The following is a 72,089-nucleotide window of genomic DNA, read 5'->3' as shown; positions in this document are numbered from 1 at the left end:
TTTAATTTTGTGTCATTTCTGCAACATAACCACATAGATTTAAATTAGCATATAAGAAACATGAATGCCTATTTGTTCTAGGTTATGGGATATGAGTAATCAATTTTCCCAGGACCATGCTTTACCCATGAAATTTTGAATTAGTGAATTATTGAATTATAATATACATACATACATTATTGAATTACACATACATGTACTGATCATAAATGCTTAATGATTTTTTACAAAGTGAACATTGCTGTCCTACTGGAAGACAAATTGAACAGATCATTAGCTCCCCAAAGAAATTTCCTATCCCCTATGATTAGAAATTGCTCCAGTCTATACATCCCAACCACCTCACCCCCTTAGAATCCCAAGGGACTAATACCACCACAGCCAGGCCATTAGTAAATTGAATTCTGCAATTTGTTCATTTACATCCCTGGCTTCTCTCACGCAAAAATATGAGAACCATTTGCATTGATACATGGAACAACTGTCTTTTCTTTATGAATGAACTCTGACATTCTATTGTTTAAATATACCATGATTTATTTATTTATGACACAGGCAGGCAAACTATGACTAATCAGGCAAATCTTACAATCTGTTTTTACTAACAAAGTTTTATTGAAACAGCTATTCCATTCACTTACGTATTTCTATGATTGCTTTTACACTTTAATGGCAGAGTTGAGTGGTTGTGACTAGGATCATATGGCCTGCAAAACCTAAATTATTTACTATCTGACGTTCTATAGGAAGGATTTGTTGACCATTGCTCTATGCTGCCTATGATGGACATTCGGCTCACTTCTAGCTTGAGCTTTCCTGAGCAGTGCTGCTATGAAAGTTTTTGTAAACCTATCTTTCTGAACATGTAGATGCATTCCTGTAGGGTTAATATTAAAGAGTAGAATCCTAGATCTTCTGTTCTAGACAGGTTAAATTTCAGATGATATTGGCAAAGAGTTCTTTGAGATAAATTTTATTAATGTTTTCACCACAGACATATTTTTAGCAAGATTTAACTTAATACCTATAGTGCTTTTGGTATCTTGACTAAATATAAATCAGAAAAAAAACTTAGGAGATGCTATTTCTCGCAATATGTACTGCTTCCTCCCCCGACCCCCGCCATAATACAGGAGTCAAGCCAGGCCCCAGCTAGTTCTCAGAACAGTACTAGAGTTTTTCACAAATACTTTATAACATTAAATCTCCACCCTTTTCCTTGTGATATCCCTGCTTACTACGTTTGAGGAACAATGGTATACATTTTTATTATCATCTCACTCATATTTTGATTTCTCTCAAATATGAAATAGTTCTTGAAAACACCACTTTGGTCATACAACTTTCAGTTTCAAAAAAAAAATTATGTACATTATATAGACAGAGCATCATACCCATCACCTTCATTGGTTACAGAGGTGGGAACTGAACCTATGCAAAAGATCCTTACTTTTAATGCAATTGTGATATGATTAAGGAGGCATTAAAATATTTTTAAAAAATAAAATCACATGTATTTACAATTTCAAAATTATCCTGTACTGAAAGAATGCCATTTAATAGAAGAGACTTGGCTACCTCTGAATCGCCTTCTAACTGATGTCAAGTCTCTGTGTGATTGTTAACAATGTACTATTTTATCAGTTTTTTTTTTTTTTTTAAGAAACAAGACACTGGAACATAGAATGATGTTTGCTAAATGGATTTTACTTTGTCATCCACAAATGAGTCTGCAGCTTATTACAAGTCTTGTTAACTAATATTTCAGAGTTCTCTATTAAGAATGAGTCAAGCAGGTACCTGGAGTTCCATGTAGCATAACTTACTTGCTCTAGAAAAAATCCAGTTTCAAGAATCAACTTGAGCCAAGTCATAATTTTGCAAGAACAATTCTGTGGTTACTATAGAAACCAACATGGAAAAGCACCACTTTTTTGTACCTCCTCCTACTTCCAAGTACCCATAGTTTCAGGGCACAGGGCCATAAACTAATTCCCAGTCACTAAGCTTACAAAGCCTGATAAACGATGGGGACACAGAGCTGGCTTGACCATTGATCCACACCTCACACCAGGACAACATAGCAAGTGCAGGCAACTGATAAGGAGAAAATAGGGTTTTTCAAGACAAGCTATAATAAGAAATACCTAAAGAAAATCCAGCATATGTTACACCAAATTTGCTGGCAAGGCAAACTCATTTAGTTACTTCCTTCCAAACCAACCATGTATTACATTTAAAGGATAAAAGTATGAAAATAGTTTTAAAGCACATATTATAGTGAAATGAAATTTATAGGAAAATAATTATACCACTCACATGAATTAGGAATCAATAATTCCTTGCTTCCACTGGTATTTAAGTAGAAAACACAAAGATGTGTATCTATGATCAAAATATGAAATGAGAAACTTTAGAATATTAAGTGGTATCTTATATTATTACAAAGAAAAATATTAAAGGAAATATATTATTTTTTCTGTATACAGTTTTTCATATATATGAATGTATCATTCATATATATATTTGAAGACACAAATTGTATATTTTTCATTAAAAAGCTTTCCTCTGAGATCCATGTACAAATATGTTTGCTTGTGGGTCTGTTACTAGAAGTAAAACACATGAAAAGGGCAAATATTTGGCACAGCTGTTAAAGATGCCGCTCGGAATGGCCAAAACCCATACTGGAGTGCTTAGGTTCAAGCCCTGGCTCAGCTTCTCACTACAGCTCCCTACTACTGTGCACCCTGAGAGACAACACGTGATGGCTCAGTTGTTGAATCCCTGCCACCTGCAGGGTAGAGTTGCTTTGAGTTCTGGCTTTCTGGCTTCAGCCAGGCCCAGGCATGATTCTTGTAGGCTTTTTAGGACTGATTCATTGAATGGAAGATCTTTGCACCTCTCTTAAATAAAATGAAAATAAATTAATTAGCAAAAATATTTAAACACACACATGAAACTTGTGAGGCAATTAGTTATAAGATGAACATTCTTTTTGATTAGAAAAAGATGTTAAAACTCATATGTAAACATAAGAGACCCCAAATAGCTAAAGCAATCTTATATAACAAAAACAAAGCTGGAGGCATCATAGTATCAGATTTCAAGATACATTACAGGGCAGTTATAATCAAAACAGCCAGGTACTGGCAAAATAAATTAGACCAACGGAACAGAATAGAAACTCCAAAAATCAATCCACACATCTACAACCAATTTTCTTTGACAAAGGAGCTAAAATCAATCCCTGGAGCTACAACAGTCTCTTCAACAAATGGTGCTGGGAAAACTGGATCTCTGTGTGGAGTAGTCTGAAACAAGACCTCTACCTTACACGTTACACAAAAATCCACTCAAAATGGATCAAAGACCTAAATCTAGGGCCAGATACCATCAAATTAGAAGACAACAAGGGGGGAAACTCAGCAAGACATTGGCCTAGGCAGAGACTTCTTGGAAAAGATCCAAGAAGCACAGGCAATCAAAGCCAAAATTGACAAATGGGATTACATCAAATTGAGAAGCTCCTGCAATGCAAAAGAAACACTCAGGAAAGTGAAGAGGCAACCAACAGAATGGGAAAAGTATTTGCAAACTATGCAATAAAAGGTTAATATTCAGAATGTATAAAGAGCTCAACAAGTTCAACAACAAAACAAACAATCCAGTTAAGAAATTGCAAAGGAATGAACAGGCATTTTTCAAGAGAGGAAATTTAAACGGCCAACAGATAAATGAAAAAATGCACAGGATGGCGAGCCATCAGGAAGAAGCAAATCAAAACCACAATCATATGAAACAACTGTAGTAACACTTTCAGATAATCTGATCATTTACAGTAAAGATACAATTTGGTTCTACGAATTTGGGAAAACTGTCACGGTTGTAGTTAAATATACTAGAAGAATCAAGTATATTGGTGTTTATCATCCAAATTTTCTGACTGCCTAAGCAGATGTGTGAACCTGATCAATCTAATTCAATTTATGCAGTACTCATTTATTTTTACACTAAATACATATATATGTACTATATACTAAATACATACTATATATATTCATATAAATGTAACATTTTAACAAATACATATAAGCAGGTATATATTGCTACTTTATTAGTACATATACTATGTATTATATATAGTACATGTATCCTGTGATTGATACTATAATGGTGGCAACTTACTGATGTTCTAATAGACATTATCCACTAACAAAAAAAGAGCCAGTGTCTTTCAATATCTTTAAAAATCACGTTATCTTTAACTCTTCTGTAATTGTTGCCTGTAAAGTACCATGACAGTTTTGTCAAGAATAGGAATAGATATATGAAAACATTTTCCATTAAGAAGCTTGCATTCTAATTAATTTTAGCATCTAAGCTGTAATCAATAATAAATATTTTGGATGCATTCAAATCTCCCTTCCATAATTAGGGTTCATGAAGTCATTGTGGGAAAGTAAATCAAGACGATAATCTATGAGGATTATATACTTCATAATGCCAGACACCAAGAAAATGGACAGCACTTAATTGGAAATGTTTATAAATATGTGAGCATATTTTTATCATAAAAAACACTTTCAGAAATCCCTGGAATCTTCTGAGTTTCATATTAATGTCACCAGTATATCCACTATCCCCTGAAAAAGAAAATTTGAGTCTGTAAATGACACTTGATTTCTAATTTGAAGAGGTTGACCTGTCAGGGTTCTTCAGTTTTCTGCCTGAGACTTATAAAGTTTTCAATTTAGAATAAATGCCCTGCAATACATACAATTCAAAAATGATTATAGGGGCCGGCACTGTGGTGTAGTGGGTAAGGCCGCTGCCTGCAGTGCTGGCATCCCATATGGGCACCAGTTCGAGATCCGGCTCCACTTCTAATCTAGCTCTCTGCTATGGCCTGGGAGTGCAGTAGAGGATGGCCCAAGTCCTTGGGCCCCTACAGCCCCATGGGAAGACCTGGAGGAAGCTCCTGGCTTTTGATCAGCACAGCTCCAGCCGTTGCGAGCAATTGGAGAGTGAACCAGCAGATGCACAACCTCTCTTTGTCTCTCTGTAAATCTGACTTTCAAATACATAAATAAATCTTTTAAAATGACTATATGAATGCCATTTGGGTTCATGGCAAACATCAGTATAACAGAGGAATGCATGTTAAGTATTGGATCCTGGATATTAACCAAAACAAATGTGAACACAAAATAAACTAAGACATGAAGGTATTTATGTACTATTTTACTTATTTATTTAGATATGCAATGGTTTTATTTCTTGTTTTATAAACAAACGAATCCATTTTAACAGGGACTGTAAAGTGCTCCATTCCAAACAGAAACCTTATATATTTATTAGAGATTATTTCACTACAAATTCCTCATATAGAAGCATGAAATAAGAACAGAAAAACTCTTGAAATTTTGATTAATTTATGCTTCCTTTATTGGGACTTATGAGATAATAGCTATGAAGTACAAGAACTATCACAGAGCACAAATGTCACAAATATGATTCCTTGCTAAATGATGTTACAAACAATTAGCTTTAAAGGAATTTGAAATTCAACATATTGTGTTTATGAAAGATATGCTCATATGAATATCTGTTAATTCTCTTTTGTGCATTTTATCTGACATCAAAAACATTATCAATCAGATATCATTGTCTGAAAAGGGAACAAATTGAATACATTACCATTTCAGAATATTACTGCCACCCTTCACAATCTGTTCAGGCTAAGTCTCCAATTCACTTTGAAGATAAAGGCTAGTTTAGGTAAATTGAGTAATTACAGCACTTGCATACTAAGTATAAGGAAACAGCCAATCTAAAGAGTTATTTATAAAGAGCTATAAATAATCCATAAAGAACTTTTGTGTATAATATGCACTGAAAAATTCGTTGTCTAAATAAATGTGCTTTTATTGCACAATCTCAACTAAGTGATATGTATATATATTTATCTGCAATCTATGTGTACATTTGCTATATATACATGATTAAAATACATAAAATAACGAAGCATATTAAAAGAGAATTAATCATTTATTTCAAAGCTTCAAATAATTAGTAATGATTATCAGAGTACTTTTAAAATTTTAAACAAATTTTAAATGTCATAAATTATACACTCTCATGGGATACAATGTTATATCTCAATGCATCATAATAATATTTTGTAATATCCAATTAGGCAAACATACCTATCTCCTCAGACATTTCCATTTTTGTTAGGCTGAAAGCATTTTAAAACCTATAGTTTTCTTCTTGTGCAATGTAACACCAAATCTATCTATCCATACTTACTCCTATCTAACTCATTACCTATTCAACCTGTCTCTCCCCTGACACCCTTGCATCCTCCCTCTCTTCCCTCTCCCACTCTTCACTGCCTCGGGTAACCATGATTCTTTTCTAAATTTCTATGAGATCAAATTTTTAGATTCCACATATGAGTGAAGTAATACACTGCTTGTTTTTCTGCCTCTGGCTTTTTTCACTTTACATAATGACTTCTACTCCCATTGGTGCTACTGCAGATGACAAGATTGAATCCTCTTTTGTGACTGAGTAGTATTCCACTGTGTAGGGGTACTACATTTTGTTTATCCATTCACCAGCTGAAGTATACGTAAGTTGTTTCCATTTCTTGGCTACTGTGAATAAATGCTGCAATAAACTTAGGAGTGCAGATGTCTCTTCCACAGACTAATTTTGTTTCTCTTGGATACATATCCAGTAGTGGCAATACTGGATCATATGGTAGTTTTATTTTTAGTTTACCAGAAGATTTAAATACATTTAATTTTCACAGAAGCACTGCAAAATTAGGGATGCTCTGTTTGTACCAGCATAAACTTCATGGTCATCTCATTATCCTCAGAGCAGCTGCAATTAAGCAGATGTTCTATACAACATGACCCTGTTTGTGTCTTCACTGTGAACTGGAAGTAAGTGAGCACTGGCCCAAATTTGAGTCCATCAGACTCGTTTCTAAAGTAACCTTTCCTGATCTAAGAGCTGCAGAAAGAGGAATGCTACTACACATGGCAAGAACAGAGGTGGAACTTAATGAATGGTTATCCACCTCTTTTTTTACATATCCCCTCCTATCCAAATTTTATACATTTTATACATTCCCGTAAATTTATGAAACAGTCTATTTGCATGCTTAGAATTAAACTCAGATTATGTTCCTGTGGAATTGAAGTGATCTATTCATAACCAATGTTGTTAACTGGTACAATTATACCAACAATCTAAGGTATACTACTGAGGTTCAGGGAAGTTAAGTTCTCTTCAAAGTCATACAGCTGCTGGAGATTAGAACCATCTTTTGAACTCAGGTCTGACACCAAAGTCCATGCTCTTTCCCTTACACTGACAATTTACTTTTTATAAATTGTTTGAAGCCTGTACATCAAACGGAATTCTGTTACTAAAAGTTGACCACAAAATAGGTACTTGGATTAGCGGTTAATGTATTGATCTCTGTGGAGAAGGCAGGTGGTGTTGAAATGATCCTGAGACACTAATTTCATCTGTTTGACTTCTGTTTGCTTTTGTATTTTATAGCTAATTGCTGGAAGCAGTCCATGGTTCCTTAAAAGTGCATCAGATGGGCCAGCTCCAAGGCTCACTTGGCTAATCCTCCGCTTATGGCGCCGGCACCCCGGGTTCTAGTCCCAGTTGGGGTACCGGTTCTGTCCTGGTTGTTCCTCTTCTAGTCCAGCTCTCTGCTGTGGCCCGGGAGTGCACTGGAGGATGGCCCAAGTGCATGGGCCCTGCACCTGCATGGCAGACCAGGAGGCAGCACCTGGCTCCTGGCTCCAGATAGGCATAGCAGGCCAGCCTTAGCAGCCATTTGGGGAGTGAACCAACGAAAGGAAGTCCTTTCTCTGTCTCTATAATTCTGCCTGTCCAAAAAATTTTTGAAAAAGTGCAGATGGAATAAATCTATATCACTATAAAATAACCTTTCTCATCATTAATGCTTTTTGCCTTAAAGGCTGACTTGACTATCAAAACAGACACAGGAACTTTCTAAGGATCAATGTTTTAATAGTATTTACTTTGCCACTTTTAAAAACTCTGTGCCCTATATCCTTATATTTTAGACATACTTTTTGTGGAAAGTACTTTTAAATTACAGAATATTTCAATCATTGTCTCTTTGATCCATTCAATTCCACCCTCTAAAATATGTTGTCTAAGTCACACTTTTCTCAACTTTTTTCTGTTTTTGTCTTTTGGATGTCTTTATCAATTCTATCTTTTATTACCTTCCTTTGATAGAATATTTTTTACCCTTCTATATCTTATGTTAGCTTAAAATGTAAACTCTATTGGTAAAATTTTAAAATGATTCAACTTGTTGAAGTATCATATCAATCAGCATTTTTACCTTTCTACAAAAAAAAAATGCAAAGATCATATAAAATTCCGTTCATGCTCTTTTAATTTTTCCTCCTGAACTTCAAGCATTCTGCTTAGGCAATTTTCCTCCTACCTGAAAAATACCCCTCAATAATTCCTTTTGTGTCATCTGCTTATTTTTTTTTTGTTGTTGTTTTTACTTGCTTGAAAATGCCTTCATTGTTCTTCTGTTCCTAGTGATTTTTTTTTGCTGTCCATGGAATTCTAGGTAAATAGTTTGCTGTGACCATTGTTTAAAGCTTTATAAAATAAATTTACTACTTCTGATTCTCAATTTCTCATGAGATGTCATAAAATGCCAGCCTAATGGTCAATGGTTAGTGTATTATTAGGGAGAATGATTTGGTTTTTGTATACATATATTTTCAACCTCGATTTGCCTAATTTATTTTTCTGAAATTCTGGATGTTCCCTTGAATTTATACATTTATTTATGTAAGTTTTCAACCTCTATGAATTCATATATTGCACTGACCTCATTTTTTCCTGCTTCTGAGATTACAATTTCACATACCAGAGCTTTATAAAGTATACTGTAAGTATTGCACTATGGTTCCTATTATTTTTTTGTTCCTTTGTTTCTTCACATTTCAAGTTGGGTATTTTTTATGCATCTTCATTTATACTAGTTCTTTTAATTGGCTTTCAATGTGAGCTAATTATAAATTCATTTGTCATAGTAAGAAATACATAGAGATCCTACATACTCTTATTAAAAATATTTGTATTTAATAGGGATGGAGATAGAGAAGTGCCAGGTCAAAGCCAGGAGCCTGAAAGTCAAACTAGGAGGGGATCCAAATACTTGCTATCCTATTTGCTGCTGCCTAGGTTGCACACTAGCCAGAAGCTGAAATTGGAACACAATCAGTACCGAAACTCCCAAGGCATGCAGATCTGGGATGCAGGAGTCTTCACAATGGTCACTACCTCTAGGACAAACACATGCTCCTCACATGTAGTCTTGACCCAGTTCCCCCCAACAGTAATTTCTGTTAAACTGTAGAACAGCATCACCACCGGGAGATTACATGCAGTACAGTCAGTACACAGAACATTCTCATCACCAAAGGGGTCACCTGCCGCCAAATCCACGTCCTTCCAGCCTTAGTCTTCTCCACCTATCCATCCCCAGAAACTACCAACCTGTTCTCTATTTCTAAAATTTTATCTAGGGGATGGTTGTTTTGTGCACCAGTTAATATGTTAACATGAGTGGAAATATTCCTATTATTTATCACAGAGGAGTGGAATGTTTGAGGGATTCTTAGTAGGGCCAGATATGACTGTTTTTGCTGGTCATTCATGTATGAATGGGTGGAGAGTTAAGTGACACCTGGCTGTTTGAGAATGTTCCTGGCTAGCCTGACCCAGGTCTGTTCCTTGCGTTAACACATGATCCAATAGGGTAGCTCGGACTTATTCAACATAACGGCAGAGTTCCAAGAGAGAAAATGAAAATGTAAGTATCATGTGAATCTAGGCTCAGCACTGTCCAAGCGCCACTTCTGTCAAATCACTTTGACTGGAGCAAGTCCTAAAACCTACACAAATTTAACAGGCTGTAGAAAGACTACTTCCTATTGGTAGGAACCAAAGAGTCACTTTATAAATGATACAGATGTCGAGGAATAAATAAGGTATTTTTAAATAGTTGGCTACACCTGGTTCTGTTTTAAGAAATTACCATCTTCCCCCATTGTTTTCAAGTTGATATTTGGGAGCATCTTTTTTAGACCTTCCAGTTGTCCTGTGAGGCAGAGTTGATCTGATTGAATCTATTATTACAGGAAGATTGCTATTTCTGTCTCTGGGAACATTTATTACACAGATTGGTACAGCAAGTAATAGTGGAGCTATTATATTTTTGCTTCCAAATGATAATAATTATGTAAGTGGGTTTTTTCAACTAAGCAGCAGTGCTCATTTACAGTCACAAAAAGTGCTCCAGCAAGGAGGTAAGGCAGTTGCTTGGTGAAACCCCATTTGTCCCCAAGGAGTTCATGTACCAGCATGTGGGGTTACACTTACTTCAAGTGTATATGTCATGTAAATTTAGTCCTTGACACGCAATTTTGGAAATTGAGTCTCTTTTATACAGTTCATTGATTGTAAAGTCCATGAACAGTTTATTGGGGACAGTTTCCACTCAGGCTGCCTGGTATAATTTTTCCCAAGGGACTGAAACTTCATGTTATTTCCATCCCAAGTAGAACTACTTGCATTGCAATAGTTGAGAACTCGTGATTACCCTTCGCAGTGACTTTCACAGACTTGTTATTAAATTGTTGTTTCTCTTGCCCTGCTATTCTAGCAGCAAATCCAGAAAAAAATAAACTTGTAAATAAAATAAGACTACACAGTGTATGCTTCATTAAACAAAGAACTGTTGGAAATATTTCCTGTTGTTTTTCTGTTATTCTACATCAGAAAAAAACATAAGCAAAATGATAATTTTGCACAAAATGCCTAGTGATTTCACTTTCTTATGATTTGTTAAATCCTGTACTACACCAATGACATCAGTCTTTATCAAATTATTAAGTGATAATGTTTATGATAGGTTGAGACTATATCGCTTATTCCAAGATTTCAATTAACAAAAGAATAATTCTAATTTCAAAGTCCATGTGGTATTTTTCAGTACATTTATGTTTTCTTCAGTGTTTATTGTTCTAAATCTGATTCAACCAATATTTATGGATCTACTACTGTTCATTGATCTACTACTTTATGACCAGCACTAGACTCTGCACTCTCAGAAATCTAAGTAAATAACATGAGAATTATTCCTCTTTACAAACAGAGGTAGAAAATGATTAAATTTTAAAAATCAGTAATAATGATCCAGACTAATTAAATGAATGTGTACATAAGACTTCTGCAATATTGTTCAGACAGTCTATGTGCCAAGACTGCTTTTTTAAGAATTATATAGTGGCCAGCATTGTCCCACAGCTGGTTAAGCCTTGGTTTGTGACACTGGTATCCACTCTCAGAGACGCAGTTCAAGTCCCAGCAGTCTGACTTCTGATCCATCTCCTTGCTACTTTGCCTGGGAAAGCAGCAGAGGGTGTCCTAAGTACTTGCACTCATGCTGCCCACATGGGAGACACAGATGGAGTTCAGAGCTCTTAGCTTCCAACTGGCCCAGCTCTGGCCATTGTGGCCATGTAGAGAGGGAACTTGTGGATAGAATATCTCATTAGGATGCCAGACATATTTACTATCTCAGAATTTTCAAAGAAGTCAGTTCATACAAATTTTATTCATTTATATTCTTCTGAAAGTGTTTGTCTACATGTGATGTTTTTATTCAAGATAGTAGATATTCATTATAGAGTCCATATTCTATTTATTTGCATATGCATAATACAGCCCAACATGGATTAATGAAAGCAGCAAATAATTGTTTTTTGAATAAAAATCTAAGATTCACCGAACAGTGAGTAATTTGAAATTATTTTGAGACAAGTACAAGTTTAGAGATAAATGTTATTTTGAACAAGCTATTTACTGAGAAGAGCACTATATGAAGTACAAAGAATTTAAAAGGACGTAGTAATCCAGAGACAGTGAATGCATTTTCCTATCTGGAATTTTAAAAAGTCATTTTACTGTGCACTTACTCCCCATGTAGAATTTCTGCCCTTAATGTGTTGTACTATGAGAAGTAACAGTAAAAATATTCTTAAAACATTACTTTATACTTTGTGTGTCTGTGCAGGTGCAATCTGTTGAAATCTTTACTTTACTATATACTAAGTTAATCTCCTGTATATAAAGATAATTAAAAATGAATCTTAATGCAGAATGGGATGGGAGAGGGAGTAGGAGATGGGATGGTTTGCGGGTTATGTGAGGGAAAAACCACTGTAACCCAAAAGTTGTACTTTTGAAATTTATATTTATAAAGAAAAAAAAGCCATTGTAAGGACCAGCATTGTGGTGCATGGATTAAGATGTGTCCTGTGATGCTGGCATCCCAAATGAGCACTGGTTCAAGTCTCTGCTGCTCCACCTCTGATCCAGCTCCATAGTTCACCTGTAAGGCCGTGGAATATGGTTCAAGTGCATGCATCTCTGCCACCCACGTAGGCGACTCAGATGGAGTTCCAGGTTCCTTGCCTTGGCCTGGCCCAGCCCTGCCCGTTGCACCCACTGTGGGAGTAAAGCAGTGCAGGCAATATCTCTGTCTCTCCCTCTGTGTATAACTCTGCATTTCAAAGAAATGAATATTTTCAAAACCATTATGGGTTGTACACTATAGAAAATGTAATTTAAGCCTATCTATTGAAGGACCACAATATCTGTTGTTGAGTTTTATATCATAAACAGATAGGAATTAATCCCGGGTTTCCATTCATGGAAATTTTCTAACATTTCCAACAACTGATGGTCTTTTCCACATCATATGTGTAGTTCTTGTGAGCTAATCAATCTCAGCCTGATTAAGGGAATTTTCCCAAATACTGCTTTACTTTTTTTTAGTTAAAGCCTGCTAAATTCTCATTGTAGACCTAAATTTTCTCTGAGAAATCCCTTTGCTTCTATTAGCCTATCAAGACCAACTTAACATGCTTGTAATAAATCACTTGGTGTTATGGATACAAATTTTATTTTTCTCCATGCAAACCTGTAAGTCCCTTTAAAGCATCTATGTTTCTTATCCATTATTTTAGTAACTACACGTGAAATATAGTCTGGCACAGATGAAGTGCCTAAGGTATGATTTTTTAACAAGTGCCACTATAGATAAGGCCCTGTTCTAATGCCATACAGCAAAAATGTGACACCTGCCCACCTGAATTATACAGTGACATACATGTAAATGTAAAATACACAATGATGTATATATTCAAGATAGTGATATATATAAATAAGATATACAGTGATACATATATAACATACAATAGAATCAATCTAAAATGGAATTGAGTTATGATGAAAAGCACACAGCAATATCAAGTTAGTGATGTTTTCCATTCAACGGAGTGTGTAAATGACAGGTTCCTTCACTTTGGAGATGGAAGAAGTTATATGAGCTGTAATCATAGAAAAGGTATCTCAAATGAGGCTGAATTTGAGCTCAAAGTCTCTAAAGATAAAATGATAAGCCAGGAGCAGAGAGAATAATCCAGGTAAGATGCAGCATTAAGAAATAGAGGGAAAGTAAGAGCTAACAAGGAATGTCCCATGTGCATAGAGCAGAGCTGCTTTGTAATGCATAAATTCATACAGGAAGTAGAAGATGGGAACACTGGGTAACACAATTAGGGTTAAATGATGTCATTCTTTATGATGAACCTGGAATACAGGATTCAAGTTAAAGCTTCCTAAGGTGGGACATGTCGGTACTGAATGAATGAAATAGAGCAGAAATCAATAATTGCTATAAATTTCTATAAATATCTAAAGCATCTATTATTAACAGATATGTTAGAAATAGAATGGAACCTCCACATTGGAGGATGATAGTGGATTCGCTTATTATTTGGAAAAAACTATGAAATGGTCTGATAGGCATTTCTCCTAAGGAGTTAAATCACAGAAAAATCTACCAACGTACCTATGCTGAAAAAGGCAGTTCATTGGATAAATATTCTTTCACCAATGGTGCTGGGCTAATTAAATATCCACATGTATAAAGTGTGAATTTCTTTTTTGTCATTTTGTCTGAAGCAATGCAGAGAAGTATAAAGAAGAATTTCATGAGCACACTTAAAGATTTTTAAGCTTCTAACATTCCCTTGAACACAGAACAATTAACTCTAAACAAATAGTGTACCTTAGCATAAACTCCCAAATTACAAAATTTCTACAGATAACTTAGGAGAAAAATTTGTGAAATTGCATTAGGCTAAGATTCCATAAGTACACCACACACACACACACACACACACACACAAAAAAAAAAAAAAAAAAACAGAGAAAACTAAACAGGCACTATTTTATACACCTGGTAAATTTTAAAACATCTTAAAAAGGAAAAAATCTGATAATTTAGAATTAATCAAAATGAAATATTTTCTCTTCAAATGAAACTGTTATAAAATGAGGAGTCATAGCTGGATTAAAGTCAAATGTGAGGGAGGGAGGGAGAGATGGAGGATAATGTAAACATGAAATACATGAAGTCTATTTCTTTGATATACATAAAATTTTTTAAATATATAAGTAATTCTCAAACTGTAGTAATAAGCAACACAGTAAAAATTTACTAAACATTTAAAAAAGAACAAAACATATGCTAGGAGGTAGGCATTTGGCCTGGCAATTAAGATGCCAGTTAAGATGTCATGTTTTATTTCAGAGTACCTAGATGTTAGTATAGGCTCCACTCCCAACTGAAGCTTGCTTCTCACACGCCCTGTCACCACACAGGACTGGATTGAATTTAGGGCTCCTATCTTCAGCCTAGCCCAAACTATTGCAGGTTTCTGGGGAGTTTGTTGGCTGGTGGCATGCACTCTTTATCTCATATATTCTCATTCTGCCTCTCTTGTTCTTTCTCTCCCTCCCCCCTTTGTATCTTTGCACCTAAAATCTTTTTTTTAAATATACATATGAGTGATTTGTAAGCGAATAAAAAGATAGACACCATTTTTGGTGACTGAGGAATGTGAATTCAAATCACTATGAGATACCACTAAATAGAATGACAATGGTTAAAATTCAGAAACTGACCATACCAAAGGTCGCCAATGGTTTGGGGGAACTAGAATTCTCATGGTCCTGTGGTGAGAATATAAAATGACACAATTACTTTGGAAAACAATTTTAGAGTTTCTTGAAAAGTGAAGCATATAGCAACAGCTTGATCTAGGTTTATTTTTGTTTGCTTTTATTTATTTATTTATTTATTTATTTAACAGATAGAGTTACAGACAGTGTGAGAGACACAGAGAGAAAGGTCTTGTTTCTGTTGCTTCTTCCCAAGTGGCCGCTACGGCCTGCGCTGCGCCAATCCAAAGCCAGGAGCCAGGTGCTTCCTCCGGGTCTCCCATGCGGGTGCAGGGGCCCAAGCACTTGGGCTATCCTCCACTGTACTCCCTGGCCACAGCAGAGAGGTGGACTAGAAGAGGAGCAACTGGGACTAGAACCTGGTGCTCATATGGGATGCCGGCGCCGCAGGCGGAGGATTAGCCAAGTGAGCCACAGCGCTGGGTGCTGATCTAGGTTTTTAACTCTTAAGTATTTAGCCAAGAAGAAACAAAACATGTCTATTTAAGGAAAAGTGGTGAGCACTCACTGAAGCCTTGTCACCAACAACCCAAATATGCTTCAACAGGTTAACTGATAAACATAGGGTGACATAAGAAGAGAATGAACTATTGATACAAGCAACAACTTGGATAAATTTCAAAATTAATATGTTTAGTAAAAAGTGATGTAAGAAAGTACATGCAATTCTATGATTCCATTTGATGAAACACTAGGAAAGCTATTCTAACATGTACAGAGAGAACAGAGTTTGCCATGAAAACGGAGCAACAAGAATTGGGAAGGATGAATGACAAAGGGGCCCGCCACACTGCAACTCCCAGATGTCTGTCTTTGACTAATGCTTTCATGACAATATTCATCCACACACCAGACACATCAAGTTGTGAACTTTACATATGTGCAGATCAATGTGTGTCAATTATAACTTAATAACAACTTAAATAACTTGATAAATTTAAAGTAATAATGCAATGTTATCAGTGCTTGACAATTTTTTGCAGTTGATTTTCTAAGAATGAAGTATGAACCTTTATAGTTAACTCAGATCTCAGAAGAAAAAGGTAGATTATCACATTTCCTTTTTATTTTTTCTTTATTATGTTCCCATTCTTCCTGCTTTCCTCTTTCCTTCCTTTTTAAAATGTATTTCCTTACAGTAGAACAGCACTATTGGTTGGCAAAATACTGTTATTTTATTTAGACACCTTTCAATATACCTGCTTTATGTTAGCTTATCAAAAGTTTTCTATACCTATTTCAGGTATTAATAAAGTTTTATCATTTATGCAGAGAGTAACTAAAAGCAGAAAAATCAAATCATATTAAAATTATATAAAATTTGATATTAAGTTTTACATCACTGATTTTGAAATTTTATGGAATAATTAGTTTCTTTCTGAAACGCAGAACTCTAGTTTTTAAGAGTTTCCTTTGATAGTATTCTGTTAAATTTTATTGCTATATTAGGGGGTGGAGCCAAGATGGCGGAATAGTGAGGGCGCGCACCGATAGTCCGGGAAAATTTAGTTTAATAAAAGCAGAGTTACGGTAGCCTCAGAAAAAGGATCAGGAAAAAATTGCAGAGGAAACTCTTCCGGAGCTAGTTGCTGTGACTCAAAGGACCTACTGGGAGAGCAGGGTCGCCCACCACACAGAAGCCGAACCGCGGGAGCCGCAGAGTCTGAGCACCAGTGCGGGAAGGGGAGTCTATATGACAAAGACACCAGCAGGGAGAGGAGGGACGCCCAGGGCTCTGAGTCCACACATCGGCACTGGAAGCGGAGGTGAGCTCAGTAACCAGAGACATTGGCGGGGAAACGGCGGACAGAATTTTAGAGGGATGCGGGTTTTGAAGCTGGAGAGTCCAACAGACTGACTGCAGGAGAGAAGGAAAAGTAAATAAATAAATAAAAAGGTGGGGGCATACTGGTACAGACAAGTTCCACTCTCCACCAACCTTGCAAAGGCTAGCAAGAGACAAAGAGCTGGGATATACATAATAAAAGGGGAGAGTTAAGGCTACAATTCAGTAGCCTAGGCAACCCAGTGGGAGTCCGCAGGACTCTCTTGAAAATGCAATTTTAAGGAAGAATCAAATTGAAACGCAGAAACTAGTAGAACAGGAAAGTGTGATAGTGAAGAGAAATCAAAATGAAATGAAGAGCTCAATAGATCAAATGACAAACACATTAGAGAGCCTTAAAAACAGAATGGGTGAAGCAGAAGAGAGAACATCGGACTTAGAAGACAGAGAACAGGAAAGGATACAGTCAAACCAAAGAAAAGAAGAGGAAATTAGAAATCTAAAAAATATTGTTGGGAATCTACAGGATACTATTAAAAAAACCAACATTCGGGTTCTAGGAGTTTCTGAAGGCATGGAGAGAGAGAAAGGATTAGAAGGCCTTTTTAGTGAGATACTAGCAAAGAACTTTCCAGGTCTGGAGAAGGACAGAGACATCCTAGTACAGGAAGCTCATAGAACCCCCAGTAAACATGACCAAAAGAGATCCTCACCACGACATGTGGTAATTAAACTCACCACAGTGAAACATAAAGAAAAGATCCTAAAATGTGCAAGAGAGAAACGTCAGATTACTCTCAGAGGATCTCCAAATAGACTCACAGCAGACTTCTCATCAGAAACACTACAGGCTAGGAGGGAATGGCGAGACATAGCACAGGTGCTAAGAGAGAAAAATTGCCAGCCCAGAATATTATATCCTGCCAAGCTCTCATTTGTGAATGAAGGTGAAATAAAGACCTTTCATAGCAAACAGAAATTGAAAGACTTTGTGGCCACTAGTCCGCCCCTGCAAAAGATACTTAAAGATGTGCTCAACTCAGAAACACAGAAACACGGCCATCAATATGAAAGAAGGGAAAGGAAGAACACCTACCAGTAAAAGAGCATGGGAAGCTCAAAGCATATACTAGAAAATATCTCTGGGAAAATGGCAAAGTCACTACGTATCAATAGTCACATTAAACGTGAATGGCCTGAACTGTCCAGTTAAAAGACACAGACTGGCTGACTGACTTAAGGAACAACACCCAACTATTAGTTGCCTACAAGAAACACATCTCTCTAACAAAGATGCATGCAGACTGAAAGTGAAAGGTTGGAAAAAGATATTCCATGCCAACAAAAACCAAAAAAAAAGCAGGTGTAGCCATATTAATATCAGACAAAATAAACTTTAATACAAAAACTGTTAAGAGAGACAAAGAGGGGCACTATATAATGATTAAGGGTTCAATTCAACAGGAAGATGTAACTATTATAAATGTATATGCACCTAATTACAGGGCACCGGTCTATTTAAAAGATATGTTAAGGGACTTAAAGGGAGACTTAGATTCCAATACAATAGTACTGGGGGACTTCAATACTCCACTCTCAGAAATAGATAGATCATCCAGACAGAAGATCAACAAGGAAACAGCAGATTTAATCGACACTATTGCCCAAATGGATCTAACAGATATCTACAGAACTTTCAATCCTACATCTAAAGACTTTACATTCTTCTCAGCAGTGCATGGAACCTTCTCTAGGATTGATCACATACTAGGTCATAAAGCAAGTCTCAGCAAATTTAAAACAATTAGAATCTCAGACCACAGTGGAATGAAGCTGGAAATTAGCAACTCAGGAAACCCCAGAAAGTATGCAAACACATGGAGACTGAACAACATGCTCCTGAATGAACACTGGGTCATTCAAGAAATCAAAAGAATAATCAGAAACTTTCTGGAAGTAAATGAGGATAACAACACAACATATCAAAACTTTTGGGATACGGCAAAAGCAGTATTGAGAGGCAAGTTTATAGCAATAGGGGCCTATATCAAGAAATTGGAAAGGCACCAAATAAATGAGCTTTCAGCGCATCTCAAGGACCTAGAAAATTTGCAGCAAACCAGACCCAAATCTAGTAGGAGAAGAGAAATAATTAAAATCAGATAAGAAATTAACAGGATTGAATCAAAAAAAAAATTACAAAAAATCAGCCAAGCCAAGAGCTGGTTTTTTGAAAAAATAAGCAAAATTGACACCCCATTGGCCCAACTAACTAAAAAAAGAAAGACCCAAATCAATAAAATCAAAGAAGATGAAAAAGGATACATAACAACAGACACCACAGAAATAAAAAGAATCATCATAAAATACTACTAGGACTTTTATGCCAGCAAACAAGAAAATCTATCAGAAATGGATAGATTCCTAGACACATGCAACCTACCAAAATTGAACCATGAAGACATAGAGAACCTAAATAGACCCATAACTGAAACAGAAATTGAAACCGTAATAAAGGCCCTCCCAACAAAGAAAAGCCCAGGACCAGATGGATTCACTGCTGAATTCTACCAGACATTTAAAGAAAAACTGATTCCATTTCATCTCAAACTATTCAGAACAATCGAAGAAGATGGAATCCTCCCAAATTCTTTCTATGAAGCCAGCATCACCTTAATCCCTAAGCCAGAGAAAGATGCAGCACTGAAAGAAAATTATAGACCAATATCCCTGATGAACATAGACACAAAAATCCTCAATAAAATTCTGGTCAATAGAATACAACAACACATCAGGAAAATCATCCACCCAGACCAAGTGGGATTCATCCCTGGTATGCAAGGATGGTTCAACATTCGCAAATCAATCAATGTGATTCACCACATTAACAGACTGCAGAAGAAAAACCATATGATTATCTCAATTGATGCAGAGAAAGCATTCGATAAGATTCAACACCCTTTCATGATGAAAACTCTAAGCAAATTGGGTATAGAAGGAACAATCCTCAATATAATCAAAGCAATTTATGAATAGCCCACAGCCAGCATCCTAGTGAATGGGGAAAAGTTGGAAGCATTTCCACTGAGATCTGGCACCAGACAGGGATGTCCACTCTCACCACTGCTATTTAACATAGTTCTGGAAGTTTTAGCCAAAGCCATCAGATAAGAAAAAGAAATTAAAGGAATACAAATTGAGAAGGAAGAAGTCAAACTATCCCTCTTTGCAGACAATATGATTCTTTACTTAGGGGACCCAAAGAACTCTACTAAGAGACTATTGGAACTCATAGAGGAGTTTGGCAAAGTGGTAGGATATAAAATCAATGCACAAAAATCAACAGCCTTTGTATACACAGACAATGCCATGGCTGAGAAAGAACTGCTAAGATCAATCCCATTCACAATAGCTACAAAAACAATCAAATACCTTGGAATAAACTTAACAAAGGACGTTAAAGATCTCTACGATGAGAATCACAAAATCTTAAAGAAAGAAATAGAAGAGGATACCAAAAAATGGAAAAATCTTCCATGCTCATGGATTAGAAGAATCAACATCATCAAAATGTCCGTTCTCCCAAAACAATTTATAGATTCAATGCAATCCCAATCAAGATATCAAAGACATTCTTCTCAGATCTAGAAAAAATGATGCTGAAATTCATATGGAGGCACAAGAGACCTCGAATAGCTAAAGCAATCTTGTACAACAAAAACAAAGCCGGAGGCATCACAATACCAGATTTCAGGACATACTACAGGGCAGTTGTAATCAAAACAGCATGGTACTGGTACAGAAACAGATGGATAGACCAATGGAACAGAATTGAAACACCAGAAATCAACCCAAACATCTACAGCCAACTTATATTTGATCAAGGATCTAAAACCAATTCCTGGACAAAGACAGTCTATTCAATAAATGGTGCTGGGAAAATTGGATTTCCACGTGCAGAAGCATGAAGCAAGACCCGTACCTTACACCTTACACAAAAATCCATTCAACGTGGATTAAAGACCTAATTCTACGACCTGACACCATCAAGTTATTAGAGAACATTGGAGAAACCCTTCAAGATATTGGCACAGGCAAAGAGTTTCTGGAAAAGACCCGGGAGGCACAGGCAGTCAAAGCCAAAATCAACTATTGGGATTGCATCAAATTGAGAAGTTTCTGCACTGCAAAAGAAACAGTCAGGAGAGTGAAGGGACAACCGACAGAATGGGAAAAAATATTTGCAAACTATGCAACAGATAAAGGGTTAATAACCAGAATCTACAAAGAGATCAAGAAACTCCACAAAAGCAAAACAAACAACCCACTTAAGAGATGGGCCAAGGACCTCAATAGACATTTTTCAAAAGAGGAAATCCAAATGGCCAACAGACAAATGAAAAAATGTTCAAAATCACTAGCAATCAGGGAAATGCAACTCAAAACCACAATGAGGTTTCACCTCACCCCAGTTAGAATGGCTCACATTCAGAAATCTACCAACAATAGATGCTGGCGAGGATGTGGGGAAATAGGGACACTAACCCACTGTTACTGTGAATGCAAACTGGTAAAGCCACTATGGAAGTCAGTCTGGAGATTCCTCAGAAACCTGAATATAACCCTACCATTCAACCCAGCGATCCCTCTCCTTGGAGTTTACCCAAAGGAATTTAAATTGGCAAACAAAAAAGCGGTCTGCACCCTAATGTTTATTGCAGCACAATTCACAATAGCCAAGACCTGGAACCAACCTAAATGCCCAGCAACGGTAGACTGGATAAAGAAATTATGGGATATGTACTCTTTAGAATACTATACCGCAGTAAGAAACAACGAAATCCAGTCATTTGCAACAAAATGGAGGAATCTGGAACACATCATGCTGAGTGAAATAAGCCAGTCCCAAAGGGACAAATACCATATGTTCTCCCTGATCTGTGACAACTGACTGAACACCAAAAAGGAAACCTCTTGAAGTGAAATGGACACTATGAGAAACGGTGACTTGATCAGCATAGCCCTGACTGTTAATGAACAACTTAATACATTATCCCTTTTAGTAGTTTTTGTGTGTGTGTGTGTGTTCTACTTAATATGACTGGTTTAATTCTGTAATTGATGCACAGTTATTCTTAAGTGTTGAAATTTAACTGAAATGTGATCCCTGTTAAACATAAGAGTGGGAATAAGAGAAGGAAGAGATGTACAGTTTGGGACATGCTCAGGCTGACTTGCCCCAAATGGTAGAGTTAGAAACATACCAGGGCACTCCAATTCAATCCCATCAAGGTGGCATGTACCAATGCCATCTCACTAGTCCAAGTGATCAATTTTAGTTCACAATTGATCATAATGAAAGGACTAAGAGTCAAAGGGAGCACATAAACAAGTCTAGTACCTGCTAATACTAACTGATAGAACAAATAAATAAAGGGGAGAGTGATCCAACATGGGAAGCGAGATACTCAGCAGACTCATAGAATTGGGGATGTCCTAAACAGCACTCTGGCCTCAGAATCAGCCCTAAAGGCATTCGGATCTGGCTGAAAAGCCCATGAGAGTATTTCAGGCATGGAAAGCCAAGACACTCTGGAAAAAAAAAAAAAAAAAAAAAAAAAAAAAAAAAAAAAAAACCCTAAATGAAAGATCTCTGTGAGTGAGATCCCAGTGGAAAGAACAGGTCTTCAAAGAAGGAGGTACCTTTCTCTGAAGGGAGGAGAGAACCTCCACTTTGACTATGACCTTGTCTAAACAAGATAAGAGTCGGAGAACTCAAGGGGCTTCCATAGCCTTGGAAACTCATGACTGGAGCATGGGGAGATTACTGAGGCCATAAACAAGAGTGTCAATTTGTAAAGTCAACAACAGGAGTCACTGTGCACTTACTACTCATGTAGGATCTCTGTCCTTAGCGTGCTGTACATTGAGACTTAATGCTATAACGAGTACTCAAACAATATATTTCACTTTGTGTTTCTATTGGGGTGCAAACTGTTGAAAGCTTTTCTTAATGCATACTAAACTGATCCTCTGTAAAAAAAAAAAAAAAAAAAAAAAAAAAAGAAGAAGAAGAAGAAATGATCAATTCCCAACTTGACTCTCACTGGGATTAAACATGACAATAGGTCTGATCTGATTTCATCATCATTTAAAAAATCATCTATTATTTTTCACTTTATGTTTCTGTGTGGGAGCAAACTGTTGAAATCTTTACTTAATGTATGCTAAACTGATCTTCTGTATATAAAGAGAATCGAAAATGAATCTTGATGTGAATGGAAGGGGAGAGGGAGTGGGAGAGGGGAGGGTTGCGGGTGGGAGGGACCTTATGGGGGGGAAGCCATTGTAATCCATAAGCTGTACTTTGGAAATTTATATTCATTAAATAAAAGTTAAAAAAAAATTATTGCTATATTAAATAATGGTAATTAAAGATAAGTAGTCTTAGAAAAATACATATTATCTAGATATCACTGACATGGTATCAACATTTACCAATTTGGTTTAAAATTGACTTGTTCTATTCAATTGACAACTCTAATAAACAATTATCTTTTTTTTTTCCACTTAGCCAATATAAGACAGCTGTGGATTTTCTTTACCCACCTGGGGTAAATCCAGTATCTGCAACACCAAAATCCCACGTGGGTGCTGGATCCTGTCCCGTCTGCTCCACTTCCAACCCAGCTCTCTGCTAATGGCCTGTGAAAAGCAGTGGAAGACAGAGTACTTGAGCCCATGCCACTCACATGGGAGATCAGGGAGAAGTTCTTGGCTCCTGGCTTTGCCCTTGCTGAGCGCTGTCCCTTGTGACAACCTAGGATATGAACCAGCAAATTGATTATCTCTGTCTCTCCCTGTCTCTGTAACTGGCCTTACAAATAATCTCTTTTTTAAAAAAAGAAATGAACTGAGGTAAAAAGATCTGATTGAAGTAATTCCTTGAATGCTAAAACCAGAATTTCTTATCCAGAGAATCATCAATACATCTAAAAATGAAATTACAATTTGGCTGCAGTCTGTGTGATAAAATATGTCACTATCAATAGTACATTCTACTCATCAACCAAACATGTTCACCTTCAGAAGGTGTTTAATTCCCTTTATATTTCTGAAATGCTGCTGCACATTTGAAATGAACAAATATAAGGTGAATTATTTTATATAGCAACTATCAGAAAATTATGGTATAAATTGATACTAAGTTCATCTTGTTCCCACAAAAGACAGTCAATTTAGATCACGTTTAGTAAATTTTAGATCAAATTTACAGCGTGATCCAACTTAAGTATTGTTTTCCATCCTACACTTGAAGGACTTCAATCATTGAAAAGACTTTCCTTATTTAAAATCTGTGTGTCTGCATACATAAAAAAAAGTATCTTTGTTTGATTTTTCAAAGGTTAGTCTATTTTACTTTGGAACTGCCACATATTTCAGCTTCCCTTGTTTCTTTCTCAGAAAACTCTAGAATATTAGTTTTATGCTCTGTATTAATAATGCATAGCTATTAACATTTGTCATCATTTTCCTGACCTTGTTCGTGTATTCAGACTTCTCATGTTTTTGATACACATCACCGACTCACTGCACACAATGTCAGCCCCATATATTCATACATACAATGTGAAGTGTCTTGCTTTTGAGCTTTATTTACCTGGTAATTCTTTATTACTTCATCCACTCTACATTATGCTGCCTTTTCTTTTATATTTTTGCCAATTCACTTCCAAGGATTTTCTGTTTTCATTTCATAATGACAAAATATGGTTCATATCCCTTTGCTGATTCTAAATATTTCATAAATTTATTTCTATTCAGGATTTTTTTCTAACTTTGAGATCTTAGGCCCAATTCAATTCCATTTGTTTTTGTTTCATTTTGTGTTTGAGTTCCATTTCTTTTATTATTTATGCTAGGTAGTAGAAAAAATAAAACCCAGTTTTTGTCCAAAGAGTGTTTGGCATGCCCTGAACCATGATCTATTACTAGTATTACTACATATTTTATTTATTACTAATTTCCTATTTCTAACTTTCTATTATATCATCTATTAGTAATATTACATATTTTATCAATAACTATATTTACATTATTTGTATAATCTTTTACTCTTGTTCTTCTGTAACAAACAAAACCCAGTCTCCCAGTTTAAGTGTAACAAATGGTTTATTTTGTGATTTCACTCACCCTACTTGTCAGTTGTGGGTTGCTGTGTTTGCCAAAGTTTGTTGCTAAATTGTTCTTTGCTAAGTTGTTCTTTGCAATGTTGCAGATGGAATGTGGGTCTGTTCCATGTGTCTTTCCATTTTAACATACAAGTTTATTCTATCATGTTTAAGGTGAAAATAAATGACATCCAAGACAAACTGCATAATCATCAAAGCTTCTGCCGGATAGAACGAATTATATTGTGCCCCCATTCCATTGGCCAAAAACGTTACCCTGCAAATTCCTAATTCCTTAAGAATATATACAACTTCCATGAAATGCACAGGTAAATCGCATGTTAGTGGATGAAGATATCTAATTCTTGTTGTAGGGAAAGAACAAATATTTGGGGATAATTACCTCTACATATGCCAGTTAGCAGCATAATTCTTAAATGCTAGTTGGATTTAACAGACTGGTTCTGCTTTTGAGTACATGAGAAAATCATACTTTGGAAATGTATAGATCCCACCATGCTGAAAATACTGCAGGTGTGACCACGTTGACTGAGGACCTGAAACAATCCCACGGGACTAATCTGAAACAGCTATACTGAGCATACTTCACAGGTCAAAGGGCAAAACTGTTTCTCGTATTTCTTATTTCAAAATATCAAAGTAACTTCCAATTTCAAACCTATCCCAACACCGTAAAAACTCCATTGCACATTCTGTTTTAAGGGTAAGGAGAGCTTTTAAGGAAAAAATGAAAAATTCTGCTACTCAGGTGTTAATCTTTCAGTCAGGTACACCAGCCCTGCCTGTTCTTAGTTTCCCTTGTTAATTTGACACACCATAGGGTATTGCTGTAAATACAGTTGAATCACTCCTTCAGGTGCAGATTTTCAGATTTTATATAACTATGTATCAACATCCACAAAGATAATGAAGATAATGTCCAATGATATTTAAATGCTTGTGGAGAAGAATATCGAGTTCTACTTAACATTAATTAAATCAGAATCTCTAGGATAGGGTACCAGGAAGTGATTCACATGTACTTACAAAGAAACACTTTCTCAAAAAAGCACAATTACAATACATCTGTATCAGATTAAGAACTAGGTATTATGGTGAACAATAATTTGTCAGATTAAGAAACGCAGTTTTGTAGTGGACAGGTTTGATCATTGCCTACCCTTGAAGAGTTGCTAATCTGTGGGATCCCAGATTAACTACCAGATTTCAAATTGAAGCAACCCTTATCACTCTGTGGCCTCTTATATACCCCGATCATAATCAACAGGTAATTTATGAATACATCTTCTGTCCCCATATAATATGTAAGTAAATTTGGGGAAAACTCAAAAAATCCACAAAATGTGTACTCTTCATCATTTCTTTGGAAAATTATATATGCTGGCATTATGAAGTCTACCACAGCCATATTTTGACAGCTAGAAACATTCTTCCTCAAAGCCAAAAACACAACAAATTCAGATTAACTCTGCATCCACATCTGAGTTATCTCTGAGTAGCCATAGAAAATTTAATATGCAAAAACCCATACATTAGCTTTTGATTATACTCTACACCACAGATTAGCATTTCAAAAGGGCAAGAAATACAATAACCAGAGTTTGTCCAAGACTCCAAAACTTTTGCAAAATTCATAAAAATATTTAAAATATTTACTTCATTTGAAAGGCATAGTGGGAAGGAGAGACAGAGAGATTCAGAGAGATACTCCATCTGCGGGTTCACTCCCCAATGATTACAACAGACAAGTCTGAACCAGCCCAAAGCCAGGAACCAAGAACTCTTTTCCCTAGATGTCAGGGGTGCAACACTAGGGCTATCTGCTTCTCCAGGTGCATTAGCAGGGAGCTGGATCAGAAACTGGCACTCTGTCATGGAACGCTTGTGTTGCAAGGGGCAGCTTAATCAGCTGTGGGACAATGTTGCATCTTGTAAAACTTTTTTTTTTAATGCAAGCCAAATTAGTGAAGAGTTTTCTTGATTTTCTTAATTCATGTTTAAAACTTTTATTTTATTATTTATTTATTGACAGGTAGAGCTATAGACAGTGAGACACACAGAGAGAAAGGTCTTCCTTCTGTTGGTTCACTCCCCAAATGGCCACTACAGCCAGCGCTGTGCCGATCCGAAACCAGGAGCCAGGTGCTGCTTCTTCTTGGCTTCTCCCATGCGGGTACAGGGGCCCAAGCACTTGGGCCATCCTCCACTGCCCTCCCTGGTTATATCAGAGAGCTGGACTGGAAGAGGAGCAACTGGGACTAGAACCCGGCGCCCATATGGGATGCTGATGCTGCAGGCGGAGGATTAACCAAGTGAGCCACAGCACCACCCCCTAAAACTTTCTGTGCCTGTGATTTGCAACTCTGATAGACATTAGAAATACTTGTGGAACTGTTAAGCACTATAAAGACTCCCGGGTGTTAGCCAAAGATGGTTTTAAGTTTAACATTGGGATAAAGTTCATTTATTCTGTTTATGTACATGGTGGATATTTTACTATAATTAGTCAAATTGACAATCACGTATATTCAATTTACTGAACTTTATTTCCCTAGCTGATATTTTTGATACATTAAATACAATAATATATCTAAGTATGTGTAGGACAAATAAAACACAAAAGAGAACAGGTGCTTATGCGAGTAACATAATATGGACTTTTTATTGGGCTTACTGATGGCTCAAAGGAACTACCAATGCCGGTGTCCACTACTATGTGCCATTATATGAAAGAAAAAAAAGAAATCCATGTGGTTTGTGTTCCTAATTAAAGGGTACTCTGTTTTGGAGCTGAGTAAGATCAAGCACAGCATCCCAACCTGCTTGCTACCATATTTGCCGTTCATAGACCAAGTTTCTTACCGGAGACCAAATACTGAGGTGTTCCTGAGCAGTGCTTCAGTTGCTTTACAGGAGTTTCCAGTGTTGACTTATGGGCCCTTTTTAAAGTCCCTGCATGTCCTTTGCCAGATAAATGTTGTCCACATTAAGCCTTGCTTTATACAAAAATATCCAAGAGTATTTTAAACAACGTTTAAAGACAAATGTTAGAACTGTTCTGTGTGAACATGAAAGCCACGTGTGTACTTCAGAGGAAGTGAGGGTGACTCTAAAAGGATTATGTTAAGGATAAAAAGGGGGACAGCAGAGCAGTATTGTCACTAAAAGATTACATACAGATTCAGAGATTTCCTCTCTAGAAAAACACTTTTCTGCTTGGTTCTCTAGCCTATCTTATGTATCTTTGAATTGAATACATTAAGATTCTAGACAAGACATTTCTCCTTTAAGATATGAATTGACTCTCTTTCTCTGTAACACCTTCTTTTGTTTTAGTATTTGTTTATTTTATTTGAAAGGCAGAGTTAGAGAGAGACAAGAAGAGACACACACATCTTCCATCCATTAACTTACTCCCCAAATGGCCTCAATGATTGGTGCTAAGCCAGGCACCAGATGCTTCTTCCAGGTCTCCCATATGGGTGCAGGGGCCCAGGGATCCGGGCCATTTTCCACCAACATCCCAGATGCACTAGCAGGGAGCTGAATCAGAACTGGAGCAGTGGGGAGTTGAACCAGTGCCCATATGGGTTACTAGTGCTGCAGGCTGCCACTCAACCAACTATGCTACAATGCCAGTCCAATAACTCTTTTAAATAAATAAATTTTCTTAAATTGACATTTAGAAATTTATATAGAATAAAATCTATTGAATCCAGTGACCTTAGGTTTGAACAACAGATTTTTAGTTAAATAACCAAAAGAATGATTTAGGAAACAATTAAGTTGGACTTTATTAAAATTAGAAACTTTAAATCTGTAACAGCCACCAGTGTACTAAACAAGTCATAGGCTAGCAAATATTTATAATACACTTATCTGGTAAAACACATATGTCCAAAATATATACTTAAAAGTCAATAGTAAGGACATATCCCAATTCAGTATTGGGCTTAAGATGTAGCACTACATACCTATTAGGATGACTGAAGTCAACACTGACACAAAAAGGCTGGTGAGTATGTGAAGCAACAGAACTCCCCATTGTTGGTTGGGATACAAAATGGTACAGCCACTGTGGAACAGTTTGCCAGTTTCTTAAAAAGCTACACATAGTCTTCCAAACAGTGCAACAATTGTGCTTCTTGATATTTGCCCATACCTTATGTTCATACAAAAAGACACATGAATGTATTAGTAGCTTCACTCATAACTGCCAAAACTTGGAGCAATCAGATTGTTCTTCAATAAGAAAAGGAAAAAAAAACTATGATATATCCACATAATGAAAAATTGATTGCACACTAGTCAAGTTAACTGAGCTGTCCAGTCCTAAAAAGACAGGAAGGAACCTTGGATGTGTATCACTAAGTTAAAGAGGCCAAAGGTTACACCCCATGTAGTTTTAACTATGTGATGCTTTGGGAAAGGCAAAGCAATAGAGACATTAGAAAGATCAGTCACAGTGTTGGAGAGGAGAGGTACAAACAGATATTTCATTTTCTGGTTCACTCTCCATATGGAGGCAACTTCTGGGGCTAACCCACGACGAAGCTAGGAGCCTAGAATTCTGAGTCTCTCACATGGGTGGTGGGGTTCCAGGTTCTTGGACAATTTTCTGTTGCTTTTCCAGGTACACTGGCAGGAAGCTGGATCAGAAGTGGAGCAGCTAGGACAGGTAATCCTTTGGGATGCTGGCATCACAGGCAGCAACCTAACTCTGTACAATGACACCAGTCCCTAGAAGTCTTAATTTTATATTTTGGTCTATGATCCTTTTTGAATTAATTTATTACAGATTATAAAGTCTTTGTATAGACATTTCTTATTTTTTGTATGTGGATTATGTGGATTTTCAATTATTTGGGCTCAATTTGTTGAAAATACTTCTTGTTCTATTTGATTGTTTTTGCTTCTTTGACAAAAATTAGTTGACTGTATTTGTTTGAATCTACCTTGGTCTCTACACACAATTTCATTGATTTGTCTTTTTCTGCCAATACCACATCTTGGTCACCATAGTCTATATTTAGTCTTGAAATTGGAAAATGTCAGTCCTAAGACTTTGTTCTTCACTTTTGGGCATTCCAATGTTGAATGTTGGATATTCTGTCCTTTTCACTTTCCCTTATGAATTAGTTGCTGCCCACATTCATTGAGATTTGATTTCCAAATATTTTATTTACAGAGATGGGGATATTTCAAAGTCATTTTCTGGAAGGGAGGGTGTATTTCCCAAACTTCCTTACTTGTTTTATTCTTTATTTATTTGCATTGCCTCTGTTTATTTGCTTGAATATTTTAGATATTACTCCTTTTTATTTGGCATCTGATAAATCAAGTATATGTGAAATCTTCAAAAAGTTCTTGGAGTTCAGCATTATGAAAAACTTATACATGGATTTCAATTTTTTGCATCATAATAAACATCTTTTAAGTTGATAAAAAAGATACGTACTGGCCTTTGCTACCACTAATGGCATGACATATATACATAGCCCTACTGATCATAGCCCAAGATAAAAAATTGAAGTTGTGTCCATTTGAGTTATTTGATTTGTTTTCTGGTTAAAATTTTTAAGAAAACATTTCAGTTATAGTATAGTCATGTATTGCTTCATGACATGTGAAGTGAGGACATGTTGTCAGAGCTGTGCTGTTTAGTGATTCTGTTAGCCTGGAGACATCTGAAACGTACTCACAGAAACCTAAATGCAGAACATAAAAGAGCAAACAATGCAATCATAAGATACAGTAGGGGATGGCATTGTGGTGCACCAGGTTAAGCCTGCAATGTTGAAATCCCATATGAGATCTGGTTCAAGTCCTGATGGTTCCACTTGCAATGAACTCTTCCAGTTTACATCCCTGAGATAATGTACCTAAGGAGAGCAGTTGGAAGATGGCCCAAGTGCTTGGGGCCAACTCTACCCACATGGGAAATCCAGATGGCGTTCCTGGCTCCTGGCTTTGTTTTGGCTCAGCCAGGGATGTTACTGCCATGTGGGGAGTGAACCAGTACATGCAATGTATCTCTCTTGCTAAATGCCTTTCAAGTAAATAAATTAAAAGCAAAGGAAAAAAAAAAAGATGCAGAGATGCAGTGGACACAAAAGGTATTAATTTGTTGCTAGCCTAACATGATATAGTGTTTCATAGTACACTGTTTTTTAGAAAGCAGAAGGCTTATACTCAAAATAACAGGGTAGTAAGCCGGCGCTGCGGCTCACTAGGCTAATCCTCTGCCTTGCGGCGCCGGCACCCCGGGTTCTAGTCCCGGTCAGGGCGCCGGATCCTGTCCCGGTTGCCCCTCTTCCAGGCCAGCTCTCTGCTATGGCCCGGGAGTGCAGTGGAGGATGGCCCAAGTGCTTGGGCCCTGCACCCCATGGGAGACCAGGATAAGTAACTGGCTCCTGCCATCGGATTAGCGCGGTGCGCGGATCGCAGCACGCCGGCCGTGGCAGCCATTGGAGGGTGAACCAACGGCAAAGGAAGACCTTTCTCTCTGTCTCTCTCTCTCTCACTGTCCACTCTGCCTGTCAAAAAAAAAAAAAAAAAAAAAAAAAAAAAAAAAAAAAAAAAACAGGGTAGTGAATATATAAATCAGAAACATCATTTATTATCAGGTATTATAAACTACATAAATTGTATGTGATACATTTTTATACAAATGGCAATGCAATAGTTTTATTTATACCAGAATGACCACAAACTTATGAATAATGTATTGTGGTACATTATTAACATGGTTATGGTATCATTAGGTGAAAGAAAATTTTGTCACATCATCATCATATAGAACCAGTCATACATGTGGTCTGTTGCTAACCACTGATAAAAAGTTATTATACAGGCCATGACTGTATAATATTATTAATCCAAACACTGAGATAATATTCAGAAAGTGGTTTTCAGAAAAGGAATGATGTGTGGTAGTATTTAAGTAGCATTACTCCATTCTAATGTGCCAAGTTTGTTTCATTATCTTCCCCTTATATAAGCTATTTTAGAAAAATAGTCTAATCACAGCCCCAATCTCTGAAGCTATCACCTCAACTCTCATTTTTACGTATTCTTGTTATTTGAAGCTAGTTTGTGAATTATCTGGTATTTGTTTCCTGCAGTTTAGAGAGGCTATTTCTAAATTACCAATTTACATGTTCTGTCTATATTTTCCTCTCTGGGCTTACACTAAGTCACAGTTTATATCTTCTCTTATTTCACATCTCCTTGTCCTAGCATATTCAAATATCCTTAACTTAAATTCTAAGTAGTTTGACTTGCTGAATTCTTCATTTAATTGTATACATAGTTAAAAACAGACAGACAAAGCTACTGTAAGTTCAAGGTAAAATGAAGAAACATCTGCACTCCCACGCTTATTGCACCATTAGTAGCAATTGCCAAAAAATGGAAACAAAAGTGTCCATCCACTGAGGGACAAAGAAAATGTGGTGCATATATATAATGAAATACTCAGGCCTTAAAGAGGATGAAATTTTGTAGAAATAGACAGATGGGAAGTCACTGTGGTCAGTGAAATAATCCAAGTTACAGTATCTCACAAACATGGAGTCTCACAAAGCAGTGATCTCATATATGTCAAAAATAGGAAGGCATACTCCAGAGGCTGGGGAGGGACGTGAGAAGGAGGGATGGGGAATGGATAATTGATGGGTGCTATGTTATAGCTACATAGCAGTTAAGAACTTTGGTGAATCTATTGCATAAAAGGAGGACTACAGATGCTGCTAATGTATTGTTTATTTCTCTATTAAAGCAATGAAAGACAGGGTTTTGGATGTTTTCAATATAAATAATGTTAAATATTTAAAAAGATAAACATGGGACCGGCGCTGTGACCAAGCAGGTGAAGCCACCCCATGCAGTGCCGGCATCCATATAGGCGCCGTTTCGAGTCCCGGCTGCTACACTTCTGATCCAGCTCTCTGTTACGGCCTGGGAAAGCAGCAGAAGATGGCCCAAGTCCTTGGGCCCCTGCACCTACATGGGACACGGGGAAGAAGCGCCTGGATCCTGGCTTCGGATTGGTGCAGTGGCGTCCACTGAGGAGTATACAACGGAAGAAGACCTTTGTCTCTTTCTCCCTCTCACTGTCTGTAACTCTACCTCTCAAGTAAATAAATAATTAAAAAAAATTAACTGCAGTTAGAAGAGTATGCATCGTTTCTTTACTTCAAGTTGATTAAATTTTTTAAAAAACTTATTGTGAAGATATTTTCAATATCTATTTATGAATATTTCTTTAGTGTCTGGAAGAAAATAGTAGGTATTTTCTATTTTGTTGCAAGTTTCAGAAATTGACATCCATCATTCTACATACTTACAGAGGGGAGCTTTTATTTACTTCATTCAGATACATTTCTTTGTTTTGTGTTTATGTGCCCTTATTATCTGACCACAGAGTGGTTGAAGTTTCCCATTGTATCCCTTGAGATTGCTGTGATGGGGCCTTGATGAGCAGCTGGGTTTACAACAGGTAACTCCTAAGATTCCAAAATCTATATAATCAAACAAATCTCTCTTTGTGTTTGGAACATTTGTCACAATTTTCATGTATTAATACTTTAAAGTATATTTGACTATCAAAATATAAGATGTTACAAAATTCTTAACTATAATATTCTTAACATTTTTCTTGTTTGATTTAGCACCTATATGTTTGATATGAAATATACTGATGACACAGTATCTGACTTGAAGGACACAGAATTTAGATTTACCCTGAAAACTACAAAGGAAGTCATGTAACCTTCCTAACTTAAGAGTTATGAAAATAAATATTTCTAATAATTATCTTCCCCAAAAATATTCTTGACAACTTTATTAAATGAAGCTTCTTCATTTAAATGCTGATACCTTTATGAGTTTGGTATTGATAAACTTAATAGATAGTAGGTATATCTAAGTGTATTTATGCTTGAGAGCAATTTTTCCTTACATTTTTTATAAAATAATTAAATACTTGGATATCTTCCTGAGGTGATTCCAGTTAAAAAGTGATTTTATTTGACATATCAAATATAAAGAGGATCAAATTGTAAAATTTACATTTTTAAACAGATGTTATCTTCCTGCTATACAGGTTTGACATGTGTGTTTAAATCCATGTCTAAAAACCTAATGTCACCTTTCTAAATATTTCAAAGCATACATTTCCGTAACAAAAAATGTCTCAAACATACAAAGTGGATTAGTTGGAATTGCAAATCCTGTGGCCATAACAACACATTACATAAAGTATTTCAATGATAAGGAGCAGTTTAACAGTCTGATCATTTCTTTTTAAATATTGGAGAAGAGCAATTCAAATTTACTGTGTAGTCTCAACTTTGCAGCTGGAAACTTTCTCCTGTATTGATGAAGTTTCTTCCCCCACTGAAACCTCTATTCTACGCAACTGGATCATCAAATCAAAAGATAGGCATTTTATGTTACCCAGCATCATTCTTGTTAAGCAGTTATGGTTTTTGATGAAATATAGCATTTTCATTTGTAATCACACTAAGTCCAACTTATATAATAATTTATGCATGCTCATAGTGGGGTGTGTAACACCTAGGAATGAATACTGGTGTATAATAAATAGAAATGAACAGTATATCCTACAAAGAGAATAGAATGTAGACTAATGCTAATTCAATTACAGATAAATGTATTGTTATTTTTTACTAAAAAGTGCCTTATATTATAAGAAAGGGCATAGGAGAGGTAGGACGAAGAAGGGTGGGAGGGTGGGTGGGAGGGTGGGTATGGTGGGAAGAATCACTGTGTCCCTGAAGTTATATGAAGTTTGTATTCCTTAAATAAAAGGTTTTTTTAAAAACGAGCTTTTGATTTTTTATTTAAATTTATAATTGATTTAAATATATTTAAATTTGGTGAATAAAATTGTGTAGTAATACAAGAATTCCCATATACTCCACAAACAGCTTCTCCTATTCACATGATAAGAAATATTTGATACAATTAATAAACTACATCCAGGTTCTGGTATATTTTTAATCCTAACTTCTTCTAACCCTCCCAAACCTCCCAACCAAGATACGAAAGCAACTGAGGTGTCTTTCATTGGTTAACTGGATTAAGAAAATGTGGTATATGCATTCAATTGAATAATATTCAGCCATGGATAGAATAAGACCCCACACTTTTCTGCTAAAGTGGCCTTTTTAAAACATTAATTCTCAAGTAATCTTAAAACCCTGAAAAATGAATCAACTTTACAGAAATATTTTAATGTGTATATTTTGACATGTATGTAAAGAGATTTTTAAATGTATTAAGCAATTTATATAGCCAGAAAGTACCATGTATTCAATGAGATATTCACTTTTCATACTTCTATTCTAACTTAAGTAGTAGATTGATATAACTACAGTGGTAACTATAATGAATCAAATATTTTCTACAAAACTTGGTTTTTAATTACTGCAAATACATACACCGATTATATCCTGAATGATGCTACCATTAGTTATATAGCATGTCTTTGATGAAAATGGCCTGTATTAATTTTTTAAAAAGTAATAAATACCTTATATGAAAAGCCTTCACATCACTTGCTATTCATGAGTTCAATGTTGTGTAGAATGGTATTAGATCATTTTTCATCTTGTCATTGCATAAACCATTTGGCTGTTTGCTAAAATTATAGTTAAGTGTGAGACTTGTGAATAGATTACGTTAAAGCTTACTTAGGAAAATGTTCCTGGTAACGTCTTCTTAAAACTTCAGTTGTGTCATAATGGTAATAACTGAAACTGGAGTTGCAGGATTTTTTTAAATTTCTTAAGAAATTTAGGTTTCTGCCAGTATGATTTATATGGCACATCATTGTCCCATTTTTCTCATCAGGTTGAATTGATGATGATTTTATTTTTGGCCAGTACTGTTTACCAGTATTCATTCAGAGTATTTTACTAAAATACAGTGAATAGAACAACAACAACAAAAAACTAACAAAAATAAAGGATGTCAAGAAAGGAGATAAAAGATGGTGATCACGGATATCTTTTTCCAAGAACAGCAGCACAGATGAGAGTTAGTCTTGAACTAGAGATCTGAAGATAGGAAGAGTACTAACAAATTCTGAGGTTGTTCAGATTATTTTTTTTCCTGGACATCAATTTCTTTAACTATAAAATGCAGTTTATGTACCACTTTTTTTATGTGAAGTTAAATAATATTCTCTGTTTGGTATTTTGAATATAAAATATTTTATTATAGAAAGCACATTATAATTATTCACTTTTCTAAACATGCAGGTCCTGAATATAGTTTTAAAATACTCTTCCATTGAGTGATGGCAAGGTGGCCTATTTTTATAAAATGACCCTCTCCCCAAATTAGTCTCCTTTAGTGAAAGAACAACAACAAAGCAAAGAAACAATAGCTTGTGTGCGGCTAAGGTCTCAGTCTGTTTTACTAGATTCAGTCCCCAATATCCATGAAGGCAGGGACTTGAAGATCTTTTTCCTTATTCTGACTGTAGCATGTAACATAGGTACTTAATAGATTTTCAATAGAACTATCTTGTTTGAAGTAGTAAGTTAAAAGGTTTCTAAGGTTACAAAGTGACAGAAGTAGACTACATGTGAGGAAAGGTTGTAGTGACAAAAAAAAAATACATAGAAACTATTAGGAATAGATCAAAGAAATTGTCTACCTTAGAAATAAATGACACCGCGACTGTCTTCAGATATTTACAGAACAGTCTCATGGAAAAGAGGTTAGATTTATTTATTTTTTTCTTGCTAAATTAAGAAATGAAAAATAGTAAATATAATCCAGAAAAGTGAATTTCTTGAACTACAAGACAACAGTAATTGGAGTTAATGTTTTTTTCTTGTGAGAAGGTGTACTTCCCTAATTCTGGATTGGTTAAACCAAAGGTAGCTAACAATTTTCTATAATTACCTATGAAAGATAGTGGTGAAGTAAGGTAAGAAAGTGATGAAGAGGGTAGCAGTTAGAATATTGTAGGTGTAAACACATAGAACATACTGACTTTGTAATGTGGGCTAATGCTTTTCAAAATTCAGTGTGCCATCAAATCACACTGCTGAACTTAGCAGCTGCGAATTTGGTTCTGCTATGTATGGTGTGGGGCCTGGGACTCTCCAGTGCTTGCTCGGTGGGCTGTGATTCTTTTTTTTTTTTTTTTTTTTGACAGGCAGAGTGGACAGTGTGAGAGAGAGACAGAGAGAAAGGTCTTCCTTTGCCGTTGGTTCACCCTCCAATGGCCACCGCGGCCGGCGCGCTGCGGCCGGCGCACCGCGCTGATCCAATGGCAGGAGCCAGGAGCCAGGTGCTTTTCCTGGTCTCCCATGGGGTGCAGGGCCCAAGCACCTGGGCCATCCTCCACTGCACTCCCTGGCCACAGCAGAGGGCTGGCCTGGAAGAGGGGCAACCGGGACAGAATCTAGCACCCCGACCGGGACTAGAACCCGGTGTGCCAGCGCCGCTAGGCGGAGGATTAGCCTAGTGAGCCGCGGCGCCGGCCGGTGGGCTGTGATTCTTAAAGTAGCAAGGAAAATTTATTTTTCTTTACCTTACTACTGAAAATTACAGGATGCTTGCTAGTTTTAAATACAAAATTCCCTACAAAAGCCATGACAATAACAATAAGTAGGTTTTCATTTTTATTATTGCAGCAATTATTTAAGACAGTATAGACAATAATTATAACTCCCTTAAAATTCTAGAACTGAATATACATTTTTGACCTCTGCCAAAGCTAACATTTAAAGAAAAATGATTTAATGCTGCATGTTTCATTTTTATATGTGTGGGGGGTTATGTGAGAGAGATAGAGATAGAGATAGAGATAGAGATAGAGATAGAGATAGAGATAGAGACAGAGAGTCAGAGAGGTTGATTTCCCATCTGTTGGTTTATTCCCAAAGCCAGGAGCCTGGAACTCAATGTAGGTCTCACGTGTATGTGGCAGAGACCCAGCTATCCGAGCCATCACCTACTGCCTCCTCCAGTACAAACCTGGAGAAACTGGGATGGGAACAGGACTGAGACGCAAACCCAGGCACTCCAGTATGTGATGCAGACATCCCTAGTGGTGCCTTCATCACGGTTCAAATTCCAGCTCCTATGTCACCTTCTGTAAAAAAATGTCTTCCAGTTGGGGAGGAGGAAGTCAAACAGTATGTTTAGGTAAATGAAAACATTTTGTCTGATATGTTCATAAATTTCTCCAAACCCATAAAATATACAAAACCAAAAGTGGATCCTAACATAAACTATGGACTTTGGGTGACAAATGTCTATCACTGTCGGTTCATCAATTGGAGCAAATATATGACTCTGGTGTGGGATGTTGATAACATATGATGCTGTACATGTTTAAGGACATGATATACAGGGTATACAGGGTATCTGTATGCATTCTACTAGATTTTTTTATGTATCTAACAATACTCTAAAAAGTAAAACCTAATCTTTATAAAGCTGTATTCCCTCAGCACCAACATCCTAAACATTAGTTTAATTCATTACTCTCACATAGAACAAGCAAGCAATGCTTCCGGAAATATTAACTGTTATTACATCCATATTAGCAAGTGTTAGTATTAAATGAGTATTACAGGAATGTCACTTGTTCTTACAGAAAAAATAGCACGGATTTGACCATTATTAAAAGGAATCTTCGATGAATGACAACATATACCATGTTAATGGATGTAAAAGCTTTTAGTTAGAAAAAGCATGAATTCATTCCAAATTCTTCCATATTTGTAGCACAACTGCAATCAAAACCCTATAAGGCTTTTTTAAAATTGTATTTCCAAGAGGAGACAGAGACAGAGAATTTCCATTTGCTGACTCACTCCAAACATGCCTTCAACAACCAGAGCTGGGCCAGGCAGAAGCCAGGACACAGGACCTCTATCTGGATCTCACACAATGTGGCAGAAACTAAGTACTTGGATCACTATCTGCAGCCTCTCAGGTGAACCGGCAGGAAGCTGGATCAGAAACAGAGGCAGTGCTGATACCAGGCACCACCATGGGATGTAGGCATCCAAAGATGCAGTAAAAGACTATGCCTAAGATAACTCTTTTCCTATGCTCATTTCTTTTCCCATGGGTAAATTCTCAGGGGTGAGATTGCTGTGTCACATGGTTTATCTGTACCCCCGTGTTTGCTGCAGCTCAATTCACAATAGCTTCAATATGGAATGTATTACAGATATCAGATATTATCATGGACAAGATCAGTGATTGTCAATGGATATCAGATGTCCATCAACTGATGACTGGGTAAAGAAATTATGGTGAGTGTGTGTGTGTGTGTGTGTGTGTGGTATATATATTAGTATAGAATGCTACACAGCCATAAAAAATGAAATGCTGTCATTTGCAACAAAATGGATTAACTGTAAGTCATGATACTTAGTGAAGTAGGCCAGTCCCATAATGACAAATGCCATTGGTTTTCCCTGATCTGCAGTAACAGAAAATGTGATAGGAGTGAAACTGACAGTTTGAGATTTGATGATTATTCACAGCCCTTGTCTCTGCTGTTGAGGCACATAGTTTTCTTCTACAATTTGCTGAATTCTTAATGTAGTGTCAATTCTATGAGTATAAAGTAAACTGAAAGTAGATCACTATAAAAATTAAGAGGGAAGAAGAGGAAGGGTGGGAGCACAGGTGGGATGAAGGATGAGGTGGAAAGTATCACTATGTTCCTAAATGTTTATATGAAATACATAAGTTTGTTTACCTTAAATAAAAAATCTATGCCGCAAGACCTGCCCTGAAAATGATGTTTTAATACGTAAAACATGAACGTGGGAGTCAGCATTGTAGGGCAGCCAGTTAAGCCCTGTTGGCAACACTGGCACCCCGTATCAGCGGATGACCCAGGTGGCTCTCCTTCCCATCGGCATCCAGGAAGGCAGCCAAGTGCCTGGGCCCAGTCATCGGGTGATACGGATGAGGCTCCTGGCTCCTGGCTTCAGCAAGACCAGCACTACTGGCTGTTGTGATCGCCTGGGGCGTAAATCGATAGATCTCTCTCTCTCTCACTCTCTCCCCCTTTTCAAATACATAAAATCTTTTAAAAAGCACGATTCTAAAACTTACATGTAATATTAAGATAATTTTGAATTAACAAACGCAGGCAATGTCATCAATCAAGACATATAGTAAGGTTATAATTTAAATGATTATGCATTGGGCTGTAAAATCACAGGTAGACAAGTCTAACACAATGGAGGATTTCCTTGTGTGGAAACAATGTAGCGTAAGCCTCATTTTGTTCTGCTACTCATCCTCTGTTACTGCTTTACAGATCCGGAGAGATCCTTATGTGTTTCATATCTAGGGCATTTTAGCTCTATTTCTACTTTAATAATTTTTTAAGACATGCAGGATCATATAGTTCCCATGTAACTTAGAGACAGTTTACACAGTGAAAGAACTGGACAACACGTTTTCTAAAATATTAAGTACAACTTAAGAACACTTATAATATTAAGAAATTTCCACTTTTTCTGTATCTCGATGATATGTTAAAAATACTGTTATAAGGATAAAAACAAAAACAAATGAAAGGTGTATCATTTCAACTTCATAAATCTTGTACTAAGTCTGTGAGTAATCTAAAAAAGATAATCTCCAGATGGCAAAGAAAGAAGGCAGCATTGTAGGTTAATCAAGAAGTATATGCAGAACCTGTACCATCATCATTTAAAAGCAACAGACAATGTATGCTACACAGTAGAATAGCTAAAAATCTCTACCATTTGCTGACAGAACATTTCCCCCAAAGAGCTAGCAAATACAGTATTACACCTCTTTGCTGTTACATTTTATGAGAAGACTAGATTAATATTTTTGCATTATAAGTTCAAGAAGAATAGGTTAAATTAAGAAGGTTTGTAGTAGTACAGAGATACAACAGTTGATAAAGTCTCTGCCAAATAACTGAAGGAGCTTTTTCAGTCTACACACAATTACCAATTTTTATTTCTCTTATTTATCAATAGTGGTAAAAGAATCAAGAGGGAACATATTGCTTGTACAAATTACATTCACTGTATGGATAAAATTTACCATCTCAGGGGCCTGCGCTGTGGCATAGCAGGTAAGGCCGCAGCCTGTAGTGCTGGCATCCCATATGGGCACCGGTTCAAGTACTGGCTGCTCTGCTTACAATCTAGTTCTCTGCTATGCCCTGGCAAAGTAGCAGAAGATGGCCCAAGTCCTTGGGCCCTTGCACCCACATCGGGGACCAGGAAGAAGGTCCTGGCTCTGGCTTCAGATTGGCCCAGCTCCAGCCCTTGCAACGGTCTGGAGAATGAACCAGCAGAAGGCACATCTCCCTCTCTCTGCCATTGCCTCTCTGTAACTCTGCATTTTAAATAAGTAAATCTTAAAGAAAAATACCATCTGAAAAATCAATCTAGGAGTTATTACTAACTTTTAATTCTAATCAGTTATGAAATTTTGTGGTTTATAAACATATTTCTGCATGTTAGCCTCTGCTAGTTCTCTCTCAAATCTTCCATTCTATTTAACATCTCCTGTCTGATAAACATGTTCCTGCACTCTTTGGTAACATATCCTGAGAATGTTTACTTTGTATATGTTTCTAATTCTATTCACCTAAATCTGAAGAAAAACCCACAAGGTGATCCAATTACGCTTTTAAAAAATAAATCTACCAACATGCATCTTTTCTAGAAAGAAGTTATCTACCTCCCCAAAATCACATACATGTGTGTGCATCAGATACAGAGAAGCCCATAGAGTCATGCAAACTATATAAACCTCAACTTAGCATGCCGCTGGGGTTGCTTCACACGTTGTGTGTCATAAATAAACAATTACAGATACAGCTGAAGCTTTCTGTGCTTGTTGCTGCAAACACACCTCTCATCTTCCTCCAATGCAAACCAAATCCTCCCAACAATGTGATGCTTCACTTGTTAAACTATCGCAACTTCCCCACAGCAAACATTGTCTTTATGTATTGAATATACAGGGTTCCAAAGAATAACAAGATTCAAATCACATATCTTGGTGCCACCATTAAAAGCCTAAAGACTAAAAGGCATTTAAATTGAGGCAAAACTGCTTCAAATAAAGAAATTAATTCATTTTAGCCAAATTTTGTATCACATATGGAAAAATATACATTTAACATACAACCAATGTTGAGCATATATGTTAAAATGATTCTAGACTAAAGAAAACATAAATCCCAAGAATACTAAGAAATTCTGATAGCAATTGTTTGTCTACCAGGGAAAGCCTATCCTTCTTCCTTAAGAACAGATTGACAGTAGTCCTAATAAGTTATTAGACAAGCTAATGCTCCCACATAAAAAAAAAAAAGGTACTGCACCACTACCAAGCTGAGTGACTCAAAAACATTAGGTTGATTTTGCATTTGAAAATCAATTAATATAATACATGTTAGCCAAGAGAGAGGTCATACAATAATCCCAATAGTTGTCAAATTTAGTTGTTAATATTAAATATAAATTTGTAAAGAAGACAATGGTTCTTTTAACATCACAAATAGAAAGAGTCTGAGTTAACCAATGTGATTCATCTACACAAAACCCACAGAAAACATTTTACTGTATGGTGAAATATTGAAAGCTATGCATTGAAATGGAAAAGGGCAAGGATTATCCTCATCCCCATTTCTATTCTACACTGTGTGGTATATCTAATCAATGCACCGAGGTAAGGAAGTAAACAAAAGAAAAAACCTGAGATAATGCTAAAATTGTCATGTTTGCAGGTAGCCTAATACTATGTATGAAAAATTTAAAAATCCTAAGAACTCAGAATCAATGAAAATTAAGTGTGCCTGTTTCTAATAGCATATGTGAGACAGAGAGGCAGAGAGAATTTTGCAAACAATTGGTCAAATTCGGAATGTTACCTAAAATAGCATGAAAAGCACAGAAAACGATTAGGAGAAGGTCATGAGAGCCACAGCAGCAGTTTCTGCATCTCCGCAGATACGCACATGAAGACAGAGCAGCAGGACCGTTCCTGCCACAGGGAGTCAATCTGAGACTGAGTCTGATCAAATGTTTGTATTCAGCATCCAGAATGCACTAAATGAGAACGAGCAGCATGCTGACTTTCACTGTGGGCTTACAGTAAGTAAAATCCAGACGAAAGGAAATCAGCAATTTAAAGGGAATGGGTTCTTTTGCCTATACATTTTAAGGTAAAGAATTGAAAATTAATCTTGATGTCAATGGAAGGGGAGAGGGAGCGGGTTAAGGGGAGGGTTGCGTGTGGGAGGGAAGTTATGGGGGGGAAGCCATTGTACTCCATAAGCTGTACTTTGGAAATTTATATCCATTAATAAAAGTTAAAAAAATAAATAAATAAAATAGCATCACCCCTGGAAAAAAAAGATAAAGAAACAAATGAGTGTAACTGCAAATTAAGACCTGAAAGGACTCTGAAGAAATACACAAGACCCAATTACTTGATAATGATTACATTTTCATGACAAATCTAGCAAAACATGGGTTTTTTTTCCATTTAACAAGAAACTGGCTACTTTGGGCAGGAAGAAAAGTGGCTGTGATTGGCTTGGAGCACATGAGGGCTCTCTGGGAACCTAACGCTCTTCAATAATGATAATTACAAGGGTGCTCACTTTATAATGACTTATATCTTCCACTTATTAAATATATCTCACCAAAGTTTAACATTTTCCCTATAAAGTTTTGCATACTTTTGTTTATATAAAAAGACATACTTGAATAAATCTAAGATACAAGATCACATAAAGGAAACTTACAGGTTTTATGAATTATATAACTTGATACATTCTCAAACTGAACAGAGGACTCAATAGATTTCGATGTGTAAGAGCATGTTGTCAGCAGAGAAAGTTTCACTTTTTCCTTTCCTATTTGGGTGTCTTAATTCTTTCTCTTGCCTCATTGTTGCCACTCTGTCTAGGACTTCCAGTATGAAGTTAAACAGAAATGTTAAGTGTAGATAGCCTTGGGGCTGGTACTGTGGCGCAGCAGGCTAAAGCCCTGGCCTAAAGCACTGGCATCTCATATGGGCACCGGTTCTAGTCCCGGTTGCTCCTGTTCTGATCCAGCTCTCTGCTATAGCCTGGGAAAGCAGAAGATGGCCCAAGTCATTGGACCCCTGCACTCATGTAGGAGACCCGGAGGAGGCTCCTGGCTTTGGATCGGCACAACTCTGGCCATTGCGGCCATCTGGGGAGTGAACCAACGGGTGGAAGACCTCTCTCTGTCTCTACCTCTCTCTGTAACTTTTTCAAATAAATATCTTTAAAGAATAAAAATAAAAAGTGTACTCACTACACTTGCCATGATTTACATATTCTGCAATTTTTGAATTATTCCTACTTTCCAAAATTTGTACCCCAAAATATATCCTTGCCTTTTTTTTAACATTTTTTTAACTTTTATTTAATGAATATAAATTTCCAAAGTACAGAATATGGATTACAATGGCTTCCCCCCCCCATAATGTCCCCCCAACCCGCAACCCTCCCCTTATCCACTCCCTCTCCCCTTCCATTAACATCAAGATTCATTTTCGATTCTCTTTATATACAGAAGATCAGTTTAGCATACATTAAGTAAAGATTTCAACAGTTTGCTCCCACACAGAGACATAAAGTGAAAAATACTGTTTGAGTACTAGTTATAGCATTAAATCTCGATGTACAGCACACTAAGGACAAAGATCCTACATGAGGAGTAAGTGCACAGTGACTCGTGTTGTTGACTTAACAAATTGACACTCTTGTTTATGGCCTCAGTAATCACCCTAGGCTCTTGTCATGAGCTGCCAAGGCTATGGAAGCCCCCTGAGTTCACTGACTCTGATCATATTTAGACAAAGCCATGGTCAAAGTGGAAGTTCTCTCCTCCCTTCAGAGAAAGGTACCTCCTTCTTTGATGACCCATTCTTTCCACTGGGATCTCACTTGCAAAGATCTTTCATTTAGGGTTTTTTTTTTCCCCCCCCAGAGTGTCTTGGCTTTCCATGCCTGAAATACTCTCATGGGCATTTCAGCTGGATCCGCATGCCTTAAGGGCTGATTCTGAGGCCAGAGTGCTGTTTAGGACATCTGCCATTCTATGGGTCTGCTGTGTATCTCACTTCCCATGTTGGATCATTCTCTCCCTTTTTCATTCTATCAGCTAGTATTTGCAGACACTACTCTTGTTTATGTGATCCCTTTGGTTCTTAGTCCTATCATTACGATCAATTGTGAACAGAAATTGATCACTGGGACTAGTGAGATGGCATTGGTACATGCCACCTCGATGGGATTGAATTGGAATCCCCTGGTATGTTTCTAACTCTATCGTTTGAGGTAAGTCAGCTTGAGCATGTCCCGAATTGCACATCTCTTCCCTCTCTTATTCCCACTCTTATATTTTACAGTGATCACTTTTCAGTTAAGTTTCAGCACTTAAGAAGAATTGTGTATTGATTACAGTATTCAAACAAAAGTATTAAGCAGAACAAACAAAAAAAATACTAAGAGGGATAACATATCAAGTTGCTCATCAACAGTCAGGATGAGGGCTGATCAAGTCACCGTTTCTCATAGTGTTCATTTCACTTTAACAGGTTTCCTTTTTGGTGCTCAGTTAGTTGTCACCTATCAAGGAGAACAAGTGGTATTTGTCCCTTTGGGATTGGATTATTTCACTCAACATAATGTTTTCCAAATTCCTAACAGGGAACACTTTTCAGTAAAATTTAAACAGCTAAGAATAATTGTGTGTTAATTACAGAGTTCAACCAATGGTACTAGAACAAAAAAAAATACTAAAATGGATAAAGTATTACATTGTACATCAACTGTCAGGACAAAAGCTGATCAAGTCACTGTTTCTCATAGTGTCCATTTCACTTCAACAAGTTTCCCTTTGGTGCTCAGTTAGTTGTCGCCGAGCAGGGAGAACATATGATATTTGTCCCTTTGGGACTGGCTTAATTCACTCAGCATGTTTTCCAAATTCCTAATCTTGTTGCAAATGACTGGGTTTCGTTGTTTTTTACTGCTGTATAGTATTCTAAAGAGTACAGGTCCCATAATTTCTTTATCCAATCTACTGTTGATGGGCATTTGGGTTGGTTCCAGGTCTTGGCTATTGTGAATTGTGCTGCAATAAACATTAGGGTGCAGACAGCTTGTTTGTTTGCCAATTTAAATTCCTTTGTGTAAATTCCAAGGAGTGGGATGGCTGGGTTGAATGGTAGGGTTATATTCAGGTTTCTGAGGAATCTCCAGACTGACTTCCATAGTGGCTTAACCAGTTTGCATTCCCACCAACAGTGGGTTAGTGTCCCTTTTTCCCCACATCCTCTCCAGCATCTATTGTTGGTAGATTTCTGAATGTGAGCCATTCTAACTGGGGTGAGGTGAAACCTCATTGTGGTTTTGATTTGCATTTCCCTGATTGCTAGTGACCTTGAACATTTTTTCATGTGCTTGTTGGCCATTTGGATTTCCTCTTTTGAAAAATGTCTATTGAGGTCCTTGGCCCATCTCTTAAGTGGGTTGTTTGTTTTGATCTTGTTGAGTTTCTTGATTTATTTGTAGATTCTGTTTATCAACGCTTTATCAGTTGCATAGTTTGCAAATATATTTTCCCATTCTGTCGATTGTCTCTTCACTTTCCTGACTGTTTCTTTTGCAGTAAAGAAACTTCTCAATTTGATGCAATCCCAAATGTTAATTTTGGCTTTGACTGCCTGTGCTTCTGGGGTGTTTTCCAAGAAGTCATTGCCAGTACCTATATCTTGCAGGGTTTTTCCAATGCTCTCTAATAATTTGATGGTTTCAGGTCGTAGATTTAAGTCTTTAATCCATGTTGAGTGGAAGAACTTCTAAGATCAATCCCATACACAGTAGCTACAAAAACAATCAAATACCTTGGAATAAACTTAACCAAGGACGTTAAAGATCTCTACGATGAGAATTACAAAACCTTAAAGAAAGAAATAGAAGAGGATACCAAGAAATGGAAAAATCTTCCATGCTCATGGATTGGAAGAATCAATATCATCAAAATGTCCATTCTCCCAAAAGCAATTTATAGATTCAATGCAATACCAATCAAGATACCAAAGACCTTCTTTTCAGATCTGGAAAAAATGGTTTTGAAATTTATATGGAGACACAGGAGACTTCAATAGCTAAAGCAATCTTGTACAACAAAAACAAAGCTGGAGGCATCACAATACCAGATTTCAGGACATACTACAGGGCAGTCGTAATCAAAACAGCATGGTACTGGTACAGAAACAGATGGATAGACCAATGGAACAGAATTGAAACACCAGAAATCAACCCAAACATCTACAGCCAACTCAAATTTGATCAAGGATCCAAAACCAATCCCTGGAGTAAGGACAGTCTATTCAATAAATGGTGCTGGGAAAATTGGATTTCCACGTGCGGAATCATGAAGCAAGACCCCTACCTTACACCTTACACAAAATATCCTTGCCTTTTTCTGTAATCTGCAGACATGTGCAGATTAAAGAAAAATCTTGAGGTCAAATAAGGTAATATGCTTTGCTTTCTTTTATTTTTCCCATTTTTCAAAACATTTTGCAGAATATTCTTGGATATACAATCTTGCAAAAATATTTGAAATTTCTTATTTCAAAATGCCAAACATTTGTGACTAAAAGCCTTTTAAACATAAGTAAAATTAAGACTACATAGCATGGAAATTATACAACTTTCTATTTCCATGGAAAATTATCTTTTCAAGTTTTCGCTCCAGTTTTCCACATAGTTTCCTGAAGGTAACTCTGTAACACACACACATGCACACACACACACACACACACACACAAGATTTCTTTTTTTAAAAACAAAAGATGCTGGCCGGCGCCGCAGCTCACCAGGCTAATCCTCCGCCTTGTGGCGCTGGCACACCACTTTCTAGTCCTGGGTCTGGGCGCCGGATTCTGTCCCAGTTGCTCCTCTTCCAGGCCAGCTCTCTGCTGTGGCCAGGGAGTGCAGTGGAGGATGGCCCAAGTGCTTGGGCCCTGCACCCCATGGGAGACCAGGAGAAGCACCTGGCTCCTGGCTTCGGATCAGCACGGTGCGCCTGCCGCAGCGTGCCGGCTGCAGCAGCCATTGGAGGGTGAACCAACAGCAAAAAGGAAGACCTTTCTCTCTGTCTCTCTCTCTCTCACACTGTCCACTCTGCCTGTCAAAAAAAAAAAAATGCTCAGTGTTGTAACTGAAATAGCATAAGGATCCAGAAAAACTAACAGAATATCTATTACAAGCTTTTCAATAGTACTACAGAAAAAAAAATCTACAAACTTTATGTATCTGTATTTAATAATCTTGAGACTGTTTTCTGATCAATTATCATCTCAATTTTGAACGTCATATGTACTAACATACTGATTAGTAAACTCAGAGTACTTTGAAATCATGGGTAAGCATAACTGCTAGGTGTGCAATCAGTCTAAGACAACCTGCAGAGTGGGCAATGTGGCACAGAGGGTTGACCTGCTGCTTGGCATACCCGCATCCCATATCAGAGTGCAAGTTTGAGTCCCGGCTGCTCGGCTTCCCAGCCAGCCTTCTCCTAAAGCATTCTTGGAAGCAGCAGAAAATGGCTTAAGTGCTTTGGCCACTGCCACCTGTAGGGGAGACCTGGATGGAATTTCTGGCTCCTGAATTCAGCCTGGTACAGACCTGGCTGTTGTGGGCATTTGGGAAGTGAAACAGCAGATGGAAAATTGCTCGCTCGCTCTCTACCTCTCTCTCTGTTCTTTTCAAGTAGATGAATATAAATAAACATTAAATATTTAATATGCTTAAACTTAATGAGTTTTAAGTATTATAATAAAAATTGTCAGAATTTAGTTTTAAATACTTTGACATTTTACATGTACTTTTGTGGGATTTCACTTATTGCCAAATAATAAATACAAATCAACTCGTGACTCATATTTCCTTTTCGTAAAACAAATATTTATATATTCATTTTTCTCTATAAGATCAAGAGAGGGAGTGAGAGAGAGGGAAGGAGAGAGAACGAAGAATAAAGAAGGAGAGGGAGAGAGAGAAAATATCCATCTTTTATCTACTGGTTTACTCCATAAATACTAGGGCTGGGCCACGTCAAAGCCAGGAGACTAGGACCCCATTTGGATCTTCGATTTGGGTGGCAAGAATTCAAGCCCTTTTTATCATTCTTTCCCAGAATGCATATTAGCAAGAAGTTAATATGGAGGTGGAGGTGCCAGGACTCCATCTGGCACTGTGAGTTGTGATTTGGGTAGGCACCACAATGCCTGCCCCAATCCTATTTTTGAATGTGGTATGCATTAACCTTATCTTCTGATTATTAAACACACTCGTTGAACTATCTTGATAGAAAATCATTCAGCCTGGCATAGTGTTGTGGTTCAGCAGGTGAGGCTGCAGTCTGCAATGCCAGAAACCCATATGAGTGCTGGTTCAAGTCCCAGCTGCTCCACTTCCAATCCAGCTACCTGATAGCATGCATGGAGGAACAGCTAAAGATGGTCCAAGTGCTTGGGACCCTGCCAGTCATATGGGAGACCCAGATGGAGTTCCAGGCTCCTGCCTCCTGCCTAGCCCAGACCCTACTGTTGCAGCCATTTGGAGAGGGAACCAGTGGGTAGAAGACCTTTATTTCTCTCTGCCTCTGCCTCTCTATTTTTAACTCTGACTTTACAAAAATAAAACTTAAAAAAAAAATCAAAGTCATTCAACTGGGTCAACTTACTATCTAGGTCCTCAAGAATTAGGGTTTCAATCTCACACGTATGCACCATGAAGAAGTAGGTGATTAAGATTAATACTTGTTTTAAAATTTCCTTAGGCTAGTCAGTCTGGAGATTCCTCAGAAACCTGAATATAACCCTACCGTTCAACCCAGCCATCCCACTCCTTGGAATTTACCCAAAGGAATTTAAATTGGCAAACAAAAAAGCGGTCTGCACCCTAATGTTTATTGCAGCACAATTCACAATAGCCAAGACCTGGAACCAACCTAAATGCCCATCAACAGTAGACTGGATAAACAAATTATGGGATATGTACTCTTTAGAATACTATACAGCAGTCAAAAACAACAAAATCCAGTCATTTGCAACAAAATGGAGGAATCTGGAACACATCATGCTGAGTGAATTAAGCCAGTCCCAAAGGGACAAATACCATATGTTCTCCCTGATCGGTGACAACTGACTGAACACCAAAAAGGAAACCTGTTGAAGTGAAATGGACACTATGAGAAACGGTGACATGATCAGCATAGCCCTGCCTGTTAATGAACAACTTAATTCATTATCCCTCTTAGTACTTTTTTTTGTGTGTTCTACTTAATATGACTGGTTTAATTCTGTAATTAATACACAGTTATTCTTAAGTGTTGAAATTTAACTGAAATGTGATCCCTGTTAAACATAAGAGTGGGAATAAGAGAGGGAAGAGATGTGCAATTCGGGATATGCTCAAGCTGACTTGCCCCAAATGGTAGAGTTAGAAACATACCAGGGGACTCCAATTTAATCCCATCAAGGTGGCATGTACCAATGCCATCTCACTAGTCCAAGTGATCAATTTCAGTTCACAACTGATCATAATGAAAGGACTGAGAGTCAAAGGGAGCACATAAACAAGTCTAGTACCTGCTAATACTAACTGATAGAATAAATAAATAAAGGGGAGAGTGATCCAACATGGGAAGCGAGATACTCAGCAGACTCATAGAATGGCAGATGTCCTAAACAGCACTCTGGCCTCAGAATCAGCCCTAAAGGCATTCCGATCTGGCTGAAAAGCCCATGAGAGTATTTCAGGCATGGAAAGCCAAGACATGCTGGCAAAAAAAAAAAAAAAAAAAACACAAAAAACAACAACAACAAAAAAAAACCTAAATGAAAGATCTCTGTGAGTGAGATCCCAGTGGAAAGAACAGGTCTTCAAAGAAGGAGGTACCTTTCTCTGAAGGGAGGAGAGAACCTCCACTTTGACTATGACCTTGTCTAAACAAGATAAGAGTCGGAGAACTCAAGGGGCTTCCATAGCCTTGGAAACTCATGACTGGTGCATAGGGAGATTACTGATGCCATAAACAGGAGTGTCAATTTGTAAAGTCAACAACAGGAGTCACGGTGCACTTACTCCTCATGTAGGATCTCTGTCCTTAATGTGCTGTACATTGAGGCTTAATGCTATAACGAGTACTCAAACAGTATATTTCACTTTGTGTTTCTATGGGGGTGCAAACTGTTGAAATCTTTACTTAATGTATACTAAACTGATCTTCTGTAAAAAAAAAAAAAAAAGAAAAGAAAAAAAAGAAATTACCAATTCCCAACTTGACTCTCACTGGGATTAAACATGACAATAGGTCTGATCTGATTTCATCATCATTTAAAAAAAATCAACTATTATTTTTCACTTTATGTTTCTGTGTGGGAGCAAACTGTTGAAATCCTTACTTAATGTATACTAAGCTGATCTTCTGTATATTAAGAGAATCGAAAATGAATCTTGATGTGAATGGAAGGGGAGAGGGAGTGGGAAAGGGGAGGGTTGTGGGTGGGAGGGACGTTATGGGGTGGAAGCCATTGTAATCCATAAATCGTACTTTGGAAATTTATATTCATTAAATAAAAGTTAAAAAATGTAAACATTATGGAGTATTTTCCATGAAATATTCTTTTATCTTTTTGTTCAATTATTGCTACTATCCAATCATCAGTTGTTTTCATAATAATCAGTAAAAAAGTATGTGTTTAATATAAAAAAATTTCCTTAGGCATGCACTAATTCTAGGAAAATATGAACATAATTAAAACAAAGCAAATTCAAACTACTGGAACATTTCTTAGGCAAAGATTTAGAAGCTCTCTTGATTTATCATGTAGCATTCAATTACAATCTTATTGCCATGAAAAGTAAGCTGGAAAAAATAATTAAGAGTTCCAAAGAAAACACAGTGGTCTCCTCAGAGTATTTTAGAAAAGCATTTACAGCGTGCCACCTAATGGGTATCTTAAATAGGTATCTCCTGCTTACGCGTGCCATCGCCAAGAATTTGAAATTATATGTACATGCCACTTATGAAGTTCTTCCATTGTAACAAAAACTTTCACATTAAATGCTCATCAAAATACACCATGAAATATGTATATATACATGTGCACACACAACTGTATTTGATACTATGTTCATAATTGTGTTTCTTTAAGGTAATGAGGTAGGTTGGACTTTCTAAATTTATTTCAAAGGCAGAAAGAGAGAAGAGGAGAAACACAGAGAAAGAGAAATCTTCCATCCACTAGTTCACTCCCCAAATTACCCCAGTACCGGGGTTGGGTCAGTCCTAAGCCACAAGGTCCATCCAGGTCTCCTAAATGAGTGGTGGGGTCCCAAGTACTTACCCAGTATCCACTGCCTTGCTAGGAGCATTAGGAAGAAGCTCAATCAGGCTAACCAGCTGTGCCACAGTGGCATCCCCTAACGCTTCTGAAAAGCTATTTTTTAAAACTCTAATAGCTTCAGTTTTCTATTTTTTCATGTTGTCCTTTTTAATTTTTTGATGTTGACTTCTTTGCCTGTTGCCTCTCCCTGTGGTTTATGAAAGCAAGTTTCCCTTAGTACAGACTCCTAGTCAGATTACGTCTAGAGTTGTGACCAGTGCATTTCCCTAAGGGCTTCTCCTGTGCTTAGTGGGAGTGTTGATTAACAGCCACCCTGGAGAGAGTGAGGATTTGATATAAGCAGGCATGTAAAAGCCCCAAACTGGGCTGTCAAGAGGAATCTGGAGGAGCACTGAGCTTCAGGGAAAGATTCATTTCCTCTCACCTCCCTGCTTCTCCACACTTCCCCCAGTCCCTGACTCCTAAGGGAGCTCATGGTCTCCTTAGACTTTTCAGGTAGAGCAGCTTGCCTCCCCACCCCCAGTATCACAACATATGATCTGAGAAAAGGCACAGGATTGTATGTGCAGGCATTCACAAATCGGGTTCTCCTCACTCACGCCCTTCTTTGAGCCTTATACAGTTTGTCACGTTGGCAGCCTCTCTGCAGGCTCCTTTGGGAAATCATGCACTTTGGCTAATGTCTTACATTCTTGTTTCCTCTACTATTTTTCTACCATCTGCCATCTCTCTTCCAAATCTCAACACCCACCTAGCACACATTTAATTCTACCTCATTATAGTACTGTTTCTAGAGAAGTTTGATTTTTGGCCCCCACCATATTGGAAATGTTGATCAAAATTTACAAATAGATTTCTCACATATGCACACACAGAAGAATATGCTTATATTTTTCATTTTTAAAAATGGAATTATATTTTACATCTGCTTTGGCAGTTACTGCATGTGTGTGCATTTTGTATGCTGTTGCTTAATTACAAAGGCTCAAACAATTAATTAGGCTCACAACATCCAAGTTTAACTTGCCCCAAACTTTATTTATTTTAGAAAAGGATACAGGAAAAGAAAATACACTACACCAATATTGGCCATATCCGGGGGCTGGCATTTGACATTGCTTGGGAAGCCCACATCCCATGTTTGAGTGCTTGGTTTGAGGTCTGGTTCCCCCACTCCTAATTTCAGCTTTCTGCTAATACACACCAGTAGGAGGCAGCAGGTGATGGCTCTATTAGTTAGGTTTCTGCTACCTGTGCTTTAGACCTCTAGGCTCTTAGCATTTGAAGAGCAGAGAGACAGAGAGAGAGAGACAGAGAGAGACAAAGAGAGACAGAGAGAGACAGAGAGACAGGGAGACAGAGAGAGACACAGAGAGACAGGGAGAGACAGAGACAGAGACATGGAGAGACAGGGAGAGAGAGGAAGAGGGGGGAAGGGGGGGGGGGCGAGGGAGCCAGGGAGCAAGGAAACGAGGTGGGTAGGTGTAAATCTAGATCCACATCACTGGAATTTTCAGTAATCGTGTCTAACCAAGTCTGGGGTGAGCAGATGAACAGGACATCCATGCACCTGGTGGGCAAGGTCCTCCTAAGATAATACAATTGATGTATTTAGATTTTTCAGAGTAGAATAGGTATGTATAAGATTATAAATCTTTCCCCCCTAAAATTATTATTCTTTTGTTATAGCATTGAAACTGTATGTTCTCATTGTAGAAAATCCCTCCTTAATAGGTAGAAGAAAGCAGAGTATAAGGAAAAGTACCTTGTTCAATGAACACCAAATTTCCTTTTATGTACAAGACTCACTGATCAGAGAAATATTTTAATTGGCTTTGAAAGAAAAAAATCTCAAATCACTAGACCTATAATATGTAGCATGTATCTCATAAAACAATTAAAAACTAAATCCTAAAATGATGAAACAGAAATGAACAGAAACATGAGACACAGAATATTGTCAATAAAAAACTAGAAAAGATGATTAAACACAAGACAAAATGAAATAATAGTAGTGAATTCTAGCATAACTGAAATTTACTTAGAGTCAATATTAAGGCACTATTGATCACAAAACTCTACTGAATCCATTTCCTTCTAGTGAGAATAAATTAACAGAGACAGTACGCAATAAAGCCAAACACTGAACAGAACTGAGGTAATGTGAGGCTTAATCTTAGACTTGTCAGGAATAGTCTTTGTGATCCTGAAAAACATACCTAACATCTCTGTGCTACACGTAGGTTATCTGTGCAATCAGAGTTGGATTGGAAGTTCTCTAAATTCTTTTCCAAATGTTAATTTTTTATACAAGTCTAAAAGATTTCCTATGTGAAAAATTACTTAAAATGTTGACTATGGATTATTTTATAAGTATTCACTTCAATGCCTAAGACTCGTACTTTTAAAACCTGTGTTGATTTTAACATACCTTCTGTGTAACACCAACATAAGAATTAAATATAACTTTTGTGATGTTTTATTATTTAATATAGGAGAGTACAAGGAGGTTGCTAGAATGTTAGTATTAACATATTGTATAATGATGGAGGTTACTTCAGGTGATTTGGCCAAGACGCCATTCAATAAATTCTAAATATAAACATAGGCATAATTGTTATAGGCAAATATACATATTATAGTATCATATATATAGATTTATGGTATTTATATTTTATTATATGTATTTTCTCTCTACATTGTTTCTCAGGTAAAATGCTCCTTTTATAATCTAATAATCAATTTTATTTTCATTAAAATTTATTTTTCAATTATGAAGTGATTTTTTTCAAATATCTTTCTCTGTGCTCTCTAAATTAATTTTGAAATTATATGAATATAGTTATTCCTATGGCTGTAGCACCACATATTTGCAGGTTTTTTTCTTATATTTATAGCAAAATAATTAAACCAATGTGCTTACTAATTTTAGAAGTTCTTTCTATAACTCAGAATCATTGTATTATCTTAATGCTTATTGCAAATCATGTTAATAGTAATACTTATTTTGAGCAAATTTTCCCTTTTCCGTACCAATAATTATGTAGGAAGCATAATTTTCTTATTTCTAAATGAAAACATGAAAGCACAAAAGGTTCATGTTAAGTAATAGGCCCATTTTCCAAAGCTACTGTTTGAATTTGCTGTAACTTAACCTCCAGTCTGACTCTAAATCCTGCACCTTCAAGCACACTACTGTGCTAATAGGAGATGATGCAAAGATTTGTAAAAGAAAAATATCCACTCCAATAAACCTTTGACATTAATGAAGATCATGGGCAATATCTGTTGAGTCTCAAAAACCACCCATCACATAAGGTAGCTATTCACTATGTTAATAAAAGGAAAACAGGATAATTCAAATAAATGATTAGTCTCAGCATATAATATACTGAGTAATTTTTGATTAGTGTATCAAGGTTTGATTTTGAAGGAAAATACATTTTAATGATCTCCAAATTACAAGTATGTAACTCTTTCCAAATGCACCTTTTGGAACTAGCAAATTCCTGGATGCAAAAGGCAGGAGAAAAATCCAGTTTACCTTAATGTCAATGTGCTTTCTTCTCTATGATCTTAAAACCCCATGTCATCCATGACTTAAGCAATCCAAAATGCCTTCAACCAGCTGTTTTCTCAAATAACGATTCTATCCAGCTTTATAGTTACTCTGCAGCAGATAAAGTCTCCAGTTGATAAAAGAATTGAAAGTAAACATAATAAAAAATTTAAATATGAAATCAAATTAATTCATGATATGGTAGAACTATACCAATTAATCACAGAGAAGCAAACAAAAGCAGACAGAAAATAACAAGTAGTTTGTTTGATAAAGGGAAAAATTAAATATCCAGCAACTGATTCCAAATAATTAAACCATATGCATGTATTCAAGCCTAAGCAAATTAAAGAGACTCCTTGACAACTAAGAGGTGTCACTGTAAATGCAAAGCATTGTAAAGTTAGAACATAATTTGCTAATATGTAACAAACTATGATTGTCCATAATCCACATTATATAATTCTATTCTTGTAATGAAGGAAGCAGGTATAATATCAAAAATCATCATGAAAAACTAGAAAATAGGCATTGACATGTATGGTGATCATTTGGAAGACTCCTCTGATAGTGACTGCAATGAATCTTAATGAAGAATGGGAGGGCAGAAGGATAGGGATGGGAGTGGGTGTGGGGTGGCAGGTATGGAGGGAAGAACCACTATTTCCAAAAGCTGTAGCTATGAAATTTATATTTATTAAATAAAAGCTTTCTAAAAGTAATCTCCAAGAGGCCAAACTCAAACTTTTGCACAGCAAAGGAAGTGATCAACAGGGTCAAAAAACATCCAACAGACTAGGAAAAAAATATTTGGGAAGCACTTCTCTGACAAAGGCCGAAAATCCAAACATAGTGCAACTCAAACAACTCAACAGCAACAGCCAACCAATCCAGTTGAGAAATGGGCAAAGGACTTGAGTGGATAGCTCTCAAAATAAACACAAATGGCCAACAAATGAGAAAATGCTCAGCATCACTGGCCATCAGGGAAATGCAAATCAAAACCACAGTTAGATATCACCTCAACCTTGTCAGAACGCCTAATATCCAAAACACAGACAAACCAACAGTAGTGAGGATGTGCAGAATGGGAACACTTATACACTGTCATTGGGAACGTAAGTTAGTGCAGCCACTGTGGAAAACAGTGCAGAGATTTCTTTAAAAAACTAGAAATAGGCTCGCCATATGATCCAGCAATCCCACTACTAGGTATATATCCAAAACACTTGAAGATAATGCATTAAAGAGTTATTTGAACCACCCATATTTATAACAGCACAGCTCACAACAGCCAAAGCTGGAAATCAATGAAGGTGTCAATCATCAATGAATGGATAAAGAAAATGTGGTGTATATATACAATGGAATATTATTAAGCTATAAAAAAGTATGATATTCCACCATTTACAGCAAAATGGACACAACTGAAAGACATATTGAGAGTTTTAAACATCTATGATTACTTTAAAATTTACTGCATATGGGTGAGCTGGTTATTTTTCCACAAATTATTGTTTATAGCTATCATCTATATTCCCACTAAACCATGGTCTTTTTACTTTTTACATGTTGAATTTCTTATTCAGTGAAGTATTAAGCCTTTTTACTGTAATGCAGTTTTAAAATATGATCTCTCCAACACTAACAATGTAGAAGGAAAGAGGACGGGGGAAGACAGGGAGGGAGGAAGGGAATATCACATTCTTCAAATTTTGACTACAAACTGCAATGAATTTGTTAAAAGTAAACTAACCAAGCACAAAAAAAGGAAACCTGTTGAAGTGAAAGGGATGCTATGAGAAACAGTGACTTGATCAGCCCTTGTCCTGACTGTTGATGTACAATTTAATACTTTATCCCTTTTAGTATTTTTTTGTTACAGTTAATACTATTGGTTGAACTCTGTAATTAAAATACAATTGTTCTAGGCATTTAAATTTAACTGAAAAGTGATCCCTGTTAAATATAAGAGTGGGAATGAGAGAGAGAGGAGATGTACAATTTGGGACATGCTCAATCAGACTTGCCCCAAAAGGTGGAGCTAGAAATGTGCCAGGGGATTCCAATACAATCCCATCAAGGTTGCATGTACCAATGCCATGTCACTAGTCCAAGTGATCAATTTCAGTTCACAATTGATCATAATGATAAGACTAAAGAGTCAAAGGGATCAAACAAGACTAGTGTCTGCTAATACTAACTGATAGAATATTTCCAATTTTAAAATATCCTAGTAAATTAGTAAGAAATCAATGCTAATATTCACAAGATATTATAAGATACAGAAAATGTGAGGAAAGAAAATATTCAATTTTAATATAAGGCATAGCTTATGGATTCACAATGAACACATAATAAATTTTATAAAAAGGGAAGTAATTAGTATTTTTTTTTTTTTTTGGACAGGCAGAGTGGACAGTGAAAGAGAGAAACAGAGAGAAAGGTCTTCCTTTGCAGTTGGTTCACCCTCCAATGGCCACCGCGGCCGTCGCACCGCGCTGATCTGATGGCAGGAGCCAGGTGCTTATCCTGGTTTCCCATGCAGGTGCAGGGCCCAAGCACTTGGACCATCCCACTGCACTCCCGGGGCACAGCAGAGAGCTGGCCTGGAAGAGGGGCAACCAGGACAGAATCCGGTGCCCTGACCAGGGCTAGAACCCGGTGTGCCGGCACCGCAAGCCGGAGGACTAGCCTGTTGAGCCATGGCGCCCGCCAGTAATTAGTATTATCTTTCCACCACTAACAACTACTGAAACAGACTGTTAACAAGTGCTAGTTGGTCATCAATGAATGAGTGCAATCTGGACAAAATTTCTTTGAAGGAACATACTGAAAACTTCAAACTCTGGAAGTCTGTAGTTATTAAATAACTGAGAAATTGTATACAAGAAAAAACTGTTATAACTGACTGCCCATATACCTAAGTTATCTAAATGGAAACACTGATATTTAATGAACATTAGACTATTGTTGGAATTTGGGTATTCCAAAACTTGTTTCATTCTAAAGTACAAACTCCAATCTACTATACAGTAATAAAAGCAAACTCAAAGCTCATATTTGTAAATGGCATACAATTCAATCATCTCCCTTCAAAGATATGAAAATCATCAAATATTTAACTTAGTAATCTTAGCAAAGTGAAAAAATTTTCAGTGCTTTAAGAATGACTTTGTAGCACTAAAATAGATATCACTAAATATTCAACTGAATGTGTTGTACAGTTTTAAGATATTATATACTTTTAAAAAATTATGGGAATAGGGGCCAGCGCTATGGCACATCGGGTAAAACCGTAACCCATAGTGCCAATATCCCATATGGGCTCTGGTTCGAGTTCTGGCTGCTCCACTTCCGATCCAGCTCTCTGCTATGGCCTGGGAAAGCAGCAGAATGGCCCAAATCCTTGGGCCCCTGCACCCATGCAAGAAACCTGGAAGAAGCTCCTGGCTTCGGATGGGTGCAGCTCCAGCCACTGCAGCCATCTGAGGAGTGAACCAGCAGATGGAAGACCTCTCCCTCCCTCCATCTCTCTCCGCCTCTGCCTCTCTGCAATTCTTTCAAATAATTTTTTTTAAAATATGGGAATAAAAAATCCTTTAATGCAACTATTACGCAAACTTTTATTTCCATTAATTTTAGAATTTGTGTACCTTATACTCAGATGAGTATTCACTATATAAATAAAAATATCTATAGTTTTTGTCTAAATATACCTTTCCTTTTGACAACAATGGAACATAGAAAAATCATACAAACAATGTTTAATGGATAATTATATGGACTTCTTGGCACAAAAACATTCACATATACATGTAAGAGATTGTTTTTCTCATATGTATATACTTCTGAACTTCATAAATCAAAACAAACAGGGGTTGGCCCTCAGCACAGTGGTCAGGATGCCACTTGGGAAGCCCATACCTCAAGTTGGAGTAACTAGGTTTGAGTACCAGCTCTGCTTCCAATTCCAGCTCCTTATTTATGCACAGAGAGGTAGCTGGTGACGGCTCAAGTAGCTGAGTTCCTCCCACTCACTTGGGATATCCTGACTGAGTTCCAGGCCCTTCGTTTTGGTTCAGGCCTGTGTTAAGTGGGGAGTGAATGGAGAGAAGCAGTGGATGAAAAATCGCAATCTGTCTCCCTGGTTTCAAAATAAAATTATGTGAAGCCTAACAAATTACACATAAATGTGCCCATATTTATAAGGTAGAAAAACAAAGGACATTTGGAAATGAAGCGGTTTTGGAATTGCATTTCCACGAATATTTGATCGTGCGTACTTGATTTCATGCCTTGAAATCCTATACCATGTATTCATATAAATTATCAGAATATGCCAATGTCTCCAATTAATGAAAGTCTCACTTTATCAGTACCACCTGACAGTGGCTGTCAAGTCTGGAGACTCGATGCTTAGTTGTGAAACAAAATTAAGTCAAAGAATAGTTGAGATGGGCAGAGAAAATGGGGCAAAACCTCACACCATGGTGTGATCCTGAATAACTGGCTTAATCTGGACTCAAATATTCCTGTATTTCTCAGTTTTACTGCCGATAGTCATGTACTGCATTTTGTTCAGTGACAGACTGTGCTTATGATGGAGGTCCCAGATTATAATGGAGTTGAAAAATTCCTATTGCAAATGATGTTGTAGCCATCAAAATGTCTTAGTGCAAAATGTTACACTGTGTGTGGTGATGCTGTTATACACAAACCTCCGGTACTAAGAACTATATAAGGTTACAGCAATACAATTATGTACAGCACATAGTACTAGATAGCAGATGACTACTTGACTGGTATTTACTGTACTATACCATGATATACTTTATACTATTCATAATATTTTCATTGCTATTGCAGTGTTTCCTTCTACTTAAAAGCAAATTATGCCATGTTATACCAACAGCATTATGCATCTCATTTTACCATCCGAATAATTTATCTATGCCATGCAGATTAATGTGAGTACATTAATTCACACAATGACAAAACTGCTTATCATACTTCTTAGAAGTAGTTAAGAAACACATGACTGTACCCTTTGTGCAAATCAATTTGAGTTGAGTTTCTTGTGATGAAATAGAATGAACTGTGGTTATCAAATCTACTCATACCAACCACTTTTATTTTACTGTTTTTATCTGCTTTAAAAGACAAAAAAGTCAATTTTTAAGTAACGCCCTGTTGCCAAAAAATGTCATTTAAAGACTGTAAATTTGTTTTGTCATGTGGAATTATCATTTACCCATTTATCAGAATGATTGGTACAAATTTACAGAGATAGGCTCATAAAGCCCAAGAAAATAGATGTACATGGTTAGTCATGTGAATTTTTTTATGGCCTTTTTCCACAAGCATAGGAAAAATCAGTTTTTGATATGAAGGCCTCCATTATCTACACAAAGAAAATTGAGGTTGTAAACATAAGAAGCAGGATTATAAGATGGAAATCATTAGTGAGAATTTAAGATATACAACTGACAGGCGCGGGGGTGGTTAACACCCTGGTCTGAAGCGCTGGCATCCCATAAGGATGCCAGTTCGAGATTCGGCTGCTCTACTTCCAATCCAGCTCTCTGCTGTGGCCTGGGAAAGCAGTGGAAGGTGGCCCAAGTCCTTGGTACCCTGCACCCCCGTGGGAGACCCGGAGGAAGCTCCTGATTCAGATTGGCGCAGCTCCAGCCGTTGCAGTCAATTGAGGAGTGAACCAGGATGGAAAACCTCTCTCTGCCTCTCCTCTGTTTAACTCTGACTTTCAAATAAATGCATCTTAAAAAAAAAGATGTACAACTGACAAAATAGTTCAACAAATTGTGTTATGGTTGTAAAAGATCATTCTGAGTAACTTTTTGCTCAGTATTGCCTGTGGGCATCAAACATGCAAAACACAAAACAAGAATGTTATCTGCCTAGGAAAACATCCAATTTCTTTATCTTGTAAGAATCCTGTAAATAGACACAACCTAGACAGGTATAGGGTTTCTCTGGTTGTACTGGCAGACACAGATTTTTAGAATAGTGTTTTCACAGAGAAAATCTTCTATGGACAAATTTTTAGAATATTACCCTCAATCTCTGGACCACCTAGGAGTTTAGCACAGACATGTGCTAAGTGATACAGTCTTCAAAGGGAACCGATATAAGTTATTCCCAGGGATATCTGAGAGAACATATGGCTTGTTTCCCATATACTCATTGTCTCTGACTTGCTGGAGGATCCAGAGGCTAGTTTTCTAATCAAATTTAATTCAAGCATTTATATGACCTAAACTTGTTGGACCCTGCAGGCAGCATGTGCAGCCTCTGACTCCACAGAAATGTCGCAGAAGCTCTCAGGGCTTAGCCTTTGTAAGTAAAATCCAGAAAGCAGAATAACCTGCAGGTTAGAAATAAATTCCAATATTTCTCATAAGACTGCTTAAAGAGAAAAAAATACTATTCAATAATGAAATGTTATCAAATCATGGAGCAAATCAGCAAATCCTCAATCTGCCAATTTTAGTTCTCAAACTCAAGGCACTGAGACCTATGAGCATTGGTCAGTGAGGACATTCCAGAAGACAACTGAATTAGCCACAGATATTTATTGTCCAAGATGTCTTGGGTAGGCATCATGGTGCTGTGGGTTAAGCCACCATTTGGGACATCCAGATACACTGCATCTCAAAGTACAAGGGATCCAGTCATTCCTAGGCTTTCAATCCAGGTTCCTGCTCATGCCGTCTGGGAAGCAGCTGATGATGGCCCACACACTTAGGTGCCCACCAGCCACATTGGAGACTGGAATGGAGTTCTCAGCTCCTCGCTTCCACCTGGCCCATTCTTGGCCATGGCAGGCATTTGGGAAGTAAACCAGAAGATGCGAGACCTCTCTCCCTCCCAACCTCCCTTCCCCATCTCCACCTCTCTCCCTCTCCCCCCATCTCCTCTTCTCTCTCCCTCTGATACTCTGCCTTTCAAATGAATAAATAAAAGTTAAGAAATATAGTAATATCCATATTCCAAATCATGTACAATTTTAGTGTAATTTGCAGACAGTTACTCCATTTATGCCTATAGAAGCTCCCAGCTTCTATGTGTGTATATATGTATATCCTTTTAAAACAGTTACTTCAATTACTGAACATTTCTATACCCACCATTCAGGTTATATTTCTTTTTCAAAGAAAGCATCCTTACAGCTCAAATTTTTCAAGTTCTTTATCTCCGTATTGAAATGTGCTGTGTCTCTGGAGATTTTCCTCAAAAATGTAACTGATGTAACTGGTTTTTGATATAGAAATTATTGGTCTGCCACATAAATCTAAATGTAGTAGGTGACCCTCAAGTGTTATAGATTAAACATTCTATCAATTCACCTCTATATTACAGGTAGCCAACTGTTTCCTTTTTGAAATGTGATATGAGAACCTGGCTTCTTATTTATTATTCATATTTAGGGAATGCATTATTTAGCATTGATTGACGCTATGGTAAATAAAAATAGTTGATGGAATTTTGATGTTTTGTGTTAAATTTTCAACATTCCTGAAATAAACACTATCATCTAAATGGGGAAATCCTAATCATCACTTGCATTTGGTTGTGACTCAAGCGTAGAGTAGGCAGAGGAGTTGGAAAGCTTTATTGTGAACATTTTTCAAAGGAAAGGCTTTCGGGTATACTCTGATCAAGGTTTGCTGGTTTGAGCAAACTGGAGCTGGGATAATGGAAAGTAGAGCCACTAAAGTGATTGGCTTGGGGAATATATTTGACTTCCCTGGGTTGACCCTAAGTTGGAAATTAGGTCAAAATTAGGGAGGCTGACAATCAATAAACAGTCCTGGCCGTTCCAGGCCAGTTGCTGCAGACGTTGTGTTTACCATCCAGAGCAGATTATGGAAGGCACTCTGCTCTGGTGTAGCTCAGAGCTGTGATGTATGGCCTGGTCTATAATTCAGCATTAACTGAATCATAGAGCACTTTCATCAGTTAAAGCAAGTTTTCTTTTAAAAAAAAATGATACGTAAGTTCTGGGTTTTCTTAATAAACTCATAGACCATAATGTGTTTCACTCAACCTTTTATGTAGAAAACACTAATTCTTACAACGTTATGATGTCCTATTACATTAATTTTTATACTGATAGCTAAAGCACAACGTGAGCCTTCTAAGGAATCAGCTAATTCCCATGAGCCTTTATTCAAGGCTTGCACAGCCACTCTTGAAAGGCTTATGTCCCCAAATCAATATTCTTCTTTTGATCTTCTTTAAAGCTGTGATAAGAACATTTTCTCAATTTTATACACAGGCAACAGCACTGTGAAGTCCAGAATTCTGTGATATCACACAAGTTCAGAATAATCATGATATTGACCATCTAATGCCTGTAGTTTTATATTATTTGCATGGGTAAGAATTCACTTCTGTGTTTTATTCTATAGTGTATACTTATCGGTATATAATGAAAAATGCCAAAATAAAATACTTTGAAATAAAAATACTTCATTGTTCTTGCTCCACCAGATTTCTCACAATGAGTCTGTACTAAATATATAATCATAATAAAAATGCAATATAGAAATGAAGTTACTTTGTTTTGCATATTCATTTTCATCTCTATTGTGGATCAAAATCAATGTGTTTTGCAATATGCATTGAAAACGACTTATCACTGAAATGGAAAACATCTGGCAATAGCAAGTAAAATCAAACCCTTTTAACTAAATATGATTTGTTTGCCCAGAAGAGAGAACAGGGAAATATTCACTAAAACTATTCCATTATTTTTAGTTGGAGCATCATAAAAATCTCCCATTCTTCCCCAAAAGACTTTTTTTATTGGGTAACTCTGAGGATGCTAGTCTGTGATATGTAGATGAGGAGAAAAGAAGAGGAATGACAGGTAATGAAGACCCAAGGAATAAAGAATGAACGGATTGTTCAATGACTTCAGTGTCTAGGTTATGTAAAATATTTTGCTATGCGATGCTAAGCATAAGACAAAAACTACCATGAATCTGTGTGTCATAACGCTTCTTCATTGCCTGTTCACTCCTACTCTTCCTCCTTCCCTCCTGCTTTAATCATTTTTTCTTCCCTTATTACCTATCATGTATCAGACACTGTTTTCGTCACTTGAAAAACAGAGGGATCAAAGCACATGTGCACCCACCCATGCATAAACACACACACACACAAATACATGGTTTTTAACAGAGATGATACCCAAGTTATTAAAATTGCAACGTTATAAATTAACAGTTCCACAATTTTGGCAAAGTCTTCTGAAATTCTCTGAACCTGTTTTTTCATGTATCACATGTGTAATATGAGTAGCCCATTGTGGAGACAATGTAAGTACACACATACACACACACAGCATTGGCTTTAAAAGATTTTTGTTTTCTTACAGGTGAAGAACACAGATTTAATAAAAAAATTTTTTGTAACTTAAAATTGCAAAGAAAATGAAGTTGTAAGAATCCTTATGTGAAGTTAAGAATATCTTTTCCAAATGGACTCAGACCAAATTATTTGTTTTTACAGTAAATTGATCTTAGTGCAACAGTAAAGAATATCCAAACACATGAGCCTTCTTTCATCAATTCACTTTTTATGAGTGTTGCTCCACATTGGACTGGATAAAACAAAACAAAAATGGTGCTTAATGATATTGAGTCTGAGAAGCATGGACAAAGTGAGCCCATCCAAAGTTCTGAGACATTTTATTCTTCAGTGTCTATTTAGTATGAGTGTTCAACCTTCTAGGAACAAAGTAATCAATGGCACCAAATTACTGAGAACATGATGAAAAAGTGTTAACTGGAACTACCTCAAACATGGGACAAAGAAACATGATGAGTGAGATTGTGGTTGCTACAAGGAAACCACAGAAACTCAAGCCTGTATTGGGTCCCTTGTGCTTTAGTTTTAGGGCCATGATTCACAACCTGTGTCCTTTGGATTCAAGGGAATATTTGACATTGCTTGCAGACATCCATGGTAGTCACAACTGGAGAGGTCATCTAGTATGCAAAGAATGCTGTAAGGTACCCTAAGACACACAGGACACCCCTGCACCCAAAGCAACAGCAGTTATTCAAGCCCTTATCATCCATACTGTTGAGACTAAGAAATCTTGTGCAGAACAGTGTGACAATAAGGGATAAAGAAACTAGTTATCCTGATTATCAACCCAAACTGAATAGGGCATTCATTTTACAATACTCTGCACATTTGTGCAAATTTTCCCATCTGTCCATTTTCACTCATTTATCCATTTTGCTTCAGCAAATATCCATGACTAAAATAGTAACTTCAATGAACCACAGTGACATGACTGTAAGAAAAACAAAATTTATGTAATCCTCTACTACTTTCTATGACTAAAATGGTTAACAAATATATTAACAAGTCATAATTTTGAGTAGTATGCACTTGTGGGATAGATATAGATATCTCTTTCCAATCATTGGCTCACACAAAGAGACAAGGTGCTGCTTATATTCTAAAACTAGGATAACTGAAAACATTCCCCAAAGTTCCAATGAGTTTTTCTAATAAGATTTATTACATAATATATATGATAATAGAAAGAAAGTAAATAGACTGGGGAACACTGGATGACTCATTATCAGTGTCAAAAGAAACTAAGAAACACTGATAAAAAAGTGGAAAAACGAACTGTGTTTATTCATTTCCCTAACCTTACTCATTGCTTCTGAGTCACTAACTTTTAAAGAGTTGACAAACTCTTTAAAAACCACCAACAAAATTTCCATAAAAGAGAGATTGAAATGTAATGCTTTCACTGACAATATATCATAGTAACAAACTCAGATGAAACCAGCGAAAGATCAAATACATGTAAGTACTATTTGAGAGTTTAAAAAAATGCTTAAATGAACCTATTTCATTGCTTTGCTTGTATGCGTAGATCCCAAAATTTTTATAAATTTCAACGATTTGATGGATTTACCTGACTTATCTTGTATTTCTTTACATCACATTCTAGTCATTCAAAACATCCTTTACTCCAAACATAATTATTCATATTTGAAACAAATAGGCAAACAAAAATAATTTCACTTATACAGATTGATGTTCATCAGAAAGACAAACTGGAGATTCACTAACTTCTATAGTAACTAAATTATCTTGATGAAAAACACATTATTATAGAATTTACTTGTTTCTGTTTGTGTTGAGAGTGAAAGCATTAGCAAGTATCTAGAAAAGGAGGGGGGCTATTTAATCACTTGACATAGGAAATAGGATGGATGGATGGATGGACAGAAGAGACCTATGAATATAAATGTAGATATGAGGGCACTTCAAAAAGTCTGAAAAATTAATTCTAAAGTTAATTTTATTTCACTGCAAAAATCTAGAAATTTGTTTAATAGTACACATTTTCACGAACTTTCAGAAAATGCCTTAAATGCATAGATTTTAAAAAATTTGCACCATAATAATCTTTTAACTCCTTTTATCAAACTTTTTCAAGAATGATAATATAACTTCTGATTTTGTGCAAAATAGGGTTTTATGTTCTTTAAGGTGGCATGTTTCTAAAGAAAATACAAGTCCAAATAAAGTTTAGACTTAATTGCACTTTTCCACAGGTATTTATGGATGGAGAAAAGTAAAATAGCTTTAGCCTTTCACTAAGGGTGAGACAGAAGTCAAGTATCCTAAACATGCAGAGCACACCGGCTTCTGGTCATCAGGATATGTCAGAAGGTTTCAACATCTGAAAATGGAGTAAGGTAATTGCAGATTCCAAGTGTCTCCAGTGATTAAAGTCAAGTGACGCTCCTTCTGAAGGAAAGCAAGATCATAGGGCACACACCATCTCTATGAATAGTTCTCAACACAAGTGCAGAACAAAACCAAAAATAACCACTTATAAAACTGAGAAAACATGATTGGGAACTGGCACAAGCATGACTATAAGGAAAAATCCAGGCAGTGGGATTTAAAGACACAGGTTTTAAAACAAAAATATCTATCATCATTATGGTAGTAAAATTAAGCTATGAGATTTCAGTAAGAAACTAAAAAATGGAAATGAACACATGTATTTCTTAAAATATAACTAAATTTGTTAAAATATTTAAAAATTAATCTTTATGGGTGTATTCAACAGCGGAGTTAACACAGGTAAAGAAGGAGTTTAAAGAGTAAAACATAGCTTAAACATAAGTTATTGGTGAATAATTAAATGAAAGCCTACAGCCGAGAAAATAATACATAGTAGGTTGTGCAAGAATATCTACCATACACTTAAGAGAATACTAAAGAAACAAAGAATCCAAAAAACTCCATCCATTTCAAATAAAAATAAAAAAGTAATAACAATTCTATAAGTTCCTAAAACCACACACACACATACACACACAACCTTTAAGGCATGTGTGACCTATGTAGAAGATGGGTGGCAAGACTATCAAATAATCAAAATAGATTGACCTGTCAAAGGCAATAATGAATATAACCTGGAACACAGAAAAAGGATTTTTTTAATATGCTAAAAATGGGAATTTCCTAATTAAAATTTTCTAACAGGTAAAAAATACCCTCAATGTTGAGTGTAATATAGGCACACTCAGATTAAGAAAAACAATCTATTTCATATATTGGCTACTGTGCACAGTGCTGTAATAAACATGACAGACAATTATCTCCTTCATATTATTCCTAAGGAAATGGGTCATATAATAGACTTTAATTTTTTGAGAAGCTTCCACAGTTATCCATAATTACTATACTAACTTGCATTACCACCAACACAGTATGAGGGGATCCTTTTCTCTACATTCTTGCCATTTTCTGTACTTTTTAAAATATCCATTTAATGTGGTGAGCTTTGTGATGAGTTAACTCATCCTGGTTTTCATTTGCATTTCCCTCATGGCTACTGATACTGAGCTTTTTTTTCCCCCTGATTTTGTTACATATTTGCATTTTTTTCCTCCTGTGAAATATCTGTTCAGATCTTTTGTCTAGTTCTTAACTGAGTTTTTTGTGTTGTTTAGGTTTATATATATATATATATTATACACACACATATTTTGGACATTTATCTTTTGTCAGGTGGAATAACTAATCTCCGTAAGTTGACAGATTAAGAAAATATGGTATATATGCAAATTGTGATATTATTTCATCACAAAAAATAATGAACTCTAAGACATTTGCAATAAAGGGATAGAGCTAATTAAAATTTAAATAAGCCAGAAATAGTAAGACAAATATGTTCTCTCTCATATGAGAAAGTTTAAAAAAATAGTTGATCTGAATTAGAACAATGATTAATCAAAATCAAGAAGGATGAGGATGGGCTGCTGGGATAACCAGATTCAAAATACAATCACATAGAAGTAACAAGCTCTACTGTTTCACAGCACAGTGGAAGCGACTGTAGTTCACAGAAAGTACTAGAAGTGAAGAGCTGATAGAAAGTACTAGAAGTGAAGAGCTGATAGGATCCAAACAGAAAGGAAAGGCAAGGAAATGAAAAGGTTACTGCCTGACACCCTTTAAAAATCTATAAGATTGGCCGGCGCCATGGCTCAATAGGCTAATCCTCCGCCTAGTGGCGCTGGCACCCCGGGTTCTAGTCCTGGTCAGGGTGCCGGATTCTGTCCCGGTTGCCCCTCTTCCAGGCCAGCTCTCTGCTGTGGCCCGGGAGTGCAGTGGAGGATGGCCCAAGTACTTGGGCCCTGCACCCCATGGGAGACCAGGATAAGTACCTGGCTCCTGCCATCGGATCAGCGCGGTGCGCCGGCCGCAGCACGCCGGCCGCTGCGGCCATTGGAGGGTGAACCAACGGCAAAGGAAGACGTTTCTCTCGGTCTCTCTCTCTCTCACTGTCCACTCTGCCTGTAAAAAAAAAAATCTATAAGATTACATACTAATTAATTTTTTTTAATTTAAGAAAAATAAAGCTATTGAGAGGAAGGATTCACAATCAGTAGGCCTGCATAATGGAATAAACCATAGGAAATGATTCCCAGTACAGTACAGAGATGTGAGAAGAATGAAGAAAGGAAAGTCAAGACAAATAATTAAAATGGATATATAAAGTGTAAGGCTATTTAAATACATAAAAATTGTACAATTATGTCAAGAAGGTAAGAAATTGGTTCAAAGTGTGGAAGTTCTATTTTCTTAGTAGGGTCAAGGTGTCAAATAACACTCTTGAAATTTAAAGAACCATCTCACAATTTTTCTCAAAATAGAACACAAAAATCATTTCTCAATTATAATGAAAATAAATAACATTAGTTCAGAATAAACAAAATACATTAGAAATCATAATGGCATATTTGAATATCTCAGTTCTTGATAAATCAATTAGGTTAAACATCATTAAGTATACAATAGTTTTAGCCAATGCAATAACAAATAGGACATAATGGATGTAAGCAGGACATCGCACTCAGTAACGTCTGGGTATACCTCCTTTTCAAGCACGTGTGAAACATTTTTCCAAAATGGAGTTATATTTAGCTATAAAGCCAGTCACAATGCGTTTCCTTGACTAGAATCCTTATAGATTAAGGATCAGCAAACTTTTTTGGGTAAAGACATTGAGGATATTTATACGTGTGCAGATAGATATAGATAGATAGGTTTTGTGGTGTTAAACTAGTTTGGCCTAAGAGTACCTCTGTACTTAAGTAATAAAGTTTGACCCAAAGTATCCTCCATTCATACTCAACTGTACACTAGATTGGGGTATAGGCAAATCCTAAGCTAAGGTAAGGCTATATCCTTGATTAACTAAATCTCAGCAAATCAAGATTCAGCCAGGGTCAGGCTAATAACTGATCAGACTGTGTTAATGTAAGACAAATGCCTATCACATCATGCCCACATCAGAGTGCTGTTTGATCCTGGCTCATCACCTTGATTATCAGCTTCCAGCATGCACGTTGTGCTATTTAAGAACTTCCTCTTATTGCTAAAGTCAGCATTTTTGTCCCTCCAGCAATCCCAAAAGGTTTGTCTGGGAACAAATGACACCAGGAGTAGCTCTCTCGTTGTCAGAATGAATTAGTACTGTCTCCATAATGCACCATAGGCACCCTGGCCTAAGGGTGCTATCACTGTGAGGCATGTATGCTACAGTAAACCCAGCGTTTCACCCCAGGACAAAGGTTCCTGCAGCCCAGGGCAGAGTGCCATTCCGCACTAGCCAGCTTCCATTTGCTTCCTTTTCCCATCTCCTCTATAAGCCATCTGGACTACAGTCCCCTCTGCAACTGCTTCTGGAGGAATTCAGATCAATGCAGGAGACAACTTTTGATGTTCTGTTTGCTTTAGTAAAAAGTTCCTATCTAAAAATAACATGTATAATTTTAATTGAATTTTTCTAGCTTTCTTTTTATCTATAACAAAATTAGAAAATGCCTAATAGTCTTATTTAAACAAAAATGCACCCTGCTTTAGCACATATTTAATAATCAGGATCAAGCCTTTTATAATTATCAGAATTTAATTCAACATTTTTACAGGTGAATGCGAATTCACAAACGTTGATGTGTATGTTCTATGTTGTTTTATATCATAGGCTACCTCTAATTTTTAATTAGATACAAAACACTGTAGAATGTTGTAGCAATGGAGGTGGCTCTTTTCCTACATTCTAAATGTTGCATACAGAAATACTAAAAATAACAGTACTGGTCACCAATTACTCCGTACTTACTACTGGGAAGAGGAGAGATTTATCTGATACATTGGTTTCGGCAAGGACTCTCATTAACTCCATAATTTTGCCTTTGGAGTCTGTGTATTCATAAAAGGCTCCCTCTCCAGGTAATCCCTGGGATTGCTCAGGCTGCAGGTGCCAGATGGAAAATGTCTAATGTAGGAGCTAAGAATGAACACA

This window comes from Oryctolagus cuniculus, chromosome 15 (genome assembly GCF_051225735.1).
Source record: "Oryctolagus cuniculus isolate XC-2025 breed Fujian yellow rabbit chromosome 15, ASM5122573v1, whole genome shotgun sequence".
Classification (NCBI taxonomy): domain Eukaryota; kingdom Metazoa; phylum Chordata; class Mammalia; order Lagomorpha; family Leporidae; genus Oryctolagus; species Oryctolagus cuniculus.
The sequence above is the reverse complement of the archived record's forward strand: the minus strand, read 5'-3'. Positions refer to the sequence as shown.